Genomic DNA, 72,089 nt, shown 5'->3' on the forward strand with positions numbered 1-72,089 from the left:
TTACAATTACAATATTATTCTACAATATTACTATCATTTACAAATACATCAAATTATACACGTCTGTGTCGAAAACATTGTTTACTTTTTTTTATTTGTACTTATTAGTTGAACAGTCTATAAAAATTCAAAATTTTAATCATACGACACAAACAACGTTAAAAATCAACAAAATAACAAAACAAGATGAAATCTACTTTCTTTATCGTTCATAAGTATAACACTGTAATAGATTATTATCGAAATCAATCAATATTGTCATCAATATTATAGGAACTCTAAAATCACATTAATTTTTTAATGTTTTTTTCATGATTTCTACATTTAAATATCTTATAAAATAAAAAAGGAAAACAAAATAAAAACTTCTCGTTCTTCTCGTTTTTTAGGAGCAGGTAGTACGATAACCTACTAATTATCAGTAGCTGTGGTTTGACATCATCAAAATCTTCATCTTCTGTTTCCGCCTCCTCTGCAAGCCTTCTTCTGATTCATCGTAACTCATGTTGTGTCTACAACAAATAGTGAAATAATGAATAATTCAATACATATTCTATAAAATAACGTAATTTAGTAAGTAATATAGTACAAATAACATGAAACACTCATCCAGGTTTCAATTTCATTCCATGAGTTTTTCTGGTAACCGTTTTATCTGGTTCGCGCGCGGAATCTGACACCGCAAACACAAATAAAGACACATATTTTTGTTGTTCTTTACATTTTTAAAAAATTTATCTGAAGCATGAAGATAAAGCCGAAGGGTTTTTGTGAGTGATGCTTGTAACTAGGTAATAAGTTCTTTTTTTCGATTTTTATCAATAAATAAAAATAAAGTTGATCATCATAAAAAACAATTTAACATATGATTTCAATTATTCTTCACATACCCTATAATATTTTACTATTTTTTATTGTTGGCCTTCAATAGCATCCCAATGCCGGGAAAAGGTATTTCCTTTCGACTTCTAACTCTTTCCATACGTAGCAGTCTTTATTATTATTTTTTCACTTCTCATGCTCTTAAAGTTCGTATTTACGCTGGGTGTAGGCTGCATAAAATAGTAAATGCTCTAGTGCTTAAAATGAAGTCATCGTTTAAGACCGAGGCAATGACGCCTGCGCCAACAGCCACGCATACTTGAACGTTATAAAATAAAGTTTTGCTTTTACTTTTTTAATCCGTGTTATATTACAAAATAAAAAAAGTAGGCAATAGTAATTCTAATAAGTTATAAGAAATAGAAATGCATAAAAAATGAAAGCTTGTAAAATATAACAGAGTATTATGTAGTCCGACCTGAGTCACGTGTAGAAAATAATCGTTATTTGTAATATTGCTGTTTAATTTCCTCGCAATCGAAGTGAAAAGCAGAGTGTATAACTCGTTCATAAAACCCATTTTACCCTCGACTTATTATCCACACTCGCCTGCGGCTCGGGTGCATATACTCGTCTCGGGTAAAATGGCGCGTTTTATGCACTTGTTGTACAATCAACTATTTTTTTGGTTTATTTATTTATCTCTTTACAATAATATCATGAGACGTCTCCTACAATGAGCCTTGACTGTATCCAGAGCGAAACTATATCAGAACACAAACATTTTTGGTTTAGGGTCAAGTTCCAATTTTCATTGTTATATTAAACAAAACATTTTTATGACATCAAGTGACGGGACGGACAAGTCATGGGCCTGGTGGTAAGCGGCACGCCTGACCATAGCAGATGCAGTGTCGCTCATAGCTTTAAATCGCAAAGATCTGTGGGGCAATGTGCCCGTCATCCTGAGACACAAGTCGACAAATCTTACGTGCCTGTAATTTCGCCTTACCCTTCGAAATCGGAACGCAGTAATGCTTAGCTGCAGAAATAGCTAAGGTTGCAGTACTTCCCTGGACAAACAGTTTCACAAGCTCTACTGCTATTAACCTCTAACGAAACATAATATAAGTGTGGTTAAAGTCACGATACATGGATCTGGTGTGGGCGATACTTGACAAAAAAGGATACATTTTACGAAACTGAATTCCTAACAAATTGACTTCTATCTCAAGAGTTCTGCCTATTTGTAGAGCATAGAGGTAAATAATAATAGTTCAGTGGTGCGAGAAGAGTTGAATGGCAAGAATAATAAGGTTTGAGTACCCGCATTTCGCTGATAAGTATGTTGAGTGCCCCTACTATGCGCAATGCTGTATTATAGTTTGCTATTTTTTACATTTTCATTGGTTTTTGTAGTGAATCCAATATCCTTAAAAGAACTTCGATACATTATTTTAAAATTTGTATCATTTAAATATATTAATACAAATAGCGCTGCGAATATTCACGATCTGTATCATACAGAGGATATGGTGGTAAAACCACAAATAGTTATTTAAAGTTTGGAGAATTGTATAAATTTGGTAGTAGTAGTAGTAGTTTATAAAAACTAAACCATAAAGACCGAGTTGTTTTAGAGCAGTATTATTAATTACCGGTTTGTTATAATTAGTAATACAAAGATCGAACACAAAAAATTCTTCGATCCGTGGCTGACGCTTTCCCAACTGAGCTACGAGACGAACCAGCAGATGTTACCAACTTCTCTATGTGCTTGTTTCTGTCTTCTTCTTTGATCCTTGAAAAAGAAAAAAATTCAGTCTGGCAGTGTATTTACCTCTTTTCACAACTAAAATACAAACCTTAAATGTAATAAGGTGTTATTTATGAATTTTGTTTAAGAGTGTATTCGGTTCAATTTATACACCGTTCAGCTGCGTTGTGCACGATAAACTGCCCTTTATCTGTAACTCCGTAATAATGTGTGAGGTTGCCTGGAGGAGATCGCTGTCTAGCGATAAGGTCGTCGATTGTACCTTCAACTATGTTTTATACTGTCAGTGTTTTTGTTTTGTGTGCAATAAAGCTTATTCTATTCTATTCTATAAGTCCACAAACTACAAAATTTCAGGAAAGAGGTTTAAAGAATCTTCGAATGAAACTAGTCGATGTACATAATTTATTTCATGTAGACAGTATTATTTTATGACTTTCATGTGATAAAAGCACTTTTGACGTATGACTACATGTGGCTTTATTATATTGTATAATATAATAGGTCTTTCTAATTTAGCCCAAAATGGTCACAAATGCGATCAGTTTTGTCATCTTAAAAGTGTGTTTCATGAATTTCTACCATTTTTTTCATAATACCAAGTGAAAGGGACGAATAAGTGATGCGCCTGGTGGTAAGCGACACGCCTATTCATAACTAATGTTTCATTTGTTCTTGTGTTGTACTAAGTGAAGTGATTGTAAAACGTTTCATGATATACTTTTTAGTAGTAGGTAGAGCTCCTCGTGAAAGAGTTGTTTCAGGGAAATACTAACACCTTACCTGTTACTACCGCCAAGCAGTAATGCGAGCATTCTGCATTCCGGTTTTGAAGTTTCATCGGCACTGGTGAAATTGCAGGCAAATGAGGCTTGTCAGCTTATGTGTCAAGGTGACAGGCGCAGTGGCAGTGTCCCTGAGATCTTTGCGATTTAAAGCTCTGAGTGGCACTGCAACTGCGATGGACAGGCATGTCGCTTAACACCAGCTGCACGACGTTTTCGTCCCTTTAATTGGTATCATAAAAAAAATTGTGCCCAACTTATCTATATAATAAGTAGTAAAAGTCTCTATACATGTAACATCAAACGTGCTGTTCGTCATACACGTGACTTAGGTTCTTTGTGTTCGAGATGTCTGTATTATTGGGGATAATATCGAAAGACCGGTTAGCAAGACCCGCACCTTTAGTCCAGTGAGTTGGACGTTCACCCCTCATAAGCACAATAAAAGCAGAGCACCCTCACACACCTGCCCGTATCACGGCATCGGCGCGCGCGCAGCTGTTCCCGGCTTACAGTCATGCAGCCCCTGTGTCGCGCTAAGTGTATTGCTATCTCAGTTTTGCTATGACAATTTGTAATATAGGGGCGTAAAAGCTATTCTTTTACGAGTCGAGTTAAGTTATTTAAAAAAGTAATGTGCAATACTTAATAAGAGATTCTGCTCACAAATTAACAAATTACTTTTCTTTATGAAATTCAAATTTCAAAATTTACTCCAATGCTACGGTGCAGCATGGACGTGGGTTCAAGTCCCATAATATCGATGAAGAAAAATTTTCTGTGTGTTCCATCTTTGTGTTCATAATCATAACAAAACTAAAATGTAAATGAGGATGTAGTTGAAATAATAAACCCAAATAATATTAAAAAACATTTAATTAAAAATCTTCTTTCAGTTAATACAATTGTTTGAAAACGTTAGACATAAGTTAAATTCGTGTATTCCTTACAGTGAAGAAAAAGCAACACAACTAATATGAATAATAATCACTACTTTGAATTAGACAAAACATTATACACGATGAAAATATATTCTCGGGAAATATTCTTTCAACAATGAAATAGGATTACTGGAGAGCATGACGTAGCTAGGTACATATACTCGTAGATGGGTATAACTATATAGTATGTGTGGCATAGGTGAGCGTCCCCTTTTAGCGGACCGTGATCGACAAACACAATAAAATAAGCCACGCTTTGTACAAAATTCGGTAATGGTAAATACCGACAGCAACAACGACAAGTATAAAGACTTTATTATTTATTTTTTTTACTCTTTATTTAATTAAGGGGACTTGATCGTTATTGAACATGTCAGCCCCGTTAGAAAAACAATACCTCAAAAAGAACACTCAATAAAATCCAGACAGATAAATCAAAATACTACCTAACCAAACACATGTTTGGTACGTGTAGTGTACATGTAGTGCTACGGAGATTTTGTATACATATACAAAATCTCCGTAGCACTACATGTTAGCCCCGATAAAACAGATTGAAACCACCCATCATTAAATATACGGAAACTAGCCTGTGCAAATAACCGCGCCTTGATAGGTCCCGCCCGAACACACTTGATGCATGAGCAAATGATGTACATCCTCAGGAATCCCACACACTTCACAATTCGGTGAGTTCACCCTCCGCATCAAATACAAAAATTTTTTTAATGGAACGTGTCCAGAATAGACTTTACAAAGCATAATATTTATTTAAGACTATTTAGTGCCCGCGATTTCATCTGCGCAGAATAAGTACTTCGAGTTACATACTGTCCTATACTAATTTTCATAATTGGTTTTCCATGCAATCTTTCATCCCCTATGAGATTAATTTGTGTGAAAAAGTAGCCTATGTTATTTTCTTAGGTCCCATCTATCTTTATACCAAAATTCATAGAAATTGGTTCAGCGGTTTAGACGTGAAAACGCAACAGACAGAGTCACTTTTGCATTTATAATATATATTAGTCCAGATTTCTTCATATACTGGAAAACAGTGACTTTAATCAAGTTAACCTATCAAGACACTTTTAGCTGGATATATTACAAGATAATGGCAGTAAAGCTATTTGTGAAAGAGTTTATCCAGGGAAGTACTGCCATCTTACTCATTTCTACCATTAAGCAGTAACGTGAACATTAATGCGCTCCAGTTTTGAAGGGAAAGGGTGCTGGTGAAATTACAGGCACATGTCAACTTATGTCTTAGGGTGACAGATGCAGTGCTCCATAGATCTTTGTGATTTCAAATTCTGAGTGATCAACAGTTATGGACAGGCGTGTCGTTTACCACCAGGCGCACGATTTGGTCATCCCGTCATTTGGTATCATAAAAAAATGTTTGATTAAATCAATAACAACTAAATTCATTACTAAAAATGGTTATCGCATTATTAAAACATGTTTCCAGAAACAAGTTATATAATCACCTTGTTTATTTCAGAGATATTGTTTTTTCAATATAATACAGATGCCAAAACAACCTTACCTTTAAATTTTGTATGTAGGTAAAATCTTCTCAAAAGTATTTTCTAATCAATAAAATAGACCTTTTTTGTCTAACGTTGCACAAATTTTAAAATTTAAACGTTGTTTAAAAATGCATTATATACTTTAAGTTTGTGTTTGTAGGATACAATAATGTATTTTAACGGAACAATGAATTTGTAACGACTAAAAAGTCGTTGAAAAACCAAGTACAAAGACACCACGCAAGCACATAGAAAAATTCGTGAGGTCCGTTGGTTCGTTCCGTGGCTTAGTTGGTATAGCGTCTGCCACGGTATGCAAGAAGACGTCGTCGGTTCGAATCCGACCGGATCGAAGGAATTTTTTCTGAGTGTTTTTTCTACGAACACTTATCTTTGTATTAATAATTATAATGAATTTGTAGTTGTTTTTTTTATACTGTATTTTTCTCCATTTGCAATAAAAATACTATTTTGCGTTGTAATGCATAATTCTGCTGCAGACCATACCTAGGTGCACTCTCGGCACAGCGCGACGCGTGCCGGGCACGTGTGCTCGCGCTCCGGCGCACTGCTCCGCGTTTATGCGCTGTCACCGCGCACGCGCACGCTCCACGCGCTTTCTTTCACTCAGTTCTCTTTTTATATAAGTTCGATAATGGAAACAGATAAAATGGATTGCTAAACACGAAATTTTCTTTCTGCGGGGCGCAGAGCTGATGGAATGATTAAAATTGAACTATGATCCGAGACAGCGAGATTATTATCTTTTTTTTTATATTTTCTCCAAGACACCTTATGGTATGATGATACATATGTGGTTAACAGTAAATCACCACTGGATTCTCGTAACTGCACAGACTACTATGTTTTTGCAAGTAGATTCTGTGATGAAAGTATGAGGTTTAGTGAGATGGATGGATGAGCGACTATCTTCTGTGAATTACTATTAATATTATCTAGTTTGAATATAAAGAATTTTACAATGCCTTGGTAACATACTGTAATGCTGTGTAATTATTAAAATTAAAAAAAAAATGACAACAGAATTGTGCAGGTAGATACATAATAAATAAGAAATGAAATACAGCGCTAGAAACATACTTGTTGCAGTATATAGCGTACGCTGCAACAAGTTGTGTTTCTAATTAAGTGTATGATTTAGTTATCAAAATATGGTTTTGCAGAAACCAAAACTGTCACTTGATAACAACAAAATATGTTTAACGACTAAATAGTAGCTTACTTGCCTTGAATTGTTCACCCAAAAAATAGCATTCCAGTCGTATAATAATCCATGATGACGATCGTTTATGATTCTCTAAATTACACCACTGTTATACACGTTCATCGCAAGGGAACTATGAAATGAATTCATTCATGTTTACATGAAATATTTTTATGACCACCTAAAAGGATGTTAGAGCTAATGGGGCTTGTGTCGTGTGAATTCTTTTTTTTTTTATGACTGAATTATTTTATTACCGCAAGAGCGTCATTTTTTCTTTTATATTTTTTTCGACAATGTCCAAAGAAAGATTTAAGATTCATTGTTGTTAATACTCAACATTAGAGTAATATGACCTGAACTTTATTTTATTATCATCCCAAAAAAAAACGACAACAATACATACACCGTAACCCCAAGTTTGTCCGTCTGTCAGTAACAATCAGTTGATTAAATCCCGCACACCTGCAGGATGGTACAGGATAAAAACCCTATTTTTACCGTAATTCATGCTTTAGTTAACAACCCTTATGTCGTTTTCATATGGTAGGTAATAGCTTAGTTTGTATTAGTAAAAATGGTAAAGTTTTAAGGGTCGGTTGCCCAGCAACTCGCTGATAAACAACCGATCAACGGCTTCAATGGCTGTAAAGAGCGATAAAGAATCGCTAGTTTTTGTATAGCACATATTTGCATATCGCACGCTTGGAATAGTAAGGGTTATTTTGATGCAAAAAAATTATGCCAATTTTTAATATGGCTTTGGTTTACTTTGGTACGTTACAAAATATGTATCGTAAAGTATGCGAATGAGGGAAAATAAAGTGTTACGTATGTTACTAATACAGTGTGTTGTAAATATTAATGTAAATCATATAAAGGTTTACACAAATAATAGTCTTGTATAAGTAGAGCTCCTGAAGGAGTTTCTACAGGCAGTACTGTCACCTTATTTATTTTTGACGCCAAACAGTAATGTGAGCATTGTTGCTTTCCACTTTGAAGGGGCTGCAGAAATTACAGGCACATGGCAGTTGTCGACTTAAATGACGGGCTCAGTGGCAGTGGCAGTCTTTGCGATTTAAAGTTCTAGTGGTGCTGCGTCTGCTATGGATTGGCGTTTTGCTTACCTCCAGGTATATGACTTGTTATCATAAAAAAAGTCAATTCAGTTTATTGAGTATCACGTTACTTTACTACCGTGATATTCAATTATTATTATCTGAAATTACCTCATTAGTTTGTTGATGTTAATTATTATTAATACAAATTTCTTCGATCTCTTCTTCGATTACATCGATCGATTCTCGTCTTCAGCATACCGTGGCTGACGCTCTCCTAACTACGCTACGGAGCGAACCAGCAGACCTTAGATTCTTTCTACATGCTTGTTGTAGATCTTTGTTTATGATTTTATTTTTTTGTAGTTGGGGGAGCGTCAAACACGCTATGCTGAAGGCGCTGGTTCGAATCCCGCCAGATCGAAGGTATTCTCATAGTGTTCGATCTTTGTATTGATAATTATGAATTGATAATATTGATAATTGGTAAAATATTATAACAATCGGTTACGGGTCTCAATCATCCGTTACGGAAGGCAAACTAGCAGTATATTGACACTTGATTGTGGAAATTTTCCTCAAAATGAAGGAATTTACCATTTCTCTTTGAAATGATTTAGTTTTATTTGCATAATTACATGTCCAAGCAGTAATTTCACCTTTTTATGTAATAACTAAGTGGCGGGACGAATAAGTCGTGCGCCTGGTATAATAGTTGCAGTGCCGTTCAAAGCTTTAAATAGAAAAGATCTTATGAGCACTGCCTCTGTGCCCGTCACCCTGAGAAATAAGTTGACTTTTAGTTATAGTTTCACTAGCACCCTTACCTTTCAAAACCGGAAGACAGTAATGCTCACATTACTGCTTGGCGGCAGAAATAGGTAAAGTGGCAGTACTTCCCTGGATGAACTCTTTCACAAAGAACTTTACTGCCTTTGTCTTGTAATATATTTCGCTAATAGTATCTTGATAGGTAAACTTGATTAAAATCAATGTTTTCCAGAGTTTGAAGAAATTTGAATTAATATTATAAATGCGAAAGTGACTCTCTGTTTGTCTGTTACGTTTTCACGCTTAAACCGCTAAACCAATTTTGATGAATTTTGGTGTAGAGATAGATGGGACCTAGGAGAAGGACAAAGGCTACTTTTTTATAACCTTCACCTTCTATTTCATTAAATTACATTTGCGACCCACTATATAAAACAGTTGGATAGTTTAATGTTTTTATCCTTTGCGTCGCAACACTTCCATAGCAAAAATTTCGTGTATAAAAATGTAACCCCAAACAATTCAGCGTACAACAATGTGAGCTCATATGTTTGCTCTCACACGCACCCCAACAATAGCGTGCATTACAATGGTATTGCGATACATCTGTCTGCATGAGCTTTCTGATTGGTCGGTGTAGGAGCGTGTGCGCACCCTCACACACTGATTTACTCTCTGTCTAAATCGATATTTTTCAATATAACGGTAAAAATAACGATGGCTGTATAGAATTATATAGATGAATAAGAAGTAGTGTCACATCTAAAATAGTCATTTAGTGTTTTATGCGGGGATATAGGTCTATATTTATATAGGATAGTATAGGAATGTCACGATGTTTGACCACCATGATATTCAATCATTTTTGTGAAATTACTCCACTAGTTTCTTATAATTATTTAATTCAACATTCCAGCAAACTTTGCCAACTAAGCCACAGAACGAACTAGCGAACCTTATAAAATTTTCTATGTGCTTGTTGTTTTTGTTTTTTTTTGTGCCATAGCGCCTTATGTGAGAAATCTATTTCTTCACAAACTCTTTGGTAATTATAAATGTATTCAAATAGTAGTAGTGTAGTAGACTTTAATCAATATGACGATTTCAAGTGTAATTATTATTATATTTATTAAATAATATTCCTCCAGCCATCCTATTAAATAAAGATGATTTGAATTTGAGCTTCACCACTCACCGCAGTTCGACGTCGACCCCACCGTAGGTGTATAGATCTCGTAATAAATACACGTAGCTATATTTTGCCTCTGTTGTATATTTAACATTACAATGCAATATGGAGTTTAAGGTTTTCGCGATCTTAGGCTTTTAGCGATTGTTACACATTAAAAATGATACTATTTTGCGGTATTTATTTTATTGAATGTCATGACGCTTTTACTAGTGGAGGCAATGAATGGAATTCAGCCGGATCGAAGCAATTTTTGTTTATCTTTTTTCGATCTTTACACCAATGTATTATTTCGTCAACATTACACAAACACTATGGAGTAAAAATTACTATTTGGCACTTAGGGTTCTTTACCTTTCACCTACAGATTATAACTACACTCGTGAAATATAGAGGAATGCTTAAAAAGTTTGAACTATGATAACAATATTCATAATATGAATCAAGTTTTTTCCATTCTCTGATTACTAGACGCATATGCCAGGAAGTTCAATTTGAATAAAGAATGACTTCAGTAGTCTTTTTCCGTACATGAGATATGTGGCCTGTGATTCATATTGTTATGAATGTTATCATAAATTAACCGTTTTTTTAACCGTGCTACTAAATATGTCCATGAGTATATTTCGTTTTGCTTTTTTTTACTTTTACTTTTGTTTATTCCGTGATTTCAATGTCCTTTGCCTATTTTGAACCAAGGTTTTATCATCTGGCATATAACACGCAACTGTCTAGCTCTACAAAATGTCCGTTGAAAAATATCCGGTACTAGGCAAACATGATCGTTCAAAAATCGATTGCATCCCCATAATGAGGTGGAAACAAAGAGGGTTGATTGGAAAGTTGCACTTGCGTCGATTGCACACATCCTTCCGATGGGACCTTCCCACGTCCATTGGATAGCACTTTGTATACAATGGCTGACGAATGACATTTCTAGTTCAATGACCTATTTTCTAATATTGTTTGTAGGGATAGACATATACTACGGTCTCTACCATGTAGTTTCTATCATACCTCAACCGTGTACCGTTTTCATCATCATTCTATTTAAGAGCCTGGCTTTTGTATTTGCTTTATATATTTTATGTATGCTTAATTCAACACATATGCCACATGTGCAAAATTACAACTTATAAGGAAGAAGGTTTTAAGATTCTACGAAAGAAATTAATAGAAAACTTTTTCAAGCTGACCAATTTACATATTTCCCCTCCCCCTTTCCAACTCTTAAATTTCTATTCTATGGTTGCCTGGAAGAAATAGTTATTTAGCAATAAGGACGTCTGTTGTGCATTGGCTTACTCTGTGATACTTACATTACTGTTCTGTGTTGCCATTGTAATTTTAATTTGCAATAAAGAATAATTCATTCATTCATTCGTTCGTTCATTCATTCATTCGTTCATCATGATTTATGACGTGACTTTATACCAATGCTACAATTTATACAGGGTTCTGGATAGAAGAAAAATATTGCTTTTTCCATGATATATAGTAGCATAGATTTAGTAGAATATGTACCTACCATAAATCTGAAAATTAAATTAACTTTCTTTATCGTTACACGAACATTAATAAGCTAGCAATTATGTAACTACTCAGTAAATAACAGACTTCAACACATGTAGATTGATCACGCAACCAAATAGAAACAAAACACAAAAACCGTGTGAACAATCCACGTGGTACGAAACCATGAGAGAATAAAACCATCTCCACTCGACACCCATCGATGGCGTGACGGATTACCTGCGCGCTCCCACAGGTTGTCACAGGTTAGGGAGCTGATTATTAAATAATTAGTGTAGCCTATTTGTACGGGGCTGATAGTTTACTGCAGTGTTGGATGTTCTACGTCATTTTGATGTAATTAATTTCACCGTTAAAATTAATGCTGTAGTTTTGTATGTAATAATATATGTATTTTATTATTTTGTATGCTGTAATGAACGTATGTCTGGGTATTTTATCGTAACCGTATGATAGAAAGTGGTTACCGCGGGCAAGCAAAGCCTATACAAAGTATAAACAAAGAATATATCTTTTATATCGTAAAAGCATTTCTGACCATAGGATATAAAATCAGAAGTCTCCTTCGCTTATGATGATTTGACCCTCTCTATGTCAAAGTCAAATAATAATTTATTCCGTAGGTACAATTTTTACACTTGAAAACGTTGTTTTTAAGCTACGCTGAGAAAAACGAGCAAGAAACTCGAGGGATTGCTCTTTTCAAATAAACTTAACTGCTATGGAATACACTTTGAATCATCTTTGTGTGGAATCTAGACTCACGCTGTTTTTCCATACATCTTTATTTAACACATAGTCTTCAATTTTGTAATATGACTTTTCAATTAAAATACTTTTGATGTAAGTTTTAAACTTAGGAAATGATAATCTTAATATATGCTCCAGAATCTTGTTGTAAAAACGTATGTTTTAATTTATGCTTAGAAGTGTTATTTTAGAGTAGAAATAGATAAAGTGGGTTTTGCGCTGGGAAATATACCTACTTAAATGTATGTAGGTACTCCTTAATATCTTTTATTAATGCTGACCTTTTATAAAAAAAGATCTTATCACCATAATCGTGGTTCAACGCTTTTGAATGGATGCTGGATGTGGAGGTCCCGGGTTCGATTCCCGGTAGAACTAAATTGGGAAAACAACTTTTCTAAATTCGTCAGTACAGGGATTTCACTAGTTTGAGCCCAGGCAATTGATGTGGTTGTCTGTCACATATTAATGACGTAAGCTTCAATGCAGAAATCTACATGTTGCCCTCTACAGTATGTTTTACGCGTATTTATAAAATAGTAGAGGAGCAGAATATTTATTTATAATTCTATAAAAAATGCAAATCTTCAACGTGAAAAGACATTACGACAGTAACCGCTTGGACGGAACTACGAAGCCCCACTCACGCACGCGCCGGAAGCAGCGCCCGCGCATCCGACCCAGCTCGTTTACCATGAGTGTAATTGAACCGCAAGCACTTTTGGATCGATTACTTTGTACTTGCATGAGGAAGGACTTCCTAGTGGACATTGAATAATGTTATAAAGGAAGAGAATACGCCTATAGTACAATGTGATTGTAACTTGAGATACATGTACGTCGATACGATTGAATATTTTAGTGTTTTAGGTTGTAGCATTATGTAGTCATTTTCAGGAATTATTCTTTCATGACACAGCTGCTTCAGCTGAAAATGCTCAGCAATTGCAAGAACCGATATGGTGCATGGATGTAATGTTTTTAGAATTTGGACAGTAAATTAATGCCAATGAAACAAAATTGCTAACTACTTCTAATAAAATATAACCCAATACTGCCTACTACAAATAGACAACCTAGTTATAAAGCAAAACTTTTTTAACAATAAAAAACATCTATTTTAAAAAGAGCATTGCATTATATTGTACAAAGACGTGGACAATATCACAGAGAGACATTGAAAGATTGGACGCATTTGAGATGTGGTGTTGAAAAAGGAGCGAATCAGTTGGACAGAAAGAAAAGCAATGGGGAGGTGTTAGAAATAGGTCAGCAAGAGAAGCTTATCAAAGATAATAAAGAAACGAAGTAGAAAGATTTTTAGGAATCGCATTAGAAAGAAACGATCGAAGTAAAAGACAATAAAAATAAGGAAAACGTTAATGTCGTTTCGTATAAGGAAGTCGAAGTTAAGGCGCTGAATAGAGATGCTTGGCGATTCATCGACAAGAGCATAAGCAAGCAAGAGCTCTTAAATATTAATGAGAAAAAAAAATCTCTCACTAATAGATGTCACTAGCGGCGACATATTCCGAAAGTTAGTACAAAGATCTATAACAAAAATAGGAGAATTTCGACGACTCCGTAACTGCAGCCGTGGCTCAGATGGTTAGGGCAATGTTACGGTGCAGCATGAACGTGGGTTCAAATCCCACCGGGTCGACAAATATTTTCAGTGTGTTCGATTTTTATTCAAACAAAATAATAAAAATAAAATGTTTATTATTTTACTTCCTTTAGTTATGGGCTTGCAAGCATTGGAACCTAGTTCATATTGGATTCAAAGGACCAGTTAATGTAACTTGTAATTGGATTTAATTTATAATTTGAGGTGGTTTCTAATTTATTTAACCGAAATTCGCTTTATATTATAAATTAGATTCAATTTAACATTGTGGTAGTTTTCATTACTAACATAGACTATAAGTTTATTTTTTATAACTAACATTACAAACACTATAACCATGGTCTGAAATAAAAAGTTTTGAATTCTGAATGTTGAATTTATGAAATACAGGCACTTAGTGTGATGTTTCTTTCATGTTTTAGAACAGTTAAGATTGTCTGCAAAACATTGTTATTGGTTCCACGAGCGGGCTCATTTTAATTTTGCTAAATAAATTTTGGGTACTGAGCTAGGTTTGAATGCAAACTTTATGCAACTTTCAACATTCGTCATGAGATCCATTCAGAGTAAACAATTGCCCTAATTGCATGTCTCAGCGAGGATGAATTAATTGAATGATTAAATTATTTGTCACGTGGGCGGGCGTGGGCGGAGCTTGCTTCCATTGGGCGGCCGGCTTGGGCGGACGGTGCGAAGATCCGCCCAACTGAGATAGCTCTCTTCTTAAGTTGTTTCGGAAGTTTGTCTTTGTTTTGTTTGATAAGTTAAGTTATGGAGAAACTGTATGTGCATGTAGTTATGCATTGTTTTTGTTGTTGCTATACTTAAGCGAATTTGTACGATATATTTTTATATAGTGTTGTAACTCAAAAAATGTAAAATTTAATATTATATCATTACTGAACGCAAAATTTAATTCTCTACACGTTAAAAAAAACTGTAGAATATTGTTAGAAACAATCAAAATATATCTACTTAACTCAAAATGAGACACTTTATGAGAGCTAGTTCTGGCCAAAATAATCCTTATTCAAAAATATGAAATTATTTTTCCATTTTATTTTTAAATATATTTGTGATATTGTTAAAGTGTCTATAATAAACTTAACTTATACATAAATTTTAATGATTTATTGCGGGAAGTGAGTAATTCGTTTTTCATCGATTCTGATGAAAGGTCACTTTTTGAGTTAATACACAATTGTATTAACAGTGCGATATATAAAAATATATGTAGCTGTAATATTACTATTATTTATTATTAATATTATATTCGCCTACAATAGCATTTATTGAACCCTATGTCTACAATTATTTTTATGTTCAACCTTTTTTTTAGCACATGAAGAATAGTCTATAGAGACGGGCTTATTGAATAAAGAGATAATTTCTTTATATTTTAATTAAGTTAAATCTATATAATAATTCACTTGGTAAAAAACAACGGCAATTATAAAATTATAGATGCACATGGGAAATGAAACTTTTGTTTCGGATCTAAAATTGCGTATTTGTTTTTTCAAATAATCCAACGTTTCAGGTCCTTTATAAATCACCATGGTCATGGCTTAATGTGGTCAATCTGACTAAGAAATGTACATGAAATGAATAAATTTGTCACATATAGCGCTACGACGTAAGTCAATGGCTACGACAGAAAAAGTTTAAAAACCATAAACAAAGATCCTACAAACAGGAATAAAAATTTATAAGGTTTACTGGTTCGAATCCAGCCGGATCGAATGAATTTTTCTTAGTGTGTCGATCTTCGTTATAATAATTATAACAACCTAATGGAATATTTTCACAAAAAAATAATTGAATATCTTGGTAGTAAAATGTCGTGGTAGTCAATAAAACTTAAAAAAATTACAATTATTAAAGCGACATCTCTAGTCAGCAAAAGGCACCTCTCTGAGTGAAGATTAAATTTTTCGCAGATGGCGCTACGGCAAAAAAGTAGTTAAAAACTAAAAACAAAGATCTGCAACAAACGCACAGAAAAATTCGTAAAGTCTCCCAGTTCGTTCCGTGGCTTAATTGGCAGAGCTTCTGGCACGGATGGCCTGAGGATACCGGTTCGAATCCAGCCGGATCGAATGAATTTTTCTTATTGTTTCGATCTTTGTTATAATAAAATAACAAATGTACGTGACTTAGATCCAAAAAATAGTTTCATTTCGAAATGTTATTAGTGTATGTTTATAATGTACGAAGCAATTCGTTATAAATAGGCATTTAAACCTTCATCTAATCAACCAATACGAATTCCATAACACCGATATAAACCCGCATGTGGCTTAAATTAAGCAAACCAAATTCACCTTGAATATTTGTCAGGTTCATTGCAACTTACAGTGGTACTAATGATATGACAGTCATGATATTATTAATTCCAATACCTGTTTTATGTCATCGGCCAAATTGTGACAGTAAAAAACAACAGTCCCAAAAGGACCTATTTACAAAAAAGCATATTTCTATAAGTACAAGGTACAATCCCTCGTGACACGTGAGGTAAACATTTTCTTAGCACTTACTTATTTGTTTTCAAAAGATTGTAGTCAGATTATAACGAAGTATCAATTCCTAATTCTCCCCTTTATGAAATACAATGGTATATAAAGATTATATTGATTTTGCACCAAAAAGCAATATCTAAAGTTATTAAGCTGTTCCTGCGTGTCTAAGACAATCAAATTGGACGACGAAAATAGTGATTCACAATTGTGACAATAATATGAGAATGTAGTGAGATTTAGTGGTTCCCTAACCCAAGGTGCGGGCTTTATCACGTATCTAAAGCTTGGTACTTGGAACCTACCACGATGTAGACACTTGTAGCGCTTATGGGGGTCAGAGACATTGTTCCGCGTGAGTTTACGCTTCGATGGGTTTAGACTTAGGGGTGTTTGGAAATAGAAATTAGTTAATAAATCTTTACTTTCTGAGTATAAGTAGGTCATACCAAAATAGTTCGTTTTTATCTTTTTTAAATTTTCTTGTGGGCCATCTTCCTGGTGACTATGGAATTTTAAACTAAAAATGAAATTTTAAAGTAAAACTTCTTTCATAATACAATGTTAAAAAAAATAGAAGCGATTTTTAAACAATATCAAAATTATTCAAACATTACATAAATAAAAAAAGTAATTTTGATAATTAAAAGATGATAGAGTTTTTACTTTAACGGTAATAGCTAAATACGTGGTGTGCCTTTCAACTATGTACTTTTATTGTCTTTACATTGATTCGATATAATCTGGCTACTACTCTTTTGGAATCTTAGCAATAAAATCGCACTATCATAATGCATTCAAAGTAAATATGTATGTCCCAATTGAATAACAGGGACAAAATAATATTCACAAATTTTATAGAACACCCTATATGAGGGTTGAGGCGGTCCATGGCACCGCACGCGCCGGGGTGCGCACCCTGCGACCGACAGCCAGTCCTGTCCCAACCGCCCCACAGAGCGGACCGCGCACCCCTAACCGCCGCCATAGAACGCACTACTACAAACTTATGCCACGAACTTCGAAATTAAAAAAAATATAATCTTCTAAATTCAAACAGTTAAAAAAACGTTATTAATAGTTCTATTTTAAAAATTAACAATTTTAATATTCTGTATAAGTTTGTTGGCTGCAAGGGGTGACGGTTGAGTCAGCAGAGGACCAAGCACAGGTATGAGTCACTTTCAGCCTCCCGTAGCATAGTAACGCCCTTAATAACGTACCTGCGTAGATATTGCGAATGCACGCACTTTGATTTCATTGCAATCTCCGGTGGGGTCATTCCTTATTGTAGTTTTGTGTTGATTTACTTGATTTTAAACTACATTTGGATATTGTTGTACGCTTATTTATAAAGGTATTTTATTTGTTTTCAAATAGTTCTGTAGGCTGTTTAAGTTATGATAATTGTACCACCGATAAATATAAAAATATATATTTTAAAAAGGTAATAATTGAAAAATAGTCTGTATTAGATAATAAGCAAAGAGTACGGACCACCACTTGTTACGTTCCTGATTTATTTGTTTCACTTTTACCACTCGCTTCTTCTTTTTAACCGACTTCAAAAAAAGGGGGAGGTTCTCAATTCCACTGTATTTTTTTGTATGTATGTTAAGTCTTGATGATTCTTTTTTGTTGGACATAGGGTGCCTCATTATTATAAAGTTGAAGAAAATATTCCACCTTTAAGGGTGGCAAACTAGGTGATTCAAATCGTTATATATGCAATTGTGTATTACTTTTTACGAAATTTTGTTAATATGTGTGTTAATTTAATATTTATTTCATTTATTTAAAACCACTTATTGTCCATTTTTAATTTAGAAGGATGAATATCTTAGTAAGTAATTTTAGTAGCAGTAGAGGTCCTTATGAAAGTGTTCGTTCAGGGCGGTACTGCCACCTTACCTATTTCTGCCTCCAAGCAGTAATGTAAGCATTACTGCGTTCCGGCTTTGAAGGGTGCTGGTAAAATTACAGGCACATGAGACTTGTCAAGTTATGTTTCACGGTGAAGAGCACAGTGGCAATGCCTCTCAGGTCTTTGCGTTTTAAAGTTGTGAGCGGCCCTGCAACTGCTATGGACAGGCGTATCACTTACCGCCAAGCGCACTATAAAAACCAAAAAAAATAAAAATCCCGACGCAAAACAGCGTACTCCAAAAAATTACCATGCGTCAGCGAACTACTCGTTCACGAGACCAATTCAATAAGCCTAAATCTGCAGATTGTCCTGGTTGCAGCATCATATCAAGTTTACCATAATAATATTGTAAAGTTCCCGGATTTCTATAATACATCAAATTTCAAACGTCAATGGAACATATGCAAGTAAAATAAATAATTACTTTATGAGATCCCTAGGTACACTAACCGGGAAATAAGTTGATCTTTAAATAGTTGAATAGTTCATTAAACATAGCTAAAAACCAATCCTTCTACATTAGCGCACAACTTGTTCATCCCTTCGCTTGATATCATAAAACAAAATTTGCAAAGTTAAACTAAACTTGCTGAAATTAGAAAGTGTCGATTACGGTGATTCCCGCTTCATGCAACTTGTGTGTTGGTCAAACTTTGTGAAGCCGAACGAACCCGGACAGTGTAGCATCAAAGTTGCACCGCATGAATTTGATCTATTCATTTCCTGATTAATTTTGTTTCGTATCTATTATAAAATAGATACCTGTATATCGAGTTCTTAGGTTTTCGTGATTATTACACATAGGAAATTAAATCGTATCTAAATGGTATATAGTTGTTTTTTCAAACAAACGAACGTTTTGGGCCCTTTGCAGGTTCCATTTGGCCATTTTGTTCCAGGCGGTTGATTGAGAAGTTATGTTTTATATTAATGCAAACCAAAACAAATATTTTATAGTTAAAAAAGTTATTTAAATGTACTAAAGCTTAAAAAATGTTCAATTGATCAAAAACTATAAGTTATGCAATTTTCAAACTGGTATTTCAATAAGTTCTTGATTAAAATTTGATTTGTGTACTAGACCTTTCAAAATAAAATATCCGGACGTGTAATTGTAACAAAGATTTAACAAATGATAATTTAATTGAAGAAAAATTAACTAGACAAGTTAAAGGTCATAGCAACGTGTCTCTTTTTAGCCAACTTCAAAAAATGGAGGACAATCTCAATTCGACTGTATGTTTTTTTGTATGTATTTTACGCGATACTCCGGCTTTGTGAACTGATTTTGATAATTCTTTTTTTGTTGGAAAAAGGATGGACAGTGGTTCCATTTAAATTTGAAGAGAATACTCCACCTGTAAGGGTGGCAAACTAAGGGATGAATGAATTTTGAGTTCGGTTTTTTTAGTACTCTGAATTAAGATTATGAATGGTTAAACTTGTTCCAGAGGTCTCTGGTCACAAGGTTTCCACAAGGCCAAATAAAAGATCTTTAACAAGAAATTTCACTTGTGGGCTCCAGTGACACAAGGATTAAAGAAAGGTTAAGAGATTCAAGAAGTCATAAAGCGAGGGGTGAGGTGGACGTAACTTGCGTTATTGTATCGGATATTTTGACAAGTTTTATATAGAGTAGTCTGTATGGGATTTTTAAAATGATTATATATTTAGAGATATTTCAAAAAATATTTAGTTCGAGATGCTGAGCAGACATGTTGTCTTTCAAAATAAAGTGCTAACTGCTTGTTTCTTTGTTTGATCCTTTGGTCACCTTCTATGACATCCACAGAAAGATAAACAAGTCAAACAAAACAAGTCCTATGATCGAAAAACACTCAATACAACGTTGCTGGTACTGCAGTTGTAGCTTGAAATGCGTATAGGCTACACAGCTCTTCATCAGTTAACAGTCCTACGTTTTTGCTTCGCTATTGAACAAAATAATATCTGAATATCTCCGTACATCATTTTTGTAAGTAACTATTATCAAGTATTAATACAAAGATCGAACACAAAAAAAAATTGTAAATACCAGGTTGAACGCAGAAAAACTATCAAAGATTTCTTGTAGGTGTCGCTACGGCAAAAAAAAACCGTCAAAAACATAGACATGCAACAAACGCATAGAAAAATTCATAAGGTCTGCCGAGTTGATGTATAATGTAATAGCTCATTAGGAAGAGCCGTCACCCTAGTATTGCACAGACGTAGGTTCGTGTCCTGTCAGATCGTAGCAATTTTTCTTTGTGTTCGATCTTTGTATTAATAATTATAATAACCTACTAGAGTAATTAAAAAGAAAATAATAACATAGTAGTAAAACATCGTAACATTCATTACAATAAATATTATAACTATTATCAAATTAAACTATTACCAGTTAACGCCTCTACGTTTTATAATGACCAGGTGACGATTATTGGTAACATGTATTTAATACATGTTACCAATACTTTGCCAACGCTCTACATTCATGAATATTAATGTATTTAATATTCATGAATCTTGCACGATAATGAAATACTCGTAAGGTGTTGTTATTTAATTGGGTGTTAGGTGTTTAATTATGGGGTTCAGTGTATGTTGGCTTGGTTGGAAATAGAAAATCAAAGATTGATTTGTGGGCACTTTGTCTTCGCCGGTGCATCCTCTCATCATACATCTATGTGCTTCTTCTTCTTGTTATCATATCGATGGTATACACTATAATGCTCGCTATCGTGGTGAAATAATTTGTCCACCGGCGTAAGGTGGTCGCCGATTGTTGCCCGGGATACACCAGAACCAGGAAAGGAATGGTACACCGTGAGAGGCTCCTTTCTAGCACTCCACATTCATCATTGTACTATAAAATCGCAATTAAATGTAATACAACGTAACATTAAATTATAACGGCAGAATAGTGTAAAATATAAGTTTGAAAGCTGTAACGTTACTATTGTTTATGGCTAAACTAATTTATTTTCTAAATCTACGGTTTTTGTCTGTGCTATTTGTTTGTCTCTGAAGTAAAACGTGTGTAAACTAACTTGTTATTGCGGAATCAATAAAGTTTCTCTGAGTAAAATTACGTTTATATCGAGACCAGATCTATTACAGTTAACTAAAAGAAGAATACAACCACTATTATTCAGTTTTTCATTTCCGACGCAATGAAATTTGTTTATTTGTGCAATTTTTTGGTGTAACAATTTGATGTTCAGTAACCTACTACAAATGATTAAAGTCATTGAGTTCGGGGTATTACATTTCAATCTATTATTATCTTATCATATTTAAGTTATATTATGTCTAGATGTCAATATTAAATTATCATTAGGTTTTACTATTATGAATATTTTACATTAATAATATTGCAAAATACAGATTAGATCATATACATATGTCAGTCGTACAGATGTCAATCAGTTTATTTGCGAGTAGCTACGGAGTAGTAGCAACCGTTAAGTAACATTATATTTATTTAACATCTAAATGCATTTAGTGGCAATACTCTTAGGTCACTAGATACTAAAAAATTGTATAGCTATAAACTAAGGACTATTTGCAATGCTTAATAATCGGCAATATGGTGCTCAAAAGGAGTGGAAGTGAAAGTTTAAAGCCATTGTTTGTGTATCTATATATGTATCAGTAGCATCGTAGTTCGAACGGATGGACTGATCTTAAGCACCCTGTAAACGATCAAACAATTTGACAAATGTTACGTGTACCTACTACGTAAACTTTTGGATTCTCTGCGGTCGTGTTTGATGCGTTTGTCAAATATGTACGTGTTTGATGGAAATTTAGACTGACGGCGTGTTTGACAAACATGTTTGAAGGTATCGGACATGTTTGTTAAACTTAACTTCAATAAAAATGGAAGTAAATTAATTTGCTACTCCGCGAACCCAGTGGTAAAAAAAGTTAAATCGTGGTAAAATTGTCGCCCATGCGTTCACCTTGCTAGATTCCATATAATCGTCGTTTGATGGGTTTTCAAATATTGTACGTGTTTAATAAAAATGTACATTGACGGCGTATTTGACAAACATGTATTTATTTATTTACCATGTTATGAACATATGTAACATGTATGAAGGTATGCTGGCATGTTTGTTAAACCAAACCTCAGTTGTCGCCTATGCGTTTACCTTGATAGATTCCATATAATCGTCGTTTGATGCGTTTATCAAATAATGTACGTGTTTGATAGAAATCTAGGTTGACGGTGTTTTTGTCAAACATGTATTTATTTAGGAAATGAAACTATTTTTCCGGATTTAAATCGCGTATATTTGTTTTTTTTTTTCAAACAAACCGAGGTTTCGGACCCTTTACAGGTCCCATGGTCACGGTTGACTGAGGTGGTACAGTCTTCAACCAGTTATATCTAATATTGATGCAAACTACCCTATTTTTTCACTATAGTTACAATAGTTATTAATTACATACCTTATTTTTAATTTTACAAAGAAACATTCCAATTTACGCTACATTAAGTTTTACAAATTATTTTATTGAATAAATTTTTTATTAAGTTCAATTTATTATTAATTAATAATAGAAATTAGAATAAACTTAAACATATTAATTAGTACTGCAGTCTTATGTCTGTTTGGGCTTTTTCATTAGAGGAAATACTGGATTCCACACTGCTGGTACGGAGAAACCATCTTCCTTGTTGAAATTAGGATGTTTTTTAATTTCAATGGCCTCTCACAGCATCCTGGGTAGATAACGGACTTTTTTTGCAAGAACCTGGGGGTTGTCAACATTCATTGAATGTGTAGGTTTATCCATGACATGCTCGCATGAAAAAAACAAATATACGCGATTTAAATCCGGAAAAATAGTTTCAATTCCTATGTGTAACAATCGTGTAAATAATGTCCTTGTTTGATGGAAATCTAGATTGACGGCGTAATTGACATACATGTATTTATTTATTTACTTATCCACTTTATGAATACATGTAACATGTATAGGTATGTTGGCATGTTTGTTAAACTAAATTTTACTTGTCGTCTATGCGTTCACCTTGCTAGATTCCTTATAGTCGTCATTTGACGCGTTTGTCAAATAATAATAAATAAATAAATAAATAACGCACACACTCAACATAGCCCCGCACTAGGGAAACCCTGTGTCGCGGGTGCCATGGACACACACACATAGAAGACCACAAATTACACCCAAACTCACGAGAGAAATGAATGTCGGCCATACAAATATTTCTCCCGACCGATCGAACCTGGGACCTCTGCGTGGCAGTCCGGCATGGTAACCGTTCGGCCACGGAGGCAGTTAATAATGTCCGTGTTTGATGGAAATCTAGATTGACGGCGTATTTGACAAACATGTATGACAAAATGTGTTAAATTTGAATTACCTAACGTAAAATCGACTAGTCCAAGCATAGAAATAAACGGAGAAAAGTTAGACCTTGTTAATAAAGCAGTCTTCTTGGGAGTGACCTTAGATAGTAAACTTCATTGGTTTCCACATATATCGTCCCTGGCCAGCAGATCAAGCTCCGCTGCATACGCAGTCCGCAGAATACGTGAGCTTACCGATGTTAGTACTGCTAGACTAGTTTACTTTAGTTACTTCCATAGTATAATGTCCTACGGGATTCTCATGTGGGGTAAAGCTGCAGATATTCAAACCATATTTGTATTGCAAAAACGAGCGATTCGTTCTGTGTACCGTCTAGGCTCTCGGGTATCTCTCAGAGAAAAGTTTAAGGAGACTGGTATCATGACTGTGGCATCACAGTACATTTACTCAAATATTTTATATGCCCGTAAAAATATACATAATTTCAATAAGAAAGAAGATATCCATAATATTAACCTTAGAGCTAAGTCCAAACTCATGGTACCACGATTTCGTTTAACCAAGGTAAACAACTCTTTTATGGGGAACTGTATACGTTTTTACAATAAGATTCCGGAGCATATATTAAGTTTATCATTTCCTAAGTTTAAAAACTACATTAAAAATATTTTGATCGAAAAATCATATTACAAAATTGAAGACTACGTGTTAGATAAAGATGTATGGAAAGACGACATGGCTCCTGAATCCACACAAATTTGATTCAAAATGTATTCCATAGCATTTAAGTTTATTTGAAAAGAGCAATCCCTAGAGTTTCTTGCTCGTTCTTCTCAGGGAGGTCAGCGTAGTGAACGAGCAGTACCTTAAATGTGACGTTTTCAAGTGTAAATTTATTTTACCTATGGAATAAATCATCTTTGACTTTGACTTTGACTTTGTATTCATTTTTTATTTATTTATCCATGTTTACACATGTAAGGTATGCTGGCATGTTTGTTAAATAAAACTTCAGTTGTCGTCTATACGTACATCTAACTAGATTCCATATAGTCGTCTGATTCTTATTTTCAACCATTCTCTATCATCACATCAGCCGGGAGACGTCCACTGCTGAACATAGGCCGTCCTCCCCAAGGTTTTCCAGACCAGCCGATCGGACGCGACGTGCATACATGGGTTACCCGCCGCCCTTACCAGGTCATCCGTCAATCTAGTAGGGGGCCGACACACTGAACGCCTTCCGGTTCGTGGTCTCCATTCAAGATCCTTTCTGCCCCAATGGCCGTCAGTTCTACGAGCCCATTGCCACTTCAACTTGCTAATCCTTCGTACTATGTCGGTGACTTTCGTTCTTCTACGGACCTCCTCGTTTCTGATTCGATCGCGTAGAGATATTACTCGCTCCATAGCTCGTTGATTGACTTTGAGCTTTTTTATGAAGCCCATAGTGAGTCATAACCACGTCTTAGAGCCGTTGGTCATCGCAGGCAACACGCACTTTTGTCTTCAACCATTCTCTATACCAACGTAAATTTCTCTTTATATAGTATTTTCCTTGATATATAGTACTAGAGTTAATGCCAGAAATGCTTTATCTATTATTCTTACTCATTGCACAAATTGAAAAGAGATATGACTCATTGTATTAACTATAGTACGGTACGTAGTACGTAGTACGTACGGTACGTCTGTAGAAAGAGATGACAGGCAAATTTGTCAAACTTGTTTGATGGTTTATTTGATCGTTTGTGACATTGTTTGAAGAAAACGTGAATTTTGATGGATAAATCTAATAAATTATCTGATCGTTTACGGGGCGCTTTAATATTAAACCGCTTAAGATTAGATTAGATTAAACCGCTTTAAGGCGGTGGTTTTATTTGAAAGCTAATATTGTTTGCATTGGTATTTAGTTACGTTTGATAAACTATTCATTCTTTTCCAGGTTCATATAGGGATCTCATTCTTAAAATATTTATTTATGTTAATTCCATATGTTCGATAGACGTGAAATTTGGTATATTACAGAAATTCGGGGACTTTACAATAATATGATAAACGATGCTGCAATCAGGACAATCTGCCGATTTGGGCTTGTTGAATTGGTCTTAACGAGTAGTTCGCTGATGCATAGTAATTTTTATTTGGTATCGGGATTTTTAATTTAGTTTTTTTTTAATAATATCATGTGACGGGACGAACAAGTTATGCGCCTGATGGTAAGTTACACGACTGTCCATAACAGTTGCAGTGCCACTAAGAACTTTAAATCGCAAAGATCTGAGGGGCACTGCCACTGCGACTGTCACCCTGAGGGCCCAGTTACACGAGGCGAAAGTTACCACGTCTTCATGTACTCTACGGCGAATTTGAATTCTATTTATTAGGCAATTTGAATTCCTTTGAATAATACAACCGCGCGGCCGCCGCTTACACCAAATTCAAACCAGCCTCGTCCGCGCGCCCGGAACGCTCATTTAAGTTAAAACGTAAAAGCTAAATAAATAGCGCGTATTTTGCTATCAGAGTTAGACGCACGCGGTCGATGCGCGGTGGCAACGCGGTCTCCACACGCCACCGCGCGGGGTGAGCGCGATCAAATTCGTGTCGAATAAATAAATGCGCACAGAGACACAAGTTGACAAGTCCCACGTGCCTAATTTCACCAGCATCTTTACCCTTCAAAACCGGAACGCGGTAATGCTAACATTACTGCTTGGCGGCAGAAATAGATAAGGTGGCAGTACTTCCCTGGACGAACTCTTTCACAAGGAGCTCTACTGCTCTTTTATTTAACTACTTAGTTATGACAAATATTTAGGTACCAAATATGGTACCAATTCAACAAATAGTTACGGAGGTTGATTGATGTAATTTTGGTACCCTGATATTAATGTTTTGTAACTTAATGCATCAAATATATATCCCATTGCTAACCATGGGTATTCTCTAAATATAGGATTAAGAGTTAATATTAAACGATCGTTTTACATGGAGAGTCGTCAGAGCACTTCAACATCAAGCGTGTACGTAAAACTTTATAAAAACACGTGATTAGTAAGACTGCAGTGGGGGAAACATACTCAAAAGTAGGATCCAGACGTACGGGAAAAGGACAGCAGTGTCACTGTGTAAAAAAAACCTGCTACATTCCTTAGGCACAGTCGTGTAAATTTTAAAATAATGAAACTATTTGATATGAGTCTGTTCCTATTTTTCAAATAGTGTTGTTCCTTGAAGACAATTGCGATAAAGTACGTAACATGCATACAGACTTTGGTTGCGGCTTTGCTGCAGTCGCCAATTGGCCACGCATAACGCTTGGCGTATTAGCGAGATTAGCATTGGTACTATTCGGTACTATTGGTACTATTGTATTATTGGCAGATATATATAACTTTTATCAATATTTTTTTCTTTCTATATCTTTTTACCTGACTTCAAAAGAAGTGAAGGTTCTCAATTCGTCTGTATTTTTTATTTTTGTGAACCGATTTCCCAAAGGGGATACTCAGTAGTAATCCCGTTCAAATTCGAAGAAAATATTCCACCTCCTCCTATTCATTCACAATTTCGTATATTGAATTTCCATTAACAAAACTTGGCCCAAAGATGTAATTCCGATGAAAATAAAACAGCGAAAATGCAAAGCAAACTTTTGAGTTCGTTTTTTTTATTATTTGTCTCTTCAGTTCATTCAGCTCAGTTCATTATAAAAAGCTGAAAGAAGCTACAATTACACTGTAAATGCTTTTCCCATAATAAAAATCAGGTCCTGAACTCCCACTATTATTAAGTCATTGTAATTCAAATGATTTAGGCTTAGGCTCCGCCCAATACCGCCCGCCCTCCAAAAATCCCGGATTGCCCAATCCGCCCTCACAACTTCGGTTACTATGAATAATTTATAAAATTTGTCACCGCTTTGCGTCTACATATATTGAATGGATATATTTAATTTTGTAAATTTTATTCGATTTGCTTTATAATAATAATTTATTGTTTCGAGTTTTTAGGTTGTCGCTATTGTTATGTTATACATAGGAAATGAAACTTTTTTCGAGTCAAACTGACTTTTTTTAAAAATAAGTCAACCGTGGCTAAACGTTTGTTTGTTTGCAAAAGCAAATATACACGCGATTAAGATCCAAAGAAATAGTTTCGTTTCCTAAGTAAATTATTGTTCCAAAACCCTTATATTGAGTACAGTATCACTACATTAGGTAAGAACTAAGTATTGCATGTTGCTTGGGAAAAGTCTGGTGCATGTAATAATTATAATACTTAATGATGTAATTTATTATTATATCTCAACATGAACAAAAATATAAGTAAATGATCAAACAAAGAGGGCATGTACATACAGTATACGCGTATTTACTATTTATATAAGGTGCGAAAAACGGTAACTATAGAGTTGGAAATAAGAGAAATTACCCGAAAATAAGTAAATTCTCTTCTTTGAAACTCCTGGATAATAGAGTACAGCAGCTAACTCAACTTCGTATAAATATGCTTATTATAAGAGTCGTAGAGCTCAAACTGGTGTACGGATTTCGAGTTCAATTAAAATTACGACGTCAATGTAACACTATGTTATAATTTAAAAGAAGTTTATTATTAATATTTGTCACACTATTATTTGACGGACTAAAGGTCAAACATAATATATACATACATATTAAAAAATCGATTATAAGCTTCTAAATACAAATTCCGAAATACTGTGGCATTAATTTATTATTAATTTTAACAGTGAAGTGGCCAGATTCTTAAGGTTTCAGAAGATAATATTGATGAAGCTTTAATCACAAGGTGTATTTAGTAATTAATTCGCTTTCTTAAATCTTTCGAAAACCTATTCATACGGTTATATAACTTCAAAGTGATTATAATTATAATAGATAAGTAATTGACAATTTGTTGGCATCCTGTATATACAATGCCGATATCGCATTCTCGACGTACATTTCATTGGTATTGTTAATCATGAATTTTAGGTCACTTCAAGGCCCAATTAAACAAAATAGTTAGTTAATAAGTAATAAAGAGCCGTCTAAACGCGACCAACCTCAAAGTATTTGACAACGATCAAAACGTTTATTTATGGTATTTGCTTTGGCGGAGCATTATGAGAGGGTAGAAAGAGCTACGGAGGGTGAGCGTGGGAGAGTTCGGAGGTAATTAGGTAACACGGATAGACTTTTCATTGTAGACCCTCGTTTTATGTGCTGTCGGTGAAAGTACTTGTGTTGTTATCTGTGTCTAGTGTAAGGAGGAGTGAAGTAACACAGTGTCTTTAGAGCCAATTTAATTTCGTTATTGTGACAGTCTTTATCCTAATATTGATTGTTATAACTTTTTTATAAAAAAACCGACCTCAAAAGTTCGTTTTTTGAATTCCATCTATTTGCCAATTTTTTTTTAAATCGAATTCATCCCCTAGTTTATCACCCTCATAGGTGGAATATTTTCTTAATATTTAAATGGGACCAACACTAAGGCAAGGAATCATCAAAATCGATTCACAAATACCGGAATTATCGCGTAACATGCACACAAAAAAACATACAGTGGAATTGAGAACCTTCTCCTTTTTGTTGTCGGTTAAAAGAGAAACGTTGCTATGACCTTCAACTCGTCTAGTTAAGGATAGAAACATTTCACAATAATTTAAATTAAATTAATATTTGTTAAAATTTTTATTTGTATAATTTACTCGTCAGACGTTCAAAACACAATAATTCACGCCTTTAACATTTTTTGACATTTTGAAGATGTAGCTTTATTACATAATAAAGCTACATCTGTAAAATTTTCAGGAGGGTGATTTATTTTACGAACGAATTTGGTTGGCAACTTTTTTATGCATAAATAGGAGATCATAAAATTTCACATAATATATGTAATTTGTTTTATGTAGTTATAAAGATTTTTATAATTTGCATGTGATATAAGCTCTTTTTACATGTTATCACAGTCATGTGGCTGTTATTCTAAAGTTACGACTTCTCTCAGTTTTACATCAGGGTTATTATTTATCAAAGCAGACGGCACTAATATTCTTCGCTTGTTATAACCTCCTTGTGGTAAAATTTAAATTGTATCATTTTCATATGTTAATCCTACATTTACCGTAAGATAAGAAGATGGACAGTCTGCCAGCCCGACCAAAGGACCAGCAAAAGGCCCGAAATGTTGGTTTGTTTGAAATATACGCTATTACGATCCAAAAAATAGTGACAATAAAAATTTTCCGCACACGTCTGCACATAATTACATACTCGATGATTGTACGTCCATTTTTTGCACTATCAACTTGCGTGTGCTATACATTATTTGCTATGTTTAACAACACCTGTAGCATTGTGCAAAATTAAATGGACTCTACTAAACTAGATACTGCAGTAATTTCGTACAGAAATTCGACATCAGATAATAATTATTTTATAACAATGTTTTTATAATTAAATTTTTATTGAATTGATATTCAATTATTTTTTGTGAAATTACTCCACTAGTTTGTTATAATTATTAATCGAAGGAATTTTTTCTGAGTGTTCGATCTTTGTATTAACAATTATAACAAACTAATGTTTTTATATTTTATCCCCTCTGTTCCTACCCTAATTTGAGGCATCTACTAGATTATTTCGACATGTTGAGCTTGTTAAACGTAAGCTGGGGTATGGCTAAATTAATAAATTTATTTACTTACGTAATTGTCAATATTTTTTTTTACAAATAAGTAAGTGCTATAGCATGTCAGTATTGCTATGAGACTTATTTATGGATGCTTAATTTCTTATCTGTTTTAAAGTTAAGATTTCTTCTACGGTCTCTATGTAGTTTAGTATTAATCGTAACAATATTGACTATTAATTCGTACGCTTGGTATAATAAATTCACATGTGGTCATACGCAAAAATGCTTTTATCACATGAAATTCACAAAAATAAAACGAACTACACGAAACAATGTACGTATGTGAGCAATTTTATAACTGTAAATTGTCATTTTGTAGATGTGACCTTATTATATCAAAGAGCAAATTATAAAATGTTTAATATCGTTCAACATGTGCCTTAAATAATGGTTGGAAACGGGAATTAAGGTCTCACTAAATCTAAAGTATTTTGTATTGAAGTCATAACACACATTACAATCAACAAATGGTCCATTTTCAACCTATTGAATTACCGTTCCCTCTCTCGTGTGATAAAAAAGAAAAGGTTTTTTTTTTCTTTTTTTTACTACATATTCTCTTTCCATTGTTACAGACTTCATTTACTAAAAGTGCGAAATAAAACGATAGCAAAAATGAGTTCTCGATTTGTTATCAAGGTTTACTGAACATGGAAGCGGCACTACCACATTTACATCGATTTTCTTCGACATTCTACCAATATGCAGCACCACCTGTGCAAGTTTCTAGTAATTACCTCCATGATCTTATTCCCCATCAGCATCCTACCCTTCTACAACAATACTTAGCCTATTATAATGAACCCTTGGTCCCGCTCGATTTATCTCTTAAAACGACCACACCGATCACTCCACCTTGTACCCCTCCTCCGTCAAACAAAAGAAAACCTACTGGGAACAATGGTCCTGAGAAATCACCAAAAATATTCCGACACTTCGAGGAAACGGAAACAAAGAACGATCACTCAGAAAAATCTGAAAAAAGAAAAGTCGATGACGATAACTCAAATGACAGCGATAGCCCGGAAGCGAAAAAATTAAAATTCACTAAACAATTTTTCGAAGAGCTACGAACATGCTTGCCACCTGAGACGGAAATATCAAAAAGCGAAAAAAGCTGTTCAGATGTAATTGAAATTAAAGATGTTGAAGAACGTCCTAAAAAATCACCAAAACCAGCCGCTCCGTTGAAGAAAAGTAAAGCCGTTAGGCGACTTATGTTCGACGAGGACAAAACCTCACCGGTCTCAGGAACCATTATTCGTGACTTGGCCGAAGACGAAACACTAGTAGTTCGGAAGGTAATTACTAATTAACTCAGTGTTTACTAGAATGTAGTTAATAAGTTTTAAAGAAATCCTCTGTCTGCAAAGTAAGTTTTAGAAATAAACACCGAAGTTGCACAGGAACTATTAATTAAGGGTTCTTACCATACCATTACAGTGGACTGCAGGCAACTTTTCTTATCGCTTCGGCAATTAAACTGTATGAAATCGAGTATTGTGCTGTGTTTTGCGGTAATAACAGCCTTAAGGGCGAGCCGCAACGCTTATTCGAGGGGCGTGCCGCTGCCGTAGAGACATTAGGAACAAAATAAATCGCCACTTCAATAGTTCCTCTGTTGTACTTACAATACCTTTCTTTGGATTGAAGCAATAAAAGCGTTTAAGTGTACGATTAAGCTAATGTTAAACATTAAAAAAATCAGTGAGATTTTGAGAGGGATTTTTTATATTTTTTAGACGACCTCCAAACAGACCAATTTAAACTTGTAAACATTTTCTAGGGCGATATAGACCCGGCGTTCAACGTGGTGGAAATTACAGAGGAGGCAAAAGCTTTGATCGCATCAATAGAGAACCGACTTGGGAGATACATCTGCAGGCTGTGCCGAAGACTGTATGGGGACGCGTTTGCGCTCGCGCAGCATCGGTGCTCTAGGATCGTACACATTGAGTACCGCTGTCCTGAATGTGACAAGGTGAGTGAGATTTTGAAATAAAAAGTATCTTATTGAGTTCTTAAGTTTTCGCGATTGTTACACATAGGAAATTAAACTGACATCAGCCGTAACCAAGGGACCTACCTGTAAAGGGCTCGAAACAATGGTTTGTTTGAAAAACAAATATCAATAATAAATAAATATAATATAATAAATAAATATTAGATCAGAAAAAATAGTTTCATTTTCCGTCTTCTTATTTTTAGCTTTTTGATTATTTTAGAATAATTAGACACTAATAAACAGCATGACAAAAGAATTAATTGAACTCTTTTAAAAGTACTTATTACTATTTCGGACCGTTTAATTAATATCAGTTATTAAAAGAAATTATTTATTTGGAATAGAAGTTATTTAACAAACAAAGGTCTCCAATCAATAAAACGCATCGTTTATCAAAATTCATCTAAACTCCTGTAATTGGTTTCCTATACCAACCAGTAAACATGAGCGTTAGGGTCATTCCAAAGTTATTGAATATTTTTAATATGAGGACTAATCATAAGGGTAACAATACAAAACAAACTTATGTTTTCTATGGCAAATGTAAAATTCCATCGTTGGTTGGTACAATGTAACTTAAATACTATTATTAGAGCTACGGTTTTTTTTTGTAATGTTACAAATTGTGCAATCAACTGTACGTTGGCACTCATTACAGGAACGTAACTTTGTAGAAATCATTGGAAAAATGTTGAGGCTGGTATCGATCGTCTTGCATACCTTGTTTTTTCTTCAGCGTCTAATCAGTCTGCAGAGATACACACATAAACCTATTATTCTTGTGTGTCATGCTTTTATACGTTTCACAGTCAATAATAGTTATAGGAGCATTCAACATAGTACCATAATATAATAAGACAATAACTCCATACAAATGCGGCATCGCGACTTGCATGCATGTACATGCCCGTCACGCACTGTGTACGGACACACACATTCGCAGAATCTCGCGGTGCACTCGCGTTGCATAGCGCGGGTCATCGAAAGCGCCATTCATTTTAGAATTGAACGTACGCTCGGTGTTTAAAAAATGACATCAAATAGTACAAGTGTTTATTGTTATGTTTGTGTGTCCCTATCTACCGACCCGAGGGATAGGGGACGGCAAGACTAGGGTATAGCGGGCGTCCGGGCCAAGCCCTCCGCTAGTGAAACATTTTCATCGGCGTCTCCAGTGGGCCCGGATTTGGATATAGAATCGCTGGGGTTTGTGGTTAGCTGCAGGGACGAAGACGTTTGTCTGTCCCAGTGGTGTGTGGCCAGGGCTTGCGTCCCGCGGGCAGCTAGCGGTCTAGTTGAGGGCCTGAGGCGAGGAGATGCGCGGGGCACGTGAGTTGTCCTTTAGGTCGATAGCTATGTCCGGTTATTGTCGCAGGACACTGCTACTTGACATCTCCGGCACTAGCTCAGAGAGCTAGTAGGGAATAAGCTAGACATCTTCCGGTCCCTTCGACCGCGTAGGATTGTTGGGAACTGGAGAGACGCCGTTCATTCGGCTTCGGGAAGTGAGCGTGACTTGCAGCTCCGGCACCAATGAGGAGATTTGGTAGTCGACTTAGAATCGGCGGCTGTGGCAATCATTCGTCGTGCGGAGCGCGACGGGAAATGAGCGTGCTCAGCTCCGGTACCGGAAAATAGGGAAGGTGCTGTACGTGCACCCGGGGCGGCTCTCAAAAGGCATTAACCTTACAGAGAACCGGATGAAGTCCGTGCAAACGGGCTGGTCAGGGGTTAGGACTTGTCTTAGATTGTCCCTGTGCGGGTTCGCTCGTACAGGTTGATGAGTGGCAGTATAAACAAAAACTTACGTAGAAAGATATGGGATTGTTGTGTTTGTGGTTGCTTGAATAAGAGTGCTACAAATTCAAAATTGTTACAATATACTTCCATAATCGAGGTACCAGTTCGAGATCCTGGTATAAAAATAACAATAAGTATGTTATTATTGTATTTAACAAAGGTTATTTCAATGTACGAAAATACGTGATGAGCATCTTAATTTTTTCAAATTATGTTTACAATGCAGATACGTACAACTAAAAAAATAATGTGACAACCCTACGCTCCCAGAGAAGTGTAGGTATTTATGCGCCGAACAGGCGGGAGTTGCCCCACTTGTCTTATTTATATTATCCATATATTATCAAAAGTAATTGGGCAGTAAATAAGGCAGATACTTTCTTGATAAGTAAGCAGTGTTGAAGAAAAAAACCACTGTTTGTTTTTGTTAAAATTTACTTTCAGTGAATTCTCCTACCAATTTTTAAGCTTCAATTAATTTTTGACCCCCTAAGTCTGCTCTTGTAATGCAATCATAATTAAAATTTTTCTTTGAGAAGTACTTTTTGTAACAGTAGAGCTCCTTGTGAAAGAGTTCGTCCAGGGTAAGCGCTGCCACCTTACCTATTTCTGCCGCCAAGCAGTAATGTTATTATTACTGTTTTTTCGGTTTTGAAGAGTAAGGGATGGGACACATGGGACTTTTCAAGTTATGTCTCAGGGTGATGGGCACAGAGCCACCTCACCTGCACCTCAGATCTTTTCGATTTAAAACTCTGAGTGGCAATGCAAATGTTATGAACAGGCGTGTCGTTTACCATCAGGCGCATGACTCATTCGTCCCATCACTTAGAATCATAAAAAAATTAAAAGAAAAAATCACTGTTTCTTTTTGTTTTTTTTTTTCCTGACTAAGTTTGCTCTTGAAATGCAATCATAATTAAAATTTTCCTTTGAGAAGTACACATTTATCTGGAGTGACTGTAAATTAATTACTACTATGTTTTACATTGGCAATACAAGGCAAGAACACCATTGTTTTCAATTGAGTTAGCGCGTAAATATTCCTACAACTTCATTCATTGTTTTGTTTCCTCTATTACACGTAATTGAATATCTTACGATAACGTTAAACAACATAAAAATGTTGTCAGCAGGTTAACATTTATCATGACAATAGATTTAGATACTACGGTATATGCTCTAATTCTATGGACATGTTGATGGAACGAAAATTAAATGGTCGATTTTTTTTTGTAGTACACAAGTTTCTATCTAACCTTCCTTATACAACTTATAGAAGTTCCAATACTTTTTTTTAATTACGATCTATTTATTTATACTTACAATTTCTTCACACAGGTCTTCAACTGCCCTGCGAACCTAGCATCACATCGTCGCTGGCACAAACCGCGCGTGGCCGGGCCGACAAAGCGTCGCGAGGCTCCCACCACGGAGTCGGGTAGATTCCCTTGCCAACAATGTGGAAAGATGTTCAGGAGACAAGCTTATTTAAAGAAGCATCTCCTAGCCCATGAACAGCCAGAGCCTGAAGAGAAAGAGCCGTCGGCATTTAGGCAGGTCCATTCTGAATACTCTGCTTATCAACCGGTAAGTGGGAATGTCGTTACTTTTTGGTTTTAGAATATTACCGTTTAGTTATAGGTAAACCAAGAATCTTCAGATAAACTTTTAGAACTCATAACATTGATGAAAGCTATTTTTATCAATCTTAGACTAGGATTAGTCTCTTAACAAATGTGCGTGAGCTGCGTATTATAAACATTTGTGAGTGATGTAGAACAACGTACTATTACGTCTTTTAAATTATTTTATTTTATCGAAAATCGTAAGAGAACGCTATTTGGCCATACTAAATATTTATAGTGACGACATTGGTCTACAATATATCAAAATAATTAATCTCTAGCGACACGCCATATCGAAATTGCAACGGATAAGGCTGCTAACAGATTGACTGCATGTTTGCAGTTAATGCATGAAGTCTTAATCAACTTCATGTCAGTCAGTCGAGGTCTCGGCTGCATGAAGTTGATAACGACTTCATGCATTAACTGCAAACGTGCAGTCAATCTATTAGCAACCTGAGTAAGTACTACTCACATATACCAGTGATCGTTGGCACACACACGCAACGTCAACGTTTATTGATGTCAGTATCATTATTTGTTACATTCATTTAATAGCCTGTAGAAGAAAGGTTATAAACGTTTGCATTATGTAAGTATGAGCAATATCTGCCACAGCACAGCGCATCAATTGGCAAAAGCATGATGCTTGCGCGAATATGTTAAGGAAGTCACCACAGTTGTCGACACGGAATACTATTAAGCCGGTCAGAAAAAGCTGAAATCTGTAGGAACATGTTTAGCATTATTAAGCATTTCAGATTTAGAATTGGTATGTGCCCCGCAAGCTACCAATCGTTCCCTTATCACCGTTGTTAACCTCATCACTGTTTATGCTCGACGGAGTCATCTCCTTGATGAAACGTTATTCCGTATTCCAGAAATTCCATGATGAAGGTAGTACAGTCCAAATGCCAGTGGTAACCAGTTTAGGGTTATAAATGTGATCTTTATAGTGAATTAATAACATTTATTTTCCACGTCCAAATCATAAAATGTTGTACCCATTTAATTTATGCGGACGGCGATAAGGCAACGACTGGTAGCTCGCAGAACGCGTACCAATGCTAAATCTGAAAATGTTGCTAATATATAAATGCTAAATGTGTCTCTAGGTGTAAGGGGCGCCACCTAACATCTACGGTGCTCAATAGCTAACCTCGCCGGCACGCGGTACACCCTGCTCCTACCAACGAGGCTCTGGCGACCTGCCAACGCGCATTGGACCGACGTGACGGGGAAATGGTCTAAACCCCACAATGTATAGCACAAAAAATTATCTCGAAGTGCCCGGCGGTGCCAGTAGCAATCGAGGCGCTGACGGATGTCGTGGAAGCTCTCGCAACAGGGGTTCTAATCTCTGGGTGGGATTCAACCGTCGAACGACACTGGCCCTGGCAACGTACAATTCACCCACACTGCGGTCGGACGAGAGGATCACCAAGCTGGAAGAGGAGGTGGATATGTTACACTGATAGCCCTGAAATCTGGCAATTTGTTCTACTTCAGGGAAGGTGACCAGAAGTCCCAGGGTGGTGTCGGGTTTATCGTCCACAAATCCCTTATTGGCAACATTACATCCATCGGGAGTGTGTCGAGCAGGGTTAGAGTACCTTATACTCAGAGTATCCAAGCGCTACTCGCTGAAGGTCATACAGGTTTACGCACCGACCTTGACACACCCAGATGAGGAGGTAAAGGCTATATACGAGGACATAAGTCAAGCCATGCGTACCTCCCAAATACACTTCAATGTTGTTATGGGGGATTTCAACACCAAACTGGGCAGTCGAATGGTTGATGAGCCGAGAGTGGGGAAATTTGGTTATAGGGAGCGAAATTCCAGCGGCCAAAGGCTGGCCGACTTCTTGGAATAGGAGGGACTCCTAATGATGAACTCTTTCCTCCAAAAACCGCCTCAAAGGAATTGGGCCTGGTTAAGTCCCGATGGTGTCACAAAGAATGAGATAGACTTCATATTGACCGACAAGAGACAGATATTCAACAAGGTTTCGGTGATCAATAAGGTGAAAACTGGAAGCGATCACAGGATAGTAAGAGGCTTGTTGAATCTCGATGTCAAACGTGAAAGGTCACGACTGATGAAGTCTACTCTGCGACCCAGAGGTGCCCATATAAATGACCCCGAAAAGTTTTGGCTCGATCTTCAAAATCGTTTCGACTGCCTACAGGACTGCGTCTCTGTGGACGAGAATAGCAACAGGTTGGTGGAGACCGTCCACACGGTTGCGTCAAAATTCTTCTGGACCCGTCGCAAGGATAGGCCGCAGAAACTGTCCGATCATGTTCTCAAGTTAATGGCAAATCGACGCGATATGACGCTGCAGTCTTCCGATAAGGCTAAAGGTTACAGACAACTCAATGGAAACCTAGAAATCCGACACGACATACGGGTCTACAATACCAATAATATTAAAGATACCATAGAGCGGAACAAGGGCTCCAAAGCGTTTGCACGGGACATGTCTATGGGGCAAAGTCAGCTTACAAAGCCGAAGACGGAGGATGGCAGCGTTATAACGTCCAAGCTAGAGGTATTGGGGGAGATCGAGAGGTTTTATATCAAATTACTCAGCCTGTTGCTGATTCTAAAGATTCTAGAGCCAAGCTCACCCGACACTATACTGAGGATATCCCGGACATCGGTCTGTACGAGGTTAAGATGGCTCTGAAACAGCTAAATAACAACAAGGCACCGGGTGAAGACGGAATTACATCCGAGCTTTTGAAAGCGGGTGGAACACCGGTACTAAGAGTCCTTCGGAGGCTCTTTAATTCAGTCTTACTCTAAGGTTCTACGCCAGAAGCGTGGAATAGAAGCGTGGTGATACTCTTCTTCAAAAAGGGAGATAACACCCTTTTGAAGAATTACAGACTCATCTCGCTTCTAAGCCACGTTTATAAGCTGTTTTCACGAGTCATCATGAACCGTCTATCCAATTGCAAAGAGGAGTGCGACAAGGAGACAACATTTCTCCGAAACTGTTCACCACTGCATTGGAAGATACCTTCAAGTTACTGAACTGGAAAGGACTCGGCATCAACATTAACGGCGAGTACATTACTCACCGTCGATTTGCTGACGATATCCTGGTCATGGCAGAATCGTTGGAAGAGCTTGACACTATGCTGGGTGACCTCAATAGAGTTTCCCAGCAGGTGGGTCTAAAAATGAACATGGACAAGACGAAACTTATGTCGAATGTCATTGTCGTACCTACTCCTGTAACAGTGGGAACCTCTACTCTCGAAGTTGTTGAGGAGTATGTCTACCTCGGACCAACCGTCCAATTAGGCAGGGCCAACTTCGAGAAAGAGGTCAATCGTCGAATCCGACTCGGTTGGGCAGCTTTCGGGAAGCTCCGTGACGTCTTCTCGTCTGCAATACCGCCGTCCTTATGACCTACGGCTCTGAGACATGGTCACTTTCTATGGGCCTCATAAAAAAGTTCGTAGTCCCTCAACGAGTTATGGAGCGAGCAATGCTCGGCATTTCTCTTCGTGATCGAATTAGAAATGATTCGATCACGTAGAGAAATGCCGAAACGTCGGTAGTCCGAGCGTAAGCGAAACATATCGTGTCTTTTTTGCTCTTATAGCATGAACATAAAGCCTTTTCTGACCGTCTCAAGCTGATTTTGTGTTAATAAGTGTAATGTCTGCCTTATTATAGAATCTAGGGCAATGAACTTCTTTTGTTACAATGAGACCAATAGCAACTTCTCGGTTAAACTTCTATTTGCTATTAAATGTATTCTTGCATAGGTAGGTAGTTATTTTCAAACTAACTTTTGACTTTGAACTGCCTCTGTGGCCGAACGGTTACCACGCCGGACTGCCACGCAGAGGTCCCAGGTTCGATTCCCAGGTCGAGAGAAATATTTGTATGGCCTACATTTATTTCTCTCGTGAGTTTGGGTGTAATTTGTGGTTTTTCTATGTGTGTGTCCATGGCACCCGCGACACAGGGTTTTCCCTAGTGCGGGGCTATGTTGAGTGTGTGCGTTATTATTATTATTATTATTTGTAAACAGGAAACCTTCCGAGACAACAACTTCAACACTTTCTGGAACAAGATTCCCCCACCACCTCAGGATGTACATTGGGACGGAATGCGTCCGCGCTGCGCTTCATCATGCTCTTCAGAAGATTCTAGAAGTTTAGACGTAACGGGATCGGAGGACGAAGGCGGAGGTGCGGGAGAGGGGTGACGGCTCGTGCTGCGGCCCGTGCCGCGGTTCCCTCCGTACACACCCGTTCCTAATCCACTTTACTCCTATCCGTACTCTGCGGACGCACAGCTCTATTTCTCTTAAACATTAACAACGTAAGTTGCACGAATGGATTTAGAATCTTAAATAAACTTGCACATAAACTTTAAAAATGGTAAGTAGTGAAGTACATAGTAATCATCCAATTCTTCTTGTTCTTATCGTATCGTGGTAAAAGGATTTGTGAATCGGCGTAAAGCACTCGCCGATTGTTTCCTAGGGTGCATGCACCCAGACGGGCTCCTTTCGTGCACCCCAATATCACTTACATATCACTCAATAATATACCTACATATAAATATCATATCGTAATACAATTGCGATGTCCTCAGACAATGTTTACACTTGACAATCGGTGATAGAAGAGTCATTTTGGAGGATGTGCCCGTGTTATGTGGCACTTTCCTTTAAAATGACTTCTTGTTGCTTTTGAATCGATATCAAATTGTAAGTCTGAGAACGTCTATAGATGTATAGTATAAAATTGTAGAAATAGTTCATTTATCAATTAATTTATAGTATTTATTAGTCTTTTTTAAGCATACTTATGATAGTTGTTTAAAATGTGTGCTTTTGTCTTGATAATTTATCTATATAGTGATAATGTGTATATACATATAATTGTAAATTTGAATTATCTCCTACAGCGACATTCCAAAACAAATTGCGTAAATATGTAAGACATTACACGCTTGTACATATTTGTTATCGCACTTTAATGGTATACATATATAGGCTATTTTTATTAAATCCGACATATCTTATCGCGGCATTTATATAATTAAACAAACAACTTTCGCGCTACTGTTTTTTTAGACGATATCTTATTCCTTCCCGTGTACAAGTAAAATAGACAAATAAAGTAGGTTTCTTTTAGTCGTAGAACAAAGGACGTTTATTTTATTGATAGAAATGCCGTATATATAATAAGATTGGCTTTTAACAAATTTCTAGATATTGTTCAGCACTTTGAAGGGTCAGATAATTTTATCGCTAACTATATCATCTTGTACGAATATATAACAAATACTTTTATCCCTTTCTCTTTATATCAAATAAAAAATAATACCTTTCTCTTACTCTACAAGATGATGTAGTCACGAGACCACATAATGCGCACCCTAAGTATAATAAGGAGAAACTTTTCAGGATAGAGGTTTAACGATTCTGTGAACGCAATTAGTCAATAATTTTTAATACTCTCTAGTGCAATCAGTGTAGATCGCATTATTTTTATGATGACGTGTGGCTTTATTATACCAAGAGTAGGAATATGTATTTACATTTCTTTTTCCGAAGCCAGGCTAAAAGTGCCGTACCATTTTCTAAGTATTAGCAGACATGTAAGAAGATACTGATAAGAGTGGGGCACGCGAAAAACGTTTGTCAGGAACTTCGTAAGTGAAGGAGCATGGTCTTTGCTTACCCTTGTGCAATGGGTATGATGGTATGTACATATGATTTTTTTCCATACGTATTTCTTGGGGAAAGTTATTCAGATACATTTCGTGTACCTGTGGTTTTAAGTCAGAATTTTTTACAATGTATAGGTTGTGATCGATAAGTGTGCCCAGGCAATTATTCCGTAAATATAAAAGATATCAAAAACATTTAAACTAACGGTAGCTAATTACTAAAACGACATCAAAAACTTTTTTTAAACAAAATTAAAAATATCCAAGATGTACATGTTAAACGCTCCCTTACGTTTAATATAACATTCGTAGAGGGGTTTTAGTTGACCTACTTTAAGAGGTAACATGAATTTACTGATAATAAACCTGCTATAAATGAAATAATAAAACTGTATTTTAATTGAATAAAAACAAAGCGTTGTTTATTTTTAAGTAACTACAACATTTTGTATTCAAAGCAGTTGTTCAAAACTATTTAATGGGAGCCTATGCGTATGGGACCGTTTACCCTAAAATTATGAATATTTCTAGTTTTATTTTTTTTTCATTATTGATGTCGTTTTACGCATTAGGTAACGCACTTTCGATATCAGTTTAAAGGTTTTAGATATCTCTTAATATTTACGGTGTTATTGCCTCGGCACCCTTAACGATTACACTCTGTGTATTATGTACAATGTAGATCTCTTTGCACATTTCGGGAACTCAAAAATTGTCTTTATAAATACCCATCAAGACATCCATCCGCATTCAGGCATTCGAAAACAACATTCGATCGGACACGAATCGATCGGTGCATAGGCATATTTTTAGATGCACCTCGCTGTCTAATAATTTTTTCAAAGCACAGGCTCATCGGAATTGACCGTCGCTTGTAACTAGGTCTGTAACTTACATAAAAATAACCTGTCATCATATATTCTCACGGACAATTAATTCGGGTAGCTAACAAAATTAGACTTAATTCAAAATATAAAGCTACGAGTTTCAAATAAATATTATTTACCAACAACATATTATTATATTGTTCGTAAACAATAAAACCATATCTGTCAAAAATAAAAAAGTTAGAACCGATTTTAGTCTAAGTCAATACACATATAACGAATCTGATTCTAAATCTGATATTTTCGAGGTTATGTAAAACTGTAGAGTGAAGTTCAAAAATAAATATAAAATCTTGAAGATAATGTTATGTCTGTAATGGTAGGTAGGTTTGGGGTTCCATGGAATATTTCGAATGCTATACACGCGTAGGCTATAACAACCGTGGTAGTCAAGCAAAGGCTCATGAGTTCGAATCCGGGCTTGCACTTCAGAGTTTCGGAATTTATGTACGAAATTTTATTTGAAATTTACCCTGAGGTTTTCGGTGAAGGAATACATCGACAGGAAACCTGCACACACCTGCTTTTGCATTTTATGATGTCTGTGAATTTCCAAATGCGACTTAGGCCCTCGAGGGAAGTACAGGCTAAACCGTCTATTGCGATCCTAGGTTTATGCTCAACAGTAGGACTGCATAATAGGTTATTAAGTAATTAATTCTTAATACTCGTATGCATTGTATATTGTAAATGTATAATATTTATTTTTATGCAATGCAAATTTGAACAACACTAAAGGGAAAAAAGAATTTGGAACTCTTTTTAATTCCAATTCATCTTTTTAGTCCTATTTACCTACGCATTAAAAATAGTTGTTTGTCATGCAAGGCTGCAAAGTTGTTGTTTGACACGAGTGCTTGCATTGAAACCTGAGCAAGCGAAGGAAGCCAAGAAAATAGATTCCTGAGCTTAGTCAGAGTTTCAAGGCAGGAGTCGCAAAACAACTTTGCTGCCGAGCGAAACACAACTTTTCATCTCACTATAGTGAGGAAAATGGTAGATGAAAGAAAAACAGTTGAACTATAAAACATCAGATTTTTTATTAAAAGTTTATATTCAGATGCGTTCTGAATTTACACTTCATCAATTTTTATTCTTGTTTGTACTTTTATTTTGAGTGATTAAGTGATTATTGAAATTATTTTAGTTCTTCGACGAATTAAAATAATTTAATAAACACAATTAGTTATCATTGTCTATTTAATGTCAACAATGATAAGAATAGAATATACCAACGGATTTATATTACTTAAATATGTAATATACGACAAATCGCGTAGGTAAACGTGTCATTATCTTTTTTTTCATCCAAAGAAAAAGTTAGGTGTACCACAGTCCATCGTGTAGTTTGAATTTTAAAAACTTTTCCACACTGGCGTTAAAAAAAAACTCTTTGGCGCGCTGATTTCTAATGACAAAGAAAGCCTTTCCGAGCTAGTGAGGTGAAAAAACTTATTGTCATTGATCTGAATTCATTTGCCGTGATTATATTATGTTGTTTGATATTCTAACATCATTATCTATGAAATTATATTATTAAGATGCTTAATACGCTTAGAGTTTAGTATAAGTATATGCCAAGTTATAGTCGTAAGAAGTGGTCGAATACAGAACAGGTTGTAAGCAGAAAAAGGCAAATGAAGAACTGGTCCCTAAACGTCAAAACGGTATTGATATATACTTTAAAAGTAACGTGAAACTTAGGTGTAGACTCTTTGTAAATAGTTGACAGAAGAAATAGGAAAAGGTGTTACAGTAGTTGTCTACCATTTGTTTGGTAAAAAGATAAGTAATCTCTTTTTTAATTATTTATTATATTCTCCATTTTTTTTGTACACCTTTATGGTGAAGTGAATTTATGCCGAAAGACTGCGGTGGAATAATATTCCGTATTTTTGTCTCAGGGTGACGGGCACAGTGGCAGTGCACCTCAGATCTTTGCCATTTAAAGAGTTAAGTGGCACTGCAAGTGTTATGGACAGGCGTGTAGCTTACCATCAGGCGCACAACTTGTTACTACCGTCACTTGATACTATAAAAAAAAACATATAAATATTGTCGTTTTAACATTCGCACCAGAAACCAAATAACTCAAAAATTATGGAATAGAGAAAACACCACTTGAAAGTTCAAAAAAAAACGCTTAATGGATAATTAATTATTATCTATATACAATATATCGGCGGGGACAGTGCAAATCCGCGTATCTAGTATTGGTAAAAGGTCTGCACTACACCAAATTTGACAGGAGAGCGATTTAACGTTATTACTTTGTAATTTAAATGGCTACGACTTTCGTTTTTGCACAGTAAACATTAATTAATGTTGCCTACCGACTGGTAACAATAGATTCCCTTAAATCGAGCTAATTTGATTGCTACGGCATTTACACGGATTTGAATTGGCCACTAAATTAACATAATGGAAACTCATAATCCAATGCATTATCCCTATAATAAGATTCATTCATTTTTTTAACCGACTTCAAAAAAGGAGTAGGTTCTCAATTCGACTGTATTTTTTTTTGTATATACACACATCAAAAAAAGTTTGCGATCAATAGCATAAGCTCCTATAAAGAAAAAATCTATGTTGTATGCTTTCTTTAAATAGGAATACCCTGTTTGAAATTAAAATATAAAACTATTTTTTATTATTTATTTTAAAAAATTGAGCCATCAATCATAATGTAATAGTGATAGAAATTTCATAGAAAGAAAAAGGCTGTTTAATTAAACTTAAACAACAATTTATTATTAAAAGGTGTGAATTCAATATAAAATAACTCCTCCCCTGGCTCGAATACATGCGAAGATCCTCCTGGGCATGCTGAGGATCAAGTTATCCAGCATTTCCTGGGGTAACCTATCCCATTCTTCAATAGCGGCTTCCCTGAGCTCTGGAACTGTCTGGGGACGTGGCTCACGGTTCCATACTGCTCGTTTAAGAGCATCCCACGCGTGCTCTATTGGGTTTAAGTCGGGCGAGCCGGCAGGCCAGTCTAATCGTGTGATATCGTATTCTTGAAGAGCAGCATTGACTCGTTGAGCTCGATGTGCGGGCGCATTATCATCGACCAGTACAAATTGGTGCCCATGGTTTACTCGGAATGGTCTGACGATATCATCAATAGCAACTGCTTTGTACATGTCTGCTGTCATGAAGCCCCGATACGGGATCAAAGGCGTTCTAGCTCCAATCATAATGCCACCCCAAAAGGACACCGATTTTCCGCCTTGCTGAACTGTTCCAGTGGCAGTTCTTTGTCTTTCACGGTCGCCTGGTCTTCTCCAGACACGGACACGTCGGTTATCTGGATGAGTGCTGATTCGGGATTCGTCAACGAAGAGACAGTTTTGCCAAATGTTTTCGTCCTCACCTTCTTCATTTTGCCGAAGTCTAGCCCACTGCAATCTTCGTTGTTGACGTTGCCGGGAATTGAGCGGAGCTCGCCAAGACCTCCGTGCTCGTAATCCAGTCTGGTGCAAGCAATTGCGAACGGTCTGCGTGCTAACTTCAAGCCCAGAGGCGGCCCTGACTTCTGCTTTTATTTTAGTGGCGTTGATTGTTGGATCACGGGCTGCCAGCAATCTAATATAGCGCTTTTGGGCAGCTGTCAAAACAGTTGGGCGACCGCTGCGGGGTCGGTCAGCTAAATTCCCCATTCCGTGATACCTCTGCAACGTAGCCACGACACAGGATTGGGATATAGCAAGTCTGCGTGCTATTACTCTCGTGGTGTATCCTTCTTCCCTCAAAGTTACTTTTCTAGCTCGTAAAACCTCTGATAATCCTCTTGGCATTTTTTCAATCACAACTTTCCGCGAAAAATATCTTGAATCGCTTATAATTGACTAAATCAGATTTCTGAATGAGCGTAAGCTAGGACTGAAAGCCTTTTTATATGAAAAAACAATTGAACGGGGTCATTGTTTTATGTTCTAATTTATTGTTAAATAAAGAATCTAAAAAGAAGAAAAAATCATAATATAATCTACAGTAACAAAAAAGATTTCAGTTTTTCGAAGTGATCGCAAACTTTTTTTGATGTGTGTATGTTACGCGATAACTCCGGTATTTGTGAACCGATTTTCATGATTCTTTTTTTGTTGGAAATGGGACCACTATGGAAGTACCAGGGGGTACTACTACACTATGGAAGTACCCCCTGGTACTTCCATAATGGTCCCATTTCATTTTGAAGAAAATCATCCACCTCTAAGGGTGGCTGTTCTCGCATGAAGATTCATTTTTATAAATAGCGCCTAAATTTTACTTAAGGAGCAATTATTTTAATGGTTGATTTTGCTATTTCTTCAATTCAAGGCGTGTTTCTCTCAATATACTTTGAATAGTGAGAACCGATTTTTATCATCTCCAGTGTCAAGCCCTATATAGTGTCGAATTTAAGGATATTTCAGTAAAACTTAGCAAATAGACGTAATTCCACGTACTTTTGGGTCGGTTTTTTTAGTACTCTGTACTGAGATTATGTTATTTTAATTTTCAAATCATGCTTTCTCAATTCCATCATCCTTGAGTTAAGATTGTACCTAGTTTCGTTTGAGAATTGTTTCAAAATGTTATAGCTAATAAGTCAAAAGTACATATCGTTCTCAGTATATAATAATGAAATTAGAAATATATAATCTCGTTTAGAATACCTAATATCACTTTAAACGTTAACCTTAGTGGCATAGCAGTTTGCACAGAGTGAAGAGATTTCGAGTTCAAATCCCGGTGGGACCAATATGGGAAATTAACTTTCTGAAATTGGTTCTTGTCTGGGTGATCTGGGCACTCATAACACAGGGAATTGCAGATCAAGTAATTGGATGTTAAATGATAACTTTATGTACGTACGTAGGATATTTATTTTACAATTGGTTAATAAGTGACAATTTTCCACATATCGATGTCTTATTTTAATAATTTTCATTTCTTATAGTCTATATCTAGTCATTTTTGGAAATTTCTAGTCTTCTGAACTCCATACTAGTCACTAAGTCAAAAAATGAAACTAAAGTTTGTAAACCATAGTACAATAATTTAAAGTAACCATGTTTACAAAAGATTTCAATCTAGTCATCTAATATTACAAGTGAATATATTTTTTTATAGTTTATGACATATTATTTATTAACAAAAATAAAAATCCAAGTTCTTATTTCTTGTCTAGTCTCTAGTATTCACTAAATAATTTTCTTTACATAATTATTTCCTAGTCATGTGATTTAAATAAATCTAATAAGTTCTTATATACAAGAAAAAAAAATTATATTATCTAGTCAAAATACGAAAACTAAACCAAATTACGTTTTGAAATAAAATTGTTTATTTTCCTTAAAATTTGTCTAGTCAGTATTAAAAAGTAACATTTATAATGTAACGTAGATGTATATGTATAGATATAGGTTTTTAAAAACATGTTCTAGTCATTAAAAAGTTACCTAGGTTTAAAAATACTTACGAAGAAAGTGCACTACGTATAGTACAGTGGGCCACAATAAAGATGCACTCGCACTATAATGCACTTAAGTAGCTGTGTATTCTATTATAACATTTAACACAATTTTTTATATCCCGGGTTTTCAACACAAAAACATGAAAAAAATTATTTCCCTGTAAAAACTTTCTTTTTTTGGTTTGGTCTTTTTTGAATCATTAAGGAAACTTTAAATTTTCTAGTTTCTCTTTATTTAAAGATAAAAAGGGAATTGCTTCAAATCAATAGTGTTTCAAAATTGTACAAATTGGAAAAAATAAAAATTACAAAGACCATAGGAATGTGTAGTTTTGCGAGATTATGTAAATACCACTTGTTCCTCTTCTTCTTTTAAATGTTATGGCTCCATCGAAGTAATCGATGACTTCGCCTGTGTCAAGTTCAGGAACACACGCGTTTAAAATACCACTATGTAGCTATGATAATAGGCAGCTATATAAATACCAGTATGACAACCACAAAGGCAAAGTTGCAGAGATATAGCTTCTCTTTTCTTGCTGCTCCAATGAACAGAAATCAATACTGTCAAAACAGAAAGTGAACCTATTGAAAATTTCCTGCATAGTATTCTTTATTCTATAACTGTTTTTAAAACTATAAAGTACTTTATACTATGACCCAATGTGCTAACCGTAAAATAAGGTTGGTTTTAGAATAAAATTAATGTAATGAAGAACACCTTCGCGCAGGATACTTGGTAATACGCTTAAATATAAAAAAAACGTAGTCTAGTTAACATTTTGATATTCTAGTCAGTTTATGCAGTAATAAAATGTTAAAATAATTTCTTAATTAAAGTCTCAAAATTATATAAATCTATGTGTGAAAAATTGTCACTTTGGTAAAAGATATCTTCAAATATTAGGTGACATAACGACTCATCCGTAGAAGAAAGACCTATGTGTAAGACTGCTTATTCTCAGTACATTTCGTTCGCTGGTCTTAGCTGTGGATATAAGATCGACTGTTGTTCGATTTTATATTTCCAAAATTAAATAGATATAAAAATTCTGGAAACACCTACAGATAGGCCTTATTTTGAATAACGAGGTTATGTATTTATCTTCTTTTCGCTGTACAATCACACCGAACTCTGCTCTTCGGATGAGTCGATAATATGATTATTAAAAATTTTGAGGTCCTCAATTTTTTTATTCAAAAGTGTTTGTTCACAGGTATAGGAACCATATGGTTCGGTTTTAATAACCGTGCGCTTGTATAATAAATAGTTAATTCATAATCGTTTGATTCGCAAATTGACTCCTTTTAAAATGTCACTTACTAAAAGTTCCAATTATTTTGCTCTGAAGTAGTGACGTTTAATGCCCAATTCAGTGGCAAATAGAAACATTTTTTTTAAAAGAATGTATTTATTTATTATATTAGCTTTTGCCTAATGGCAAAAAAATGGCTTGCTATAATTAGCAAAGCTCAAGTTAAACTGGTCGATTTGAAATGAAACAATTGACAACACCCGTCAATTGTTTCTAATTCGGGCTGGCCTATCGGAGCGCAGTTGTTACCTTAATGATATGGCAGAATAGTTTTCAAACAAATTAAATGACATTTCGTCTCTATTTCTGGTTATATACTGGATGGCTTTTACTTTTACACTGTACCTTATATTTAAAGCCCGCCCCATATACAGGCGTTTCCTCGTTTCCACCGATCGTCACGATAATCGTAGCGATCCGTCGATACTCGCCTTTAGTTAATCGTAAACATCATAAGCATACACTATTAATTAGTCGTTTCGATCAGTCTGACATGACGAATCGATAGCGTATTCTTATGTCGTATATGGGGACCATAAAGTATTATTTAACTAGTATTTAATAATAAATGTTTAAGTGAATCTTTAACGAGTGGCAGTCTAGTCAGTGTGTTCTTGCAACGCGTTCCAAAGATGTTGTAAATATTAAAAAAACGCTATTTATTTTAATTTTTAGATTTATTTTTGTAGATTTATGTTCACTTCTAGATTTTTCTTGTATAGCATCTTTATTTTAAGAAAAATATCTTTAATGATTTTATTTTCATCAATATGCTTTATTTAGGTACTTACTTATTTATGATTCAATATTACTCGTTTCATTAAAAAACAATATTACAAAAAAAAATTGTTTGTATTATAAATAAGTTTTAAAAACAAAACTACGTAATAAAGAACAAACTCTAATTCTACTTATGACAAAAGATAAATTAAAATTTTTATTTAAATATTTTTTATTTTGTTTCCAATTGAATTTAGCAATTTTATTTTTCAAAATGTTTTAACGTGTGTATTTTTAAGTTAATATTTATTATTTAACAGTAACAATAACTGTAACAAGTCTACAAATACTAAAACGTAGCACCTAGATAAAATGTCTTGTAGTTATTTATTTGAACCTTAAAGTTTATGCACTAAGTAATAAAATTGATGTACATTTTTATCATTAACATTATTTATGTGTATCAACGTATGTAGTTATTTATTAGCTTAATAAAAAAAATTAAAAATGAAATGTAGCCTTTATTTTGTATCCTATCAACAATTGAAGCATGGCTGAAAAACTAGAAAACTTAAACGTTTTCTATTCTAGACGTCCAAGTAGAATCAATAGCTTATCCTTTTTTATTATACCAAGTGACGGGACAAACAAGTCGTGCGCTTGATAGTAAGCGACACGACCCGCCTAACAGTAGCAGTGCCACTCAGAGTTTTAAATCGCATTTTAGGTGCACTGCCACTGCGCCTGTCACTCTGAGACATAAGTTGGCAAGTTCCATGTGCCTGTAATTTCACCTCTACCACCCGGGCTTTGTGCCCCTACCCTTCCAAACCAGAACGCAGTAATGCTCACATTACTGCTTGGCGGCAGAAATAGGTAAAATGGCAGGCAGTACTTCCCTGGCTGAACTGTTTCACAATGAAGTTTACTGCTACGAAGCTACGTACACTTTTGTTCGAATATTGCTTCCAGAGTAACAGAATAAGATCCGACAATGTGTAGCTTGATGTTAAGCTGTCGTCTGTGCATAAATGCCTCAATGAATCATTTTAGCAATTCTCTAAAAGAGCAACGACCCTTTTAAATACGAAAACGCGTGCCAGTACAAAGCAATAATTTAATAAAAATGGTAGTAATTCAATTTGCTATTCCGCGAACCCAGTGAAGGTGAAATCGTGGAAAATATTGCTATTGTGTTGAATATTTTTTAAGGACTCTATTTTCCCGCCCTCCCTCCGCATAAAATGAATAGGACAACAGCAACTATCGTCGCAAACACCACCACCCAAAATATATCCGACACGTGTTTCGTCTCTCTACGAGGTATCCTCAGGGGTTGTTGATTGTTAGACACCCGGCTGAAGAATATTTTAATATTTTCTATTACGTAGTGTTATGTATTTTATTGATTTATGTGGCGGGAGCGCGGGACAATTAACTGCATAAAAAGTATTCACACAAGCGCAGCTATTTTGCACGATTTAACTTTCACTGGGTTTGCGGAGTGGTAAATTAATTTACTGCCATTTTTATTAATATGGACTTACGCAAAGTAACGCCTAAGCGTATTAATTATTTAGAACAAGAATTACTGGTGATGACAGGAAAAACAGTAGCTACGTCGAAAGGGTCACTTTTTTAGTAGTTTCTTTTAAACGTAACGACAAGTTGTTTACATTGACATTAATTACTATGATGATTATTTTATTATTAACAACAAGCGGGACTTTGTGTCTTTAGTGATTTCGGCATGTAAAACTAGTGTTATTTTGTTCAGTCTTTACTAATGTTAAACCAATACCACTAACATTTTTTTTTTGTGTTTAGCGACGCGTCTGTCCACATCAGACAACGTTTAATTTAATATTATTTAATGATACAATATAAACGAGGGAAACCAGTCACTAACGTTACTCGCAGCATTAAGATTATGTAAAATGTAACGTAACGTAAAATGTGACGCATATCGTTGATTTTCTTAGTAAATCCAAATGATATTATAAAATTATGAGAGCGAGAATTACTCTGGTACGTTTTCGTGCCTAAACCGCCAAACTAAAATTGATTAATTTTGGTATAGAGATAGATGGGACTTAAGAGAAGGACATAAGGTTACTTTTTATTACAAAAATAAATATTAAAGGGGGTGAAATAGAGGATGAAATTTTGTAATTCATTTCTCAAGAAAGGAATCTGAAAATTCATATTTATGCCTTTTGTAAGAAATAAACAATGATTCTGCGGTTTTGGGACAAAAATAAATCTTAAAGGGGGTTGGTTGTATGGAGTACCCATAAAACTTTGTAGATTAGTATATGCTACTCGAAGTACTTATTCACGCATACGAAGTCGCGGGCATAATTATGTATGTGTAACACATAAATCAATAGGTTCTAAAATACACCTAAAACTAGTATTCCTTCAAGAACGGTTTATTTCGGAACTTGAAGTGGCGTCATCTATTACGCGATCTATGAATTACACACATCTCGAAGCAAGAATGTGTAGAGTTTTTGTTACTTTTGCGTCTCATCATTGGTACTTTCTGGTTTAACTAGATGGCGTTCACGACCGGACCACAAAAGTTCGCAGAAGTAATTTTCATGTTTCAACAATCAATATTATTTTTAAACGGCTCCAAAAAAGGAGGATGCTCTCAATTAGACGGTAATTTTGTGTGTATATTGCTCGATTACTCCGACATTTGTGAACCGATTTCGAGAATTCTTTTTTGTAGAAAAGGGGGGTACCTCAATAGCTCTTTGTGAAAGACTTCGTCCGGGGAAGTACTGCCACCTTACCTATTTCTGCCGCCCAGCAGTAATGTGAGCATTATTGCGTTCCGGTTTCGAAGGGTAAGGGGTACCTACTGGTGAAATTACAGGCACACGGGACTTGTCAGCTCATGTCTCAGTGCAGTGCCCCTCAGATCTTTGTGATTTAAAGCTCTGAGTGGCACTCAAACCCTAGTGACGTACCGCTTACCATCAGGGGCACGATTTCTTCGTCCCGTCACCTTAGTATTACAAAAAAAATTCTACAGCTAAGGGTGGCAAACTAGGGGATGAATCAGGTTGAATGTCCGTTAACCGATATCAATAAAACTTGGCACATAGGTGTAATTCCAATGAAATTAAAATGTTATGGTGATCTGATGATGGAAATGGTAGACAGGAGAGAGCAACTCCTGTGTATAGTTGCTACCTTGCGTTTGGGCTCCTATGATCAGTTTTGACGAGACTTCTATATGCGTTTCAGATATCGTTAAGAAGACCGCGGTAACAACCACAGCGAAAGCGGATAATGACACGTTTAAGGTCGGTTTTTTATGAAAAGCTTAGTGAGCTATAAACAAATAAAAGTGTTGAGTACAAAAAATTAAAAATGGCGCTGGATGGCGCCACTGTCCGTAAACAAACATCGTCTATATATTTTTTGTTTTTTAAAATTAGTTCCTACAAATAATTTACTACAATTTCATAAATACTGTGTTGTGTATACTACAATGGCCGCGCGTGAGTGAAATCAACGTAAGTAAAGAAGGATAATTGTGCCAATTTAAAAAGGAACCAGCTCTAACATCACGACTACGAAACAACGAATCTGTGCAGTTTTTGGTGATATAACTGGGTATATCAAGACTCCACTTGGCACCAAAGACTCAAATTCTAAGGGAACTTATACCGATGGTACAGAAGAGAAATAATACTTTTTTATAATCTCACATATTTAAATAACATAACGGCATTCTACAATTTATCACATAAACAGCGCTATCTAGTGCCGAAGTGCCGGTGGGCTCCTCATCGTCAAACGACATTCCACGGGAAACTGAACGTAAAACACCGCCATGCCTCACAACAGAGGAATCTCAAAATGTAACCGTCCGGTCTAAGATTATAAAAAATATTTCACCCAAATTCGAAGGCGGCACCACAGGAACACAACCTGTTGATAATTTGGAATCACCCACATCGAGGGAAATCAACTCTTGTGGGGTGACATTAAGGCTTTCCGTCTTGAAATAAGTAAATTCCGGGAAACTATAGACGCACTTACGAATACTTTAAAGTCGCAAAACTTACGTATTATTGCGCTGCTGGCCAGAATTGATACCTTAGAAAAAAAGGTAAGTGAAGTGCAACAGAGTAAGGTCCCCGAATCGAATAAAGTAAGTAACCTCGAAGAGACTATAACCCAACTGAAAATGGACTCCTAGATCGTGAACAAGAACAACTCGCTAACGATATAGAGATAGCCAACTTTCCAAAAACAGGAAGTGAGAATCCCACACACATCGTCTTCACAGCGCTCTCTAAAACTGGGCGTGGAGCTAGAAGACAGGGATATTGTGAGAGCGGTACGCCTGGGCCCGGTGCGCGCTGCGGGTGATGGCGGTGCACCTCGCCCTCGAACACTCGCCGTGCGCCTGGCGCGACGTGCTATGCGGGACGCGATACTGGCCGCTGCTAGGGTCCGTAACCGTTTCACCACCGATGGCATGGGGCTGTCTGGAGTCGTAAAACCATTCAACATAAACGAACACCTAACTAAGCATAACCGCCAGCTGTTCTACAAGGCGCGCGAACTCGCCAACCAACTGCAGTGGAAGTATGTGTGAACACGAGATGGTAAAGTTTTCACTCGACAGGAGCACGGAAAGACCCGCCACCGTCTCCGAGTGGACTCTGAATGTGTCAAGGTTTTTGGTATACACCTTGTTAGTGCTAAGCCTGATGAACATTAACCATGTTTACAAGTGTTCCCATTTAACACCAAAAACTCTAGTATGTCGTCTTACTACTTTTTATTGCCAAGTAAAGATGCATAATACAAGTGATACCCGTTTTGATTTTTATCATATTACTTATATTCTGAAAGCATTGAAACCGAACCAATTTAAAGCAAAAATATTTACAACGGTAAACCATGTGTTAAAAATACTTTTGCATAAAATTATTTATTTATTTAAATTCATCAATGCTTAACACGTTCGGTTACAACAATATTTTACACACATTCGACAGGGTGTTACAGTTAAAATTAACTTTTTAATATTAAAATTATTAATTAACCAATTACAGGTGAACATGCCATGATATGAGTATGAAAGTTAAGACAATTGTTATTAATTTACTGTTAATTTTTTTTTATTGTACTTACATTACATATATTTACTGTATTAACAAATTAAATTATAAAATAAATATAATATACATTATAAATAATATTCACCTATATGCCAAAAATTTCAATATTGACTTCCTGAAGCGAGGCAATGATACAGCGAAGATATCCATTTCAAGAGGTAGAGCATTGACGAGTCTGGCAAATCGAGCAAACGGAGAATTTGAACCGAGGATACTTTTGCGCTATGGGGGGGTGAAAAAGATTTACGTGATACCTTGGTAGGCGAGAGGGTAGTTTGAACTGTAATTTAGAGAGAAGTTGCGGACTATTAATTTTATTGTTAATTAGTTTATATAAGAATACTAGATCAAGCATTTCACGTCGCAAAGGTATTTTAGATATAGGTAGATATTTTGAAGAACTTGAGACGGGTGTCGTATGAGACACTCTTTTTACCCAAACCTCGTAAATAACTAAGAAGCCATAAGAACCTTTTCTGAATTCGTTCTAACCTAAGAGAGTGAACCGCATAATGTGGCCTCCAAGCAATACTCCCATACTGTAAAATAGTCCTTAAAAAACTATTATAGAGTATTGTATAATAAAATTCTAGTAGATGGCCTTCTAAAGACTTTGCCAATTCGTATTATAAATCCCAGCATCCTAGATGCTTTTTTTATAATTTGTTCCATGTGAGGCAAAAATGTGAGTTTTTTATAAATTGTCACGCCCAAATCTGTAATACTGTCGATCTTATTTAATGTAACACTATTGATATTGTATACAAACCTAAATGGGTTTGTAGATTATAATGTCTAATGGCTAACAAAAGAAACTTCTGTTTGAAACTGGGATTGTTAAATATACGCTTTTTAAATACCGATCGTGACGAATTATTGAATAGTGGAGACAGTTACCAATTGGATATTTTGGCACAGAACGACACATGGTTGAGGGAGGGAGAAGACAGCCATGCGCCAGTGGTGTCAGGGCACATTTTAAAGCACAGGCCGAGAAAGGAGAGTGGAGGTGGAGTAGGATTCTATGTTCGACAGAAACTACGAGCAAGAATTAAATACACATACGGATTCAACTCTGGAACAGCAGGCTTAGAACTTACTTTGCCGGGCCGAGGACGCATAGCTATTGGCACAGCATATAAACCAGAATCTATACAGGTACAGGGTCAAGAGCACGTCAAGCTTGACACTAAAGGTTTAAATTTAACTCTATGCCGCTTGCAATATGAACGGTCCAAAGTCCAAAGTGTCAAGCTTGATGTGCTCTTGACTGTACATGCTGCAATAGAGGCTTTGAACGAATCCATTAGCGTAATTGGTTATTGCAATCATATCTTTCTACTCACAGATTTCAAGTCAGAGTGGATTTCATGTATTAGTGCACGAGAGTCACAGATACTTCAGCGACTCTATTGGATTTGATCGCAACTGATTCACCCGAGGTATGCAAAAGTGTCTCTGTTTACCATAACCCTCTTTTGAGTGATCACGCCCTGGTGGTGGCAGAATCTAACATAAAAAAAACAAAAAGAAATGCCAAAGATTTATTACAAACGTCTTTTGCGTGGAATAAAACACGACAAGTTTGTAGCTGATTTAAATAACCTAGCCTGGAATTGTATATTCGACGAACAGGATGTGAATGTTAAAGTCCAACTATTTAACAATATTATTTTGTCACTGTTTGAACTACACGCACCTGTGCGGCATTTTTGCACTAAAACAAAATCACTACCATGGCTGACTGTTAACATGCAACTGATGATGTCTTTGAGGGACCAGGCTCTCGACAGAGCACGTAAGACTAGAGTTGAAGAGCACAGAAAATATTATAGGCAACTAAAAACATTAACCTTCAACGGTTTAGAAAGACAAAAGTTTGCTTATTTCACGTTCTACGTAAATAATAATAAAAACGTGGTGGAAACATATTAAACGTATCTCTTCCCTTGCTGGCTCTTCCATCTCACCGAATATTTCCCATCATTTACTAGAACCTAACAGGATTAATGACTTCTTTCTTAGTTAGACAAGCTCAGATGCTGATAAAAACAATGTGGAGTTTTGTAGGCACGACCGATACTCCGACAGGGTCTTCAATATATTACCCACGACTGGAGAGGAGATATCAAGGGTCATTATGAACATCGACACAAATGCTACAGGCCGCGACACAATCTCCATACAAATGATACAAATGACTCTACCAGTCACACTGTCGATTATAACACATATTGTTAATTAATCCGTAACAAGTAGAATTTTCCCTGAGCACTGGAAAATCGCAAAAGTGAAACCTGTTCCTAAAAATGCAAAGGTGGAAGAGTATAAAGATCTGAGACCCATCTTATTATCGTATTTTGCCAGTCTTCTCAAAAAAACTAGAAAGAATAGTATGCTCTCAATTGACGGAATTTGTAGAAAGAAAGAATATTCTACCAGAAATACAGTCAGGCTTTATAAATGGACATAGCACAGACACAGCATTGGCACATGTCACGGATGACATGCTGGAATCTTCGGACAGTGGAATGGGCAGTATACTCGTGCTGTTGGACTTCTCAAGAGCGTTCGACTGTATCAACCTTGAACTGGCTGTATAAAAGCTGTGTTACTACGGCGTTTCAATTTCAAGCTGTGAATATAGTTCCGCTCATTCCTCACAGGCCGTGAACAGTATAATAATAATAATAACGCACACAATCAACATAGCCCCTACTAGGGAAACCCTGTGACGCGGGTGCCATGGACACACACACAGACAACCACAAATTACACCCAAACTCACGAGAGAAAGAAATGCAGGCCACACAAACATTTCTCCCGGTCCGCGAATCGAACCTGGGACCTCTGCGCGGTCCGGCATGGCAACCGTTCGGCCACCGAGGCGGTCAGTCAGAACAGTATGTTGAAGTAGAATCAGAACAGGGAGAGATATTGAAATCGGAATCGAAGACTTATAGTAGAGGCACGCCACAGGGATCCATCATAAGTCCAGTTCTTTATGCACTCTAAACGGCTGACTTTTCGCAAAGGATGAAACACTGTAAAACGCACCTAGAATCCGAAGCTTATAATAGGCAACAGTAACATTGTAAGAGTACCAATGCCAAAAAACCTAGGCCGGACAATGGATGTTGAGCTACGCTATCTAGATCATGTCAATATCACAATTAAACATGCGTTTTACCGGCTAAAGCTGCTGTACGGGATCCGGAAGTATTTATCAGAAGGTATTAGACAGTTGTTGGTTGAAACTTTGATACTGTCACGATTTACATACTGTGATACATTCTACGGCCCCCGTTTATATAAGAAAACACCAAAAGTTATCCAGCGCGTCCGAAATGCCTGCGCTCGTTTCTTCTACTTTATCCCTAGGAGAGCACATGTCACTCCGTATTTCAATAAAAAAAATACATAAAAAATGGATGCCAGGAGACAGATACATATTACCTGCTTAATACACACTATTGTAACAAAAAATAAACAAAAATACCTATTCAATAAACTTATATGGATTAAAGACGTTCAAGAAAGGAATATACGTAGTAGAGTTGCAAATCTTTCGGTAATCCCTAAGCACAAAACAGTGGGGCGTAGGGGCTGTTTTAAATATGGTCGTCGAAGGTTTGGAATAATCTCCCATCACCATTACGTAACAGAAAGTTATACACAGTTAAACATCAACTGAAAATGGTAATCTGGCCGAACAGAAAGAAACACCCCTAGACCAGACTTGCTTTTTGTGGCAATAGACATTCACTAATTTAAAATTATAATTATACAAAGATCGAACACTCAGAAAAAATTCCTTCGATCCGGTCAGATTCGAACAGACGTCTTCTGGCATACCGTGTCAGACGCTATACCAACTAAGTCATGACAAGATATCTCTCGCCAGGACTGGTAGCTGTAAAGGTACAAACTGGGTGATAAATCTTTCATAGATTTCTCATAGCTGGCAATACGACTAAAAAGTCGTTGAAAAACCAAATACAAAGACACGACGCAAGCACATAGAAAAATTTGAGAGGTCCGTTGGTTCGTTCCGTGGCTTAGTTGGTATAGCGCCTGTCACGGTATGCAAGAAGACGTCGATTCGAGTCGGATCGAAGGAATTTTTCTGAGTGTTCGATCTTTGTATTAATAATTATAAGAAACTAGTGGAGTAATTTCACAAAAAAATAATTTAATATCAGTTCAATAAAACATTAATAATTTAAAATTAGTTATTCAGATGTACACACGCCAGCACATCAATCTACACATTACCTTGTTCCGTACACCGTATCTTGTTCCGTTGCACTGGAGGTGATTTTCGAACAAAAATGTGTAGTCTGATGTGCCGTAGTCCGTACAATTACACAGAAAATCATTGGTTCTGTTTGGTACGAGTAAAATGTTAATTTTAATTTTTAACTGACTTCAAAAAAAGGAGGACGTTCTCAATTCGACTGCATGTTTTTTTTGTATGTATGTTACGCGATAACTCCGGTATTTGTGAACCGATTTTCATATTTTTTTGTTGGAAAGAGGAAACCTCCATAGTGGTTCCATTTCATTTTGAAGAAAATCATCTACCTCTAAGGGTGGCTGATCACGCATGAACATTCATTTTTATAAATAGCGTCTAAATTTTGCTTAAGGTGCAATTATTTTAATGGTTGGTTTTGCTATTCTCCAATTCAAGGCGTTTTTCTCTCTCAATATACTTTGAGTAGTGAGAACCGATTTTTATTATATCCTGTGTCAAGTTCTGTATAGTGGCGAACTAGGGAATATTTCAATAATAGGTACTCACTTTTGAGGTCGGTTTTTTTAGTATTCTGTATTGAGATAATTAATAATTCAGATTTTATTATTATGCAATGGTTGGTTTTTGAGATGTTTATTTTTTATATATTTTTTATTTTAATAGTTTAATACCGTAATAGATTACCTAGTCCTCTAAGTTTATGGAACAAGCCCAAAATGCAAATATATGTTTACTAAAGTCGGGGGCAGGCTGAAAAACCAGTGCTGTCTGACTTCTGTCGCTCAGTGAATGCTGAGACTACAGACATATACCTAGATAGACGCCGCAAGTGTACGTACTTCGCGTTCCCAAAGTAAGTGAAATTCACTTAGTTGCCGCTGCTACACTTCAGAATGCGTTCGACCGTTAACGAGATAAACACCAGTCGAAAACGCGAAAAATGCATAATTGTGCCATTATAAACTGCAAATGCACCATAACTGTGGGTAAACGGGTAAACAGGGACGTTTCTTCCACGGGTAAGTGGTTTTGTAATGAGAAGATGCGTAATTTATTTTAAAAACAATTATTTTGGTTTTGTATGAAATTCGAGAAAACAAATATTCAACCTTGTGTATGCCTCATGATTTGTAATACATTGCGGTTTTTACTTAGTGCGATATATTTGTGATCCTTTGTTAATACGCCATGAATATCGAACGAACGCGCTTTTGTATAATGCATCCAATTTCGTGGTACGGCCGCTTGTTCATTGTTTTGGCCAAATTTAACAGTTAGTGATGTATACATTAGGCAACACTGTTCCCGATTCTGATCGATTTTGAAAACAAAGGGACGAAATTATTATGACCTTAGCAATATTATAAAAATATTCTATAACTGTATTGTTATGAAGTTTAGTAACGTTTCGTTTTTTTTTTCAATTTTATAGTATCTATTATCAGTAGTATCTGTAATTTCGATAATTTTTGCAGCACGTTGCCTAGAATATCCGAATATTGTGAACAAATATCTATTTTGCTATTTCTATATTGCTTTCGAGAATGAAGGTGGTCTAGTTTAGTCATTCTAGTCATTAAGTAAACCTCTTCTGATTAATAAGAGTTTCCCATATTTTGTCAGCAGTAACATTTTCATTTGTCTTGCCATTCATCAATTTGATCAATTACCAACAGAAAACCATCTAGTAAAATTAATTAAGGCAGTCACAAGTTCATTTTTACGCGTATTCCTTTCAATCAATCGATTTAGAGCGGAAGCTTCCCATCACTAAATAGTTCTTGTGACCTCATAGTGGGTACGAAAAATGTGGCATGCTTGGTTTTCTCTATCTTGGTTATCTATCTAGATATATGTCTGTGGCTGAGACTGTCCCTCACACACAAACCATTTGGTTTTTTTTAATAGATATTCTAAAATCTTATTTCCTCTTATTCTGTATTTTATGTGTGTGAAAAGAAATGGTTTCAAAACCTTTTATAGGACCTGCAATGGCATCAATTAACCCTAGTAATTAATCGACAATAATCACCGACTGCATTGTGTAATGTCGCTCTTATAATGAGAAGCGCTTCCTTCTTTGAGTTTAGTCTTAGCCTTTGCCACTATGAAGAACATTTTCCTCATTGGAGTAACTTTAATCTCAGTAATTGCCAATATCCAAAGCCTTGCTTCAAAAAACTTTGAAGAAACTTCCAAATTTGATATCAGTCGCAATGCCCAAAAAACAAGTGACAATCAAAATTTTACCTTTAAGGAAACAAGTGAAATTAAAAAAAAAATAGAAATTAATATCCATAAAAATAATAGTGAAAACAATGTAAATCCAATTTATTTGGAAGATGTTGTGTACGCTTTAAAGAATCAGAATTGGACTGAGGACGAAATACCGTGTTTGAATCATACGCTACGTCTGTTGGGGAGTTTGAAAAACTTCACTCTTTGGGCGGTTTGGGGTAAGTAAAACACGTAAAACACAATACTGATATTTTCAAAAGTGTGTACAAAAGCTACGATAATGTATTCTTCCTATTGATGGCTTTCTACAGTAGTAGCCTATCTCAAAGCATTCATCGGGAAGGTGGCTTAAAAAAGCTGATAAACGTATGCCGCCCAAGGTTGACGAATTGTAAACCATCCCAGTATTCTAGTCAAAGTTAAAAACAAATAATCATTTATTCCATAGGTGATATTTACAATTTTTTAAGCCACTACACATTCACTGTAGCGACTTCCCTGAGAAGAACGAAACTCTAGGGATTGCTTTTTTCAAATAAACTTAAATGCTATTCAATACACATGGGTTCGTCGACTCGACTCATGTTATCTTTCCATACATCTTCATCTAATACGTAGGCGTCTTAAATGTTTTAATGTCTTTTTAATTAAAATATTTTTGATGTATGTTTTAAACTCAGGAAATTATAATATTAATATTTGCTCCGAAATCTTATTATAAAAACGTAGAACTTCCAATGAATGTTTTAGATCTAAAACCTACGAAAAGGATCAATTTTGGATTGGGTCACTATTATTGAAAAACAGCTAGTTATATTACCACTAATATCATAGCACCGTGATTGGCGTTATTTAAAGCATGACAAACAATTTTTTTTTGTTTTTAGTAGGTGTATTGAATGCCTCGAATACGGTAAACTCATTTTAACCGATATTTTTTATTAAAAGCAGTAGCGGCGGTCTGAACATTATTCATTCCCTAGCGATTATTTGTAATTACTAACATTCGTGTGCAAGTTTTTTATCCATTAATAACCAATATGGATAAATTATCCGAAAAAAATTTTTGAATTTTGACACAATCAAAATGTAAGCGTAGGACGTTATGCGTTTATGTTTGAATTGAACGACTTTTTTTTGGGTTCGAGTCTCTTTAATAAAAATCAAAGTCAAAATCGATAACTTTTTAATAATAAAAGTATAAAGAAACAATTTATATATTTCTTGTTTTTAATTGTAAGTCAATGTTTTTAATCAAAGAAATTCTATTTTTGTAGAGAAAGACAAGCTTATTTAGTTACAATGTTATGATTCAGAATTAACTACAGTTACTTTCGTATACTTTGAAGCGTCCGTTAATTTATTCAGGTTATGCCCACCGTTCTGTATGAACTGTATGGGGAAATCCGAAACCATGAGAGAGAGACAAAGGGTATTTGAATTCGGAACCATTTGGTCCTTTTTGTGAAAATAACTTTTATTTACAAAATTATTTAATCACACGCGAGTTGTGCATACAAATTTATAATATTGACATTTTTTTTCTTGCAAGGATCAATTTATTGTACAGGAAGAGAAATCGAATTTCGAGTTTTCCTATACTGTTCCAGTTAAAAAATCACACTGTATACACTATTATTCATACAGAATGTATTACCATACATTCATTATTTTTTTTGTTTTTCTATGGCATATTATTTATATATTTCAGACTGGGATTCAGTGTCGTCTCAACCACAAGGTCTTCTCTATGGAAATCGTTATCAGCTAGGTAACTTCGATCAATGCATGAACGCTCCCTGGTCCAAAACTAGCCCTGAATTGAAGACTCAGTACTGTTTAGCGGAAATTGTACTAGAGAGAACTGATCACGTCGCGAGGCGCCGTAGTAACGGGCTCGTGGAGCCTTATCAATCTGCTTTGGATTTTATACAGGTGGGTGTGTTTGACAAGCATCCCCATATTTGTCTTGTAAACTCTGTCTCCTAAGGCTCATTACATAATGAACTTTATGTCAATCATGTAACGTACAAACTAGATACAAGTAAAAAATAGGTTGCGCATCTTCCCGAGAATTTTCGCACAGTCTTGGAAATTCAAATAGCCAGCGTATCGTACACAGACACATTGAAAACAACGATCTGCATGATTACGAATCATGTGGCATATACAGGATGTAATCTTTAAGTGTGCTCAGGCGATTATTCCATAATTATCAGAGATACTTATCAAAAAGCTTTAAACTGATATCGAAAGTACGTTATCTAATTTGTTAATCGACATCGACAACTTTTTAATAATAAAACTAGAAATATCCAAAATTTTTACATTAAACGCTCCCATACATTAAATACGATATTCGTAGAGAGGAGGAAGTCTTAAAATTGGTTCTGATCTGGGTGATTTGGGAAGTGTCCCAGAGTGAATTCTGTTGCTCTGGTACTCCTAGTACAGGGAATTCTCTAGTTTGAAACCACGCAATTGGTATAGTTATCTGGCACATATTTTTCAAGCCGGTTGCATTCGTTGTTGCAGATGAAAAGTAATCCATAACATTGTCCACAGCACCGCCCTAAATACACAAGACCTCTAAACGAAATAACATGGGGTAGTTGCGTACCCGCGTCGTGCACTTCAAAATCCGTAGAACGACTGATGTTAACGTTGCTATCCAGAAGTCATTTGGGTATGGCCGGTATGCGCCCACGCATCAATGTGTCTGAGCCCTGTCAAGGACCTGACCAGCCTAGACGTTACGACGCGGTGTTTTATTCTTTTATGTAAGTAACTATTTATACAAATAAAACTGTTTCCGTGTTTCTCTCGTGAGTTTGGGTGTAATTTATAGTTGTATATGAGGTCCATGGCACCCGCGACACAGGGTTTCCCTAATGCGGTGCTATGAGTATATCCCTTATTATTATTATTAAATGTGTTTAGTTCCAAATTATCTAGTTTAATTATGTTAATGAAATTATTAAATAGTTTATTTTTCAAGTAAAGTCGATCTTATTTAAAAATACATTTTTGAAAATGATTAGCTCCCTTCGATTTTATTTTATTTTTTTATTAATTTATTTTATTAGATTTAGGTTGTTAAAGTAGTATTTATATCAATAAAAGTTTCAATTTTTTTACAGGGCTGTAATGGTCTTACTAGTGTCAATTACTATAGTTTGTACCTATTTGAACCACAAGAATCGATGTGCGAGTAACAACAGTGTCAGTACGTATAATGTTTATTTACTTATCATGTTTAAACAATACAAATGAATGTAGTGGCCATAGCACCTTGTTACGCGCATGCATCAAAACATATTCTTAGTCCAAATTTATTCACGTGGATGTAGTTTATTGAAGTGATGTTAAAATCTGCAATACCGGAATGTGTTTCACAGGAGAGAGTGAGTGCGGCTTTTCGAAACCTCTTTGAACATAATGACTATCTTTCCAGACTTATGTGGTAGATACATTGATTTTGTGTCGACGGGTGCCACAGACCACATAAACTTCCGTGACGGGTGCACATCAATTTTTTTGGCGTTTATACACTTGGACATGAATTATATAAGCGTGGGCGCAGACTTATAAGTAACATACACTCATTAAACAAAAATATCGAGTTCTTAGGATTTTACAATTGGAAACAAAACTATTGTTTTCTGATCTAAATCGCGTATTTATTTTTTCAAATAAACTAACGTTTCGGCCCTTTAGGCTCAATTTATATTGCGGCGGAACGGAATGGAAGCGAATATTTTTAACGATATTGTACAAAGCATAATGAGCTTTATGCTCAATTGTGTAACATGCAAACTAGATATGAGCCAAAATCTTCCGCGGAATGCGCGAGCAACAAATTGAGCCTTACAGGCCCTATGGACGGACTCAAAACGTTGATTTATTTCAATAAACAAATATACACGATTTATATCCAATGTGTATAAGATCATTAGATCCGAAAGAATAGTTTCACAGTTAATAAAAAGTTTATATTTTCAGAATATGACATAATAGAGTCATTTTGTCTGAAAATTAACGCAAGGGTATTGCTGGAGATGAAGAAAGAGGGTTCTGAAGTGCTATACGGAATCCGATTCTTAAGCATTGTGTTAATTGTAATGTGCCACATAATGGGGATATTCAACTCTGGGCCTGTTAGTGATGGCATGAGAATGGACCAGGTCAGTAACTGCAACTGTTTTATAGTTCCAATATACTCGTTTATCCCGTTAGATAAGTTATAGCGAAAGTTGCAGTGTTCGTAATTATTATAATTGCTGCTTAATAACCTTAACCTATATTTTTCTGTTTGTTTTATAAATGTTTTTGTGGCATGTGTCTTTGTACTATGGTTGTTACATTGTTACATTTTACTTTTTAATTTGTTATAGTTGTATCATTGTACTTTTGCGATCATAGTATAATAAGACCAGTAGGGCAACTCCCGCCTGTTCGACGCATGAATGCCTATACTTCGTTCGGAGCGTAGGGTTGTCACATTATTATTTTAGATGGACCTACAAGTCAAGTGGTACACACAAATAAAAATAAATAAGATGTTCGTCACAGTAGTCTTGTGCTTGAAATAACGTTTGTTAAATGCAGTACTTCGCGTCGCGGATTGGTATCTCAATTACGGGAGTATTGAATCTAAAAAAATACTCTGAATTTGAGGCGCTATTGTTCAAACCACCATAGACAACACTAAACACATCTTTCATCATTTTGAGTTGCTGAATGAACTCGAATGTAATACTGTCAGAAGTACTGCCACCCAGTGGCGCGCGGCGTAGCGACAATTTCTGTTTACCCCGGGGCTAACCTTAAATTTGCTGTCCCCTTTATTTTTGTAATTACAAAAGTAGTTCCTTCGGGTAGGCTCGGCGGCGCAATTGTGTTTTTATCACCTGCCGTCGCCACCTTTGTATTGTTCAGGATATCATTTTCTCAAATAGTGGAATTTATTTTCTAACTTTAAGTAAAATATTTTTTTTTACATTGCTATGCCTCTCTGCCTCTCTGTGCAACCCCCACGCCACGCCACTGATGCAATCTTACCTATTTCTGCCGCCAAACAGTAATGTGTGCATTACTGCGTTCCCGTTCTGAAGAGTAAGGGTGCTGGTGCAATTACAGGCACATGTGACGTCAACTGACGTCACAGGGTGACGGGCGCAGTGGTAGTGCTCCTCAAATCTTTGCGATTGCTCTGAGTGGCACTGCAGCTGTTACGGACAGTCGTGTCGATTAACAGCAGGCGCACGACTTGTTCATCCCATCACTCGTAATTATATTTTTTTTTATATCTCCTAATTGATATAATTTTTTAAGCATTGAGCGAAAGCTTCATTTCTATAATGAATGGTGCGTGTGAAGATCCGCGCCATGCAGCGTGAGTGCACGTTCAGATTATGCGAATGGATATGTCGGTACATAGCGCGCGGTAGGCGTGCACACATACAAGTCGCGCTGTTACATTTGCACGGAGTTACACACAGACAACATAGAGGAGTTACCTTACTTGTCTTATTATACTATGGTGCTACTGCCTAGTTACCTGTAAGGGAATATGACACTATATTTGTGTGTGTGCATAAACTTATGTACACTCAATTGGTTTTAATCTTAGTTTTAAGCTTTGAATATTGGAAGATGAATACTCAATATATTTATTGCATTCATATGGTACATACATGTCTTAAAATTAAAATAATGCTACACATATGAGCCCTTTATTAGGGATAACAACAAAAGCAGATGTAGGCCGATATTTCAATTATTAATTAGAATTGTTATCTATCAAATATTAATATAAAATAAAAAGTTTGTCATACAATAAGAAATACGTCACGTTATTAGCAGAATTATGCCACTTGAAAGTTTGAATTTAATTAGATTACAATAGCATAACTGTATAGTATATAATTAAGATTAATTTATTATTCAAATTTATTATAATAGTATTATTTTTATTTGTCATCAAAGTATTCATTTAAATTGTAATAGCATAGAATAGGTATTTGCTCAGGGCTCTTTCTTGCAAGCACCTTAGGGGCACCCTACAATTTCACAATTATTCTTTTCTGTCCTTATACGCCTTCGGTATCTCCTGTGAGGTGGCCATGTCATTTGTTGCTGTCATTGCCTCCTGTATCCTACTTCGTTAACAGCACAATAGATCATTTACTGTGTAGCTTCTTACGACTTATATATGTTTATTATTTTTTATTTTAGGACTCTTTATCAGTGCTTGGCATGTTTGTTCTCCACGACGATCTTTTTGTAGATACATTCTTCTTTTTGTCTGGTTTCCTTGCCGCCTCCGCATTCAAGACAATCAAAAAGTCAATTTTTAATCCCTTTGTAATCATTGTGAAGAGATACATAAGGTACTACCAAGTTCTATATTTGTTTGTCGTAAACTTACAATACCTTTGCATGATGACTTGTCAATGTCGATATATTTTGTATCGTATACATAGTTGTCATCCATAATTTTATCAAATAAAACTAATATTTTGTCCGTGAAAGCTGAAACTAGAAGAATTTCAGTAATATCTACTTATAGACAGCCTTAAGAGTATAAAAATTAACTCCCTCCATCTATGTCACTTAATATGCAAAACGCAATAGATACAATTCTTTTCATAATTTATAAGACTCTATTGTCAGTTCAGATGAACTTTAGTGCACTGTTTTAATTTTTACTTGACTAATTGCACTTTTTCAGAAATTATAATATATTTTTCATGTTTTAGATTATCAGTAGCCTTTGCGGTGGTAATATTCTGCTACTGCGCGATCTTCCCATACCTCGGCAGCGGCCCGCTTTGGAACCGAGTTGTGGCAGGCGAGACCGATCCCTGCAGGAAAAATTGGTGGCTCAATTTGCTCATGTTAAGCAACTACGTTGACAGTGAGAACATAGTAAGATAATTTATATTACGAGTTATTTACAAACATACTTTTATGTGGTTTAAGGGATCTCATGCTGTAGGTAGAGTATATTAGAAATAAAAGACAAACGGAAAATGTGCTGTATACAATTTTTTTTGAAATTTATTGAGGAACAAACAGTTATATAAATATAAAAAAATACATATTTTAAAATTAACTTATAAATAAACCTATAGTCCTCTAAATATACATTAAATAAAACAAAAAATAGGTAAACAGACAATCTGATACACAATAAACAACACGGAAGAAAGAAAAGCATTTATGTGGTCTTTGATAAACAACTTTAAGTTATGACTAGATATAGCCACAGACATATAGACATAACACATACAACACAAAAAATTCGTGCACAGAAACAACGAAACAGAACAAACATATTCAGCAATATGCGTATTTCGTATTCCGAACACTGCAAGAATGCACACAGAGGTAACTCGCTGCGCTCAGGACCGGTCGTGTCATTACGTAATTGAATTAAACAATCATTATTCAATTATTAACAATGCATTGAGTGAGAAACACATGTTAAATAAAAAGAAGTATAGTTTTTGCAATCCATCAGTGAACCAGTGCAGCTCTTTCCAATTTATAATAATAATATTGCTATCACGGCATGCGAAAACCGGAAAGATGTACATTGGAAATAGCATAGGTAAACATGGTTTCCACTTAAGGTAAGCACAATAGTTAACTAATTATATTACAATTAATTAATTACTATAAATATAATAAAATCTAAATATTAATAAGGTAAATTTCACTTCAAACAATAACATGAATCTTAGTCAATATTCTTTCAATCAAATCTAGTGATGTCAAAAGTGAGTGTCACCGTTTATCAAGAGGAATGAGAATGGCCTGCATACCAGGCCAGAAACTTTAGGTAAGAACAACATATTATACTGCCACTACATATTACTATAGAAAGATTATACATTTTTGATGGTATTACGTAAATGTTAAGCACCAATCATTATTTATTTGTTTTACTGTAGGACTCCTGACTCCATTATAAAGCTTAAGACTCAAGACCGCTCACTTGTTACTAGGAGAACCTATAATCTATTTGTATACCTCACAACCATCTAGCTAAAAGCAAACAAGAGGAAGCAGTGCAAATACAACAAGACAAGTCTCACTACAGTAACAGACAACAAAAATTACAAAGAAATCACAATAAACGGTTTGAACATTATTTATCCATAGTAGTACATAGTATTAGTTTTATTTTACGTAAGTTCAGTGATGTGATTTTTAATCTTAATAGCGACTTGTCAGCTACATCGGTAGTAGTTAGGCCACGTCGCGAGCGCACTGCTGCTAGGAATTTATCCTTACACAGCCGCCGAGTGAATTTTACAATGCTGACCGGCGGACGAGAGATGCTTGATTCTGAAGACACACTGCTCGCTTCGAACCTCCGTACACGCGTAACATCATCGATGTCACGGTCGTCTAGTGAGTAACCAACCTTATTAGATATGGCACGTATTGGCGTTGAGAGGTTTTCACAAGCAGCAATAGGTATCCCGGATATGTCGAGGTTATTCATGCTAGCTAGTTGGTCCCGTTGCTGTAACTCATTTTCTAATGACGATATCGAATCTTTAGCTGACTCTAGGTCTTGTTTTAATTTAGGAATCAACGCCGTTTTGTTTTCATTTATTATTAATCTATCCTCAATGTCACTGAAACGAGATTCCATTTCACCAAATTTTTTATTAATTTCCTGAATGCTATCAGTCACTCTTTGAATATCAGACCTCATGCCAACTATATCGTTCCTGAATGCTCGCAACTCCTTTAAAACTTGAGAAATATTTACTTTACTGGTGCTTGTCGATTCGTCACCAGCATTAGTCGGGATGCAGCCGGAAGCTAAGTTGTCGCAAGACATGTCAGCCTCGACTGGGAGCTGCTCGAACTGTCTACGGGTTGGTGTCTCATCGCCTCGAACACGTCTCGTAGCCATTACACACGAAGGGCATAGCCAGTTATGTTTATTGGCAGTATAGGTGTTCAACGTCATATGTATACACTTATAATGATAGCATCCCTTTCAGGTAGCACAGGCTAATACCTCTCCTCGGTTTATTTTATTGTTACACGCTAAACAATTCATTATGTCAATGTAAATTTTGTGATTACGGTTTTTAAATTTATTGAATTTATATTCAATTAATTTTGTGCAACCACTACACCAGTTTGTTATAATTATTAATACAAAGATCGAAAATTAGAAACTGTTTTTTACTTTATAATTCCCCAGAGAGACGTCTCTGAGTAGTTTAGTGTAGGTGACACTAATGCGTAGTTTACTCTTTGTTCGCTGACGTAGCGCACAAGGCGCGAGATTGAGGCACGCACGCAATTATCACACTTGGGCTGCGCACGCGATAGCGGCGGTACGGCGAAATTCACTCGCGGGGCGCGAACACACAAAATATTCGCAGGTACTTACGCACTAAGACCTTTAACACTTATTTGTTTAAATTCGATATAAAAACACACCTAATGCACTACAAAATGATAATTTGATAATTTGGAAAGGTATAATGGATTACGTTACAAATTTAATAACAAATTTGCAATATTTACACTATAATGAAAATTTTTTATAGGAGCTCGTACAAAAACTGATCCACCAGATTACCGTTGCGCCAAAGATTGAAATAAGATTGGAAGAAAGATTGAAAGCATACTCATATTAAACTATATGCAACACCACATAATCACATTATGCGTCGACTTTCAAGTTTAAAATTTTCAATATTCGCACAATAATAAGCATATAATAAGTGTGTAAGGCTACATCTACAAAATTACAATTTTTTTTAAGTTTAAAGGTTCTATGAACGAAACTAGTCGATGTTTTTAAACTTAAATATGAAAATTATAAAATTTCATATATACGTAATGTATGATCACATGCGGCTTTATTAGATCAAAGGTACGTATCATTAAGAATAAAGTTGTTCAACTTTATCTATACATACCTAACGTGACCATACGTCCCGCTTTAAGCGGGACAGTCCCGCTTTTAGGCTTCGTGTCATGACGTCCCCAAAACACTTAAAAGTGTCGTAACACACGTAACAAGCGCGAAAGCGAAAAATATATAAAGCCAGCCAACCACTCATCGAGCACCAGACTCCACAAGATTAGTTCTTTTTTAAAATTTGTGTTTTATCAAACAATTTTAGTTCTTCTCACTTTTATGTAAACATTAAACATTTCGGAACTATCATAAACATGTCTTTGATTTTTAAAACTGTACTCAATTTAGGTACAGGGTCCCGCTCTGCGGGAAAAACTTATGGACACGGTATACATTCCCTCCACTGGTGGGCTTTTTGTAATAATAATAATAACGCACATAGTTAACATATCCCCGCACTAGGGAAACCCTGTGTCGCGGGTGCCATGGACACACACATAGACAACCACAAATTACACCCAAA

At 35.7% G+C, this 72,089-nt stretch overlaps 2 protein-coding genes across 2 annotated transcripts in view; both read left to right on the top strand.

Annotated features, from left to right (window-relative positions):
- The first annotated feature begins 17,505 nt into the window (after positions 1-17,505).
- Positions 17,506-40,489, top strand: LOC113226627 (zinc finger protein 354B-like). The gene is made up of 5 exons (XM_026459332.1): positions 17,506-17,703; positions 31,068-31,793; positions 32,279-32,473; positions 35,639-35,887; positions 39,981-40,489. Exons 2-5 carry the CDS (start codon positions 31,143-31,145, stop codon positions 40,155-40,157), a joined length of 1,272 nt encoding a protein of 423 aa, XP_026315117.1. The 5' UTR covers positions 17,506-17,703; positions 31,068-31,142; the 3' UTR covers positions 40,158-40,489.
- A 21,045-nt stretch (positions 40,490-61,534) lies between these two features.
- The window catches only part of LOC113226650 (nose resistant to fluoxetine protein 6-like), a 20,908-nt gene continuing 10,353 nt past the window's right edge, over positions 61,535-72,089 (top strand). Inside the window, exons 1-7 of the mRNA XM_026459368.1 lie at positions 61,535-61,883; positions 63,377-63,600; positions 64,231-64,445; positions 64,806-64,891; positions 65,668-65,849; positions 67,903-68,057; positions 68,427-68,595. Coding sequence (XP_026315153.1) covers positions 61,535-61,883; positions 63,377-63,600; positions 64,231-64,445; positions 64,806-64,891; positions 65,668-65,849; positions 67,903-68,057; positions 68,427-68,595 — 1,380 coding nt within the window. The remainder of the gene's footprint in view (positions 61,884-63,376; positions 63,601-64,230; positions 64,446-64,805; positions 64,892-65,667; positions 65,850-67,902; positions 68,058-68,426; positions 68,596-72,089) is intronic.

The sequence above is a fragment of the Hyposmocoma kahamanoa genome, unplaced genomic scaffold (genome assembly GCF_003589595.1).
Source record: "Hyposmocoma kahamanoa isolate Upper Pololo Valley unplaced genomic scaffold, ASM358959v1 192, whole genome shotgun sequence".
NCBI lineage: Eukaryota > Metazoa > Arthropoda > Insecta > Lepidoptera > Cosmopterigidae > Hyposmocoma > Hyposmocoma kahamanoa.

Excerpts from the sequence above, each read along its gene's own strand:
- LOC113226627 (XM_026459332.1), top strand. The coding sequence starts at position 31,143 with ATGGAAGCGGCACTACCACATTTACATCGATTTTCTTCGACATTCTAC. Across the intron at positions 32,474-35,638 it reads GCTGTCCTGAATGTGACAAG|GTCTTCAACTGCCCTGCGAA; the intron begins GTGAGTGAGATT and ends TTCTTCACACAG. Across the intron at positions 35,888-39,980 it reads AATACTCTGCTTATCAACCG|GAAACCTTCCGAGACAACAA; the intron begins GTAAGTGGGAAT and ends ATTTGTAAACAG.